The 72,089-nt window shown below is 48.3% G+C and overlaps 1 protein-coding gene across 2 annotated transcripts; it reads right to left on the reverse strand.

Annotated features, from left to right (window-relative positions):
- Window positions 1-21,876: 21,876 nt before the first annotated feature.
- LOC120542542 (somatostatin receptor type 5) lies at window positions 21,877-45,295 on the reverse strand. Of its 2 annotated transcripts, none has more exons than XM_039775072.1 (2): window positions 44,895-45,295; window positions 21,877-25,252 (listed from the first exon to the last, which is right to left on the reverse strand). In XM_039775072.1, the coding sequence occupies exon 2, from the start codon at window positions 25,231-25,233 to the stop codon at window positions 24,136-24,138; it is 1,098 nt and encodes a 365-aa protein (XP_039631006.1). In that variant the 5' UTR covers window positions 25,234-25,252; window positions 44,895-45,295; the 3' UTR covers window positions 21,877-24,135. The 2 variants fall into 2 exon arrangements, with proteins under 2 accessions (XP_039631006.1, XP_039631007.1); XM_039775073.1 differs by lacking the exon at window positions 44,895-45,295 and adding an exon at window positions 42,895-43,049.
- Window positions 45,296-72,089: the final 26,794 nt, after the last annotated feature.

Below are 72,089 nucleotides of genomic sequence, written 5' to 3' on the forward strand. Positions count from 1 at the left end.
TGGTAGATGGGGCTTCACTGAGGGCGTTGCTGGGTCGCCAGGTGGGGGCGCCAGGTGGGGGCGCTGTTCATGTGTTCTTCTGGCCTCTTTAGCCACTGATAACTGATAAGCCTTATAAAAAGAAAAGTGAATTTACAGCCTTGTCTGGAGAACAGCATCGTAAACGAGATTTACTGTGAGAAAGCGGGTGAGAAGTGAGGCCGAGGGCAGGGCAGCCCCCCCCCACCAGGCTGGAAGTCCACCAGCCCGGGTGGTTGGCGAGGTGTGGAGTTATGGATTGGGGTCAGTGTCTGTCGTGTCACCTGCACTACCAGTGGGAAAAAATGACAGCCGGCCTGGGTCAGGGGTGCCAGCAGTTGTTTGGGGGCGGGGGTGTATGTGTTTGAGCACAAGCATTTGATTAAGAGGAGTCAAAAACTGGAAGGGCACCCTATTGGTCAGGGGTCTCTATTTTGTGCCCCTGCTTCTGGTCATGGATTCACATGACTGTCATATTTAGTTGACTGGGCACAGGGGAACAAAGTCCCAAATCCAAAAAAGAGCAGCGGGTACAACACAAAGGAACAATAAAACTCTGGTCGGTGCCCCCTAGTGGTGGGCATTTGCACTCAGCTTTCACTTTATGTCTTGGATGAAAGGGGGGTCACCTGACCTGGAGGAGACTACTGTGTGGCTGAAAGGCCCTCGAGAGGTCAAAGAAGAAGATTGTGAGGATATGGTGCCCACCTGATGCCCGAGCCAGTAAACAGGGAGTCAGCCTGATGCCCCACCTTCAAGTGACCGTTCTGGTCTCCTGTGCCTGCTGTCCGAGATCTGCTCGCCTCACAAAGCCGCCAAGCGTCAAGCACAACACACAAACAGAGCACTCAAGCTGGCAGATGAAGAGCGGGCATAAGCAAGTGATTCGAGCAGACGGCTTCCCTGATGAACCTAATGGACTCTGAGTGAGCTGCGCTGCTCTCCAGTGTCACTTCATAAAATCCGAGAGCGCTTAGTAACCGTTTCCAGGTGACGCTGGCCCACTCATCTCCCTTTTGGCTGTTGGGGGGGGGGCACTGCTGCTCAATGAGATATGAAAACATCAGCATGGGGGGGTAGGGGGGCACTTACCTCAGCGGACAGGTGAGGAGCTGACATTAAAGCTGAGAGATGTGCCATACAATGCAGATAAAGTGGCACCTGCATGCTTCATTTCATTGACGAGACAGCTGCCACCTCACGGCCACAGGCTCCCAGGTTCAAATGCCATGTCTAAGTGGAGACTGCACGTTCTCCCCGTGTCTCTGTGGATTTTCCTCTAATTGCTGATTCTAAATTATGTGAATGCATGCAGGCCTGTACCCTGTGACAGACTGGCACCCTGGCACCCTGATCGAAAAGAGTGGGAATGGGTGGGCTGACGGCACAGGTAAAAAGTTAAATCTTCAGCATTGCTCAAAGATCGGGCAGCAGATGGCACCCCATCTGGGATGGCCTGTGTTCCGTTTCTTGGTCAGGAGGCCACTATAATAGAAAGATGGAGGGACACAAACTCCTGGGACCACACGCTCCCCAATTTACTGCTTCTCAGAACTATCTGTTATACAGTAGTGCTCCTTTCACATAGAGTCGTGTGTGTTTATCTACCCGTCTGGCCATGCGCCTATCACATGGTGCCTTTTACATGGAACTGTTTTGTATGTCGCTTTGGATAAATGTGTCTGCTATGTAAATATAGTGCCTTTCACACCTGTCTCTATATTATGTTGTGGTATCTCTCAACCTTTTATGTGCTGACTTTCATATCTATCTATCTATCTATCTATCTATCTATCTATCTATCTATTATATAGTGCCTTTCACTCTATCTATCTATCTATCTATCTATCTATCTATCTATCTATCTATCATATAGTGCCTTTCACTTCACTTCACTCTATCTATCTATTATATAGTGCCTTTCACTCTATCTATCTATCTGTTATATAGTGCTTTTCATTTCTATCTATCTATCTATCTATCTATCTATCTATCTATCTATCTATCTATCTATCATATAGCACCTTTCACGTTTATCTGTCTATAAACACATAAATGCATTAAAATGGGATGTGTGGTCACTTTGGCCCACAGTCATAAAAATCAAGGTGCCAACCTGGCACCAGAGCAATGCCATAGGGAAACCTCTTTCGGTTTTCAAAAGAACCATCCACAAGAAGATTCCAGAAGGCACCTTAATTTATTTAGTCTTGTGTCAGGTCTCATAAATAAGCCTGAAGAGATGATGACAGATGTGTGACATCCCAAAGGACAGTCACGCAGGCTCAGTGCAGGTGTTGTAAATCTGGCAGCATCCTGCTGGGTCGCCTGCTACACATTAAAGATGTCCGTTTTTTCCACTAATTAGGGACCTTTTTGGAAGCTCAAAGAGCCCATTTTAAATGTGACGGTCTCTACCCAGAATGAAGTGCTTCTCTGTCAAGCTCTGGATCTACACAGAGTCACGTAACCCAGTTAAGTGCCATTGCAGAGCTGGTATTTTTAAGAGTGCAGTGGGCACCTCATAGTCCCACTTGGCATGTACACCTAAGACATTAATAATGTACAGTCACTATACGAGAAGGTGTCGCTAATGGCAGCCAGGAGACCCCATGTAACCAGAGGGCTGGCTGGTGTCGCTCGGCGTTCTTGTCGCGTGTTCTCCGTGTGTCCCTGTGGCTCGCGTTTCTTCAGATGTCTCAAATGCGTGCAGTGTTAGGCTGACTGGGCAGATGACCGCGTGTCTGTCCTCTACTGGACTGGCATTGCTCCTCCGATGCACCTGACGCTAACAGGATCGCCTCGGGCTGCCTGTGGCTCCATCGCACAATGCGGGTTCAGAAAACGAATGGAATGAACAGGCAGAGGAGCAGCGCAACTGGCAGAAATTGAAACCATCGAGGAGCTTTTCTCACATGCATAAAAGATGAAGGAACAAAGGAAAAGAACAAAGCCCAACTGCTAAAAGAGCAGCCATTCGCGGAGTGGTACAAATGATAGTGGCGGCCAACCAAACCAGCTCGATGGCTTTGCTGCGCCTATCGCGGCCTTTGCTGTGCTGCGTATTTGTACAAGAAGCGCGCGGGGCTCGCGACACTGCAGATGACAAGAGCCGAAGAGGCCAGCGGCTAAATATAGAAAACAGGAAACGGGAAGCGAAATTCAACCGGAATCTCAATTAGGCTCAGGAGGGGGCGGGGCAGCGAGGGAGGGGCGGGGCAGCGAGGGGAGGGGCGGGGCTCCCCTAGAGCCGCTCTGGAATTCCCAGGCGCTGCACGGCGCTGCCCGCGGGGACAAAGCAACCGCCTGACTGGGCACCGCTGGAGCAAAACGGTCGGGACGTGGAAGTGTGAGTTGAATGGGTATCGTTCCCTTTTAAGTTATGCCACGTCCAATACAAAAGACCTTCAAAACGCCTGAACGAAACCTGCAGAAAGAACGGAGAAAAGAACGAGGGTCCTGTGCAGGGTTGCCAGGTCCTTAAAACATTGATAGTACAAGGACAGCGTAAAAATAGCGAATTCGTGCCCCACGTAAAAAAAAATAATCCCACTACCTGAATCAGACAAAGCCACACACCGGAAAAATGCGTGGGCGACGTCGAGAGCGAGAGGATCAGCCACAGCCCATCCAATGGAGTATCTGCTGATCATCGCGACCTTTAAACGACTCGGCTGGTGGCATCGTTGTGAGGACTCTCGGGGGCTTTAGCCCTCACCCTCCCCAACTGTGCCGTCCAGCTCCTGCTCTTCAAGACCCCCCTTCCGCCTTCCCATGAACTTGGCCGTCCAGTCCCAACCTGCTCTGACATGCAAGGACCCAAAGTCGAGCACAGAAGACCCAAAAGCTGGCAACGCCCACTCTTAACAATAAAAGTGCCAGAGCGCTTCTTCAAAGCGGTGCCCTGCACTTTGAAACTTGGGTTCCTGAAACCCATCCATACGAAGGTTTCAGAAAGAACTTGCATTTGAATAGATCCATAACAGGCGCCATAGAGTGAATGACCTTTAACAAATGGCCGCGGATTTCATTTCAAAAAAGAGACTCGCAGTGCTTTGATTCACAGAGGCTTTAGGGCGCGCGGCAGCCTTTAACTTTCACTAACTGCGCCTCCTATAATGGAGTGGCTTTTTGGTGCACGATATTACCCATGTCGCCCGTGCACAACTCCGCCACTGTGAGTGGGTTTCTCCTCAGCGTGCCCCGTGACCCTCGTTTTGTACGCGAATCGACGACGCCTGTTTTACCAGTTTGTCACTGGCTGCTGTTTCCTGTGGCACTCTAGAGGTGCCAATCGGTCCTTCGGGGCGATGTTATAGGGGGTCTATCTATCTATCTATCTATCTATCTATCTATCTATCTATCTATCTATCTATCTGTTATATAGCGCCTTTCACATCTATCTATCTATCTATCTATCTATCTATCTATCTATCTGTTATATAGCGCCTTTCACATCTATCTATCTATCTATCTGTTATATAGCGCCTTTCACATCTATCTATCTATCTATCTATCTATCTATCTATCTATCTATCTATCTATCTATCTGTTATATAGCACCTTTCATCTATCTATCTATCTATCTGTTATATAGCACCTTTCACATCTATCTATCTATCTATCTATCTATCTATCTATCTATCTATCTATCTATCTATCTATCTATCTGTTATATAGCGCCTTTCATCTATCTATCTATCTATCTATCTATCTATCTATCTATCTATCTGTTATATAGCGCTATCACATCTATCTATCTATCTATCTATCTATCTATCTATCTATCTATCTATCTATCTATCTATCTATCTATCTATCTATCTATCTATCTATCTATCTATCTATCTATCTATCTGTTATATAGCATCTATCTATCTATCTATCTATCTGTTATATAGCGCCTTTCACATCTATCTATCTATCTATCTATCTATCTATCTATCTATCTATCTATCTATCTGTTATATAGCACATCTATCACATCTATCTATCTATCTATCTATATCTATCTATCTATCTATCTGTTATATAGCCTTTTATCTATCTATCTATCTATCTATCTATCTATCTATCTATCTATCTGTTATATATCTATCTATCTATCTATCTATCTATCTATCTATCTATCTATCTATCTATCTATCTTTCCCTTCCCTGTTTGGGCGATGTCCAAAAGACAAAGAAACCTTCCCAGAATGAAATGGAAAGGCGATGCATCAACGGTGACCACACAACCCTGTCGAGCGCCATTAGAGAAGAGTGTGCCCGACTGGCGTCCAAATCCACGGTTATGCCTTTAGTGATATTGCAAAGATCAGAAAATAAATACATACTAAAACAAACAAACAAATAAATAAATTCTGATTTGCTGCCACTTTCTGGAAATCCGAACCCAGGGCACACCTGTTTTTTTTTTTCACGGCACTTTATGGCTCTTTACTGGGTTGTGGACTTCCTTCGTAGCTTCGTTGCTTGACTGAGCGCCATTGCATTCTCGAGCGGATTCTTGGCATATGAAGTTGGTTCTTTGTGCTTCGAAAATCTTCATAATATGTGAAAAACAAAAACCGGTAATGTGTGGACGGTCAGGACATTCAGTCCATCAGGCGGACATTAGGGAGCGCCGTTAATGAAAGTTAACGGGTGCACGACCTCTAAAGTCCGCGGCGAGTTACACAGTGGGGTGCACGCCCCCTGTCTGCCAAGCCTGGCATTACGGTTTGTGTGCCCTTAAGGTGCGCGCGCTCCGTACATTCTGCGGTCTGTACGCAGAGAGACGCCGTTTACGTAACTGTCTGTCTGTGCCCCCCCATTGCCTAGAGCTCCGCCCATGCAGACACAAAGAGAACCTGCAAGAGCCACCGCGCCAGTCCAGTCCCATATTCACCCTTAATGATCGCTGGTCTTCTTTCTTTCTTTCTTTCTTTCTTTCTTTCGAATGAAATGTGAAAAGTGACCACAGCGATAGCCATGGCCTCCTGGCCGCCGGTTCAAATAGCTCGGCACGTGAACGGGTGAAACTGTGTGTTTAAACTGAGACGGAGTGAACAGAGCACACCGCAATCTCTCTTTGAGAAACACTGGTGGGTTTGCCAGCTCGTCTGTTTTAAAAACACAGACATGTTTTGCGCCTCTTTAACTACAAATTAGCGGGTTGTAAAAATTTTACTCCGAGAGCCCACCCTTAAAAATAAAAAGCGCCAAAGCGATGCCACAGGGGGACCATTTTTGGGTCCCAAAAGAACCGATCCACATTAAAGATTTGTGACATCCCAGTGGCTTCGTGGTTTTAAAAGGGACTCTCGCTGCACAAAGTCTCACAGTCAGGTGTTCTTCATCCAGCAGCATCCTGCCTGTTACACGTTAAAGTGTTGCGTTTCTCCATATGTTAGAAATTAGAAGCCCAAAAATGAATCAATAAAAAAATAACTATTAAAAGAGGTGAGGTAAAGAAAGCAAATGACAGGGTGACTGAGAGGAGTTGTGGTATTGGATGAGGAGGTCGGGAGTGGCAGAGAAGTACATGAGAGTGGCACAGGATATGAACGAGGGGAGTGTGGCAGTGGTGAGGTCTGCAGTAGGAGTGACGGAGGTGGGATTACATCAGGGATCGGCTCTGAGCCCTTTCTTATTGTCAATGGTGATGGACAGGCTGACAGACAAGATCAGATTTTTTTCTCCAGACGTCTGGAGTTTGTTTTTTTTTTCTGTCCACCCCGGCAATCGGACCTTACTCTTATTCTATGTTAATTAATGTTGTCTTATTCTAATTCTTACTTTGTCTTTTGTTTCTCTATTCTTCATCATGTAAAGCACTTTGAGTGACATTATTTGTATGAAAATGTGTGACAGAAATAAAAGTTGTTGTTGTTGTTGTCAGACAGGAGTCCCCGTGGACTGTGATGTTTGCTGATGACATTGTGATCTGTAGTGAGAGTAGGGAGCAGGGTGAGGAGACCCTGGAGAGGTGGAGGTATGAGAGGAGAGGAATGAAGGTCAGTAGGACCACCAGGACAGAATACATGTGTGTGAATGAGAGGGAGGTCAGTGGAGTGGTGAGGATGAGGGGAGTGGAGATGGTGAAGGTGGAGGAGTTGAAATACTTGGGATCAACAGTACAGAGGAATGGGGAGTGTGGAAGAGAAGTGAAGAAGAGAGTGCAGGCAGGGTGGAGAAGAGTGACAGGAGTGATTTGTGACAGGGAAGGTCTACAGGACGGTAGTGAGACCAGCTGTGTTAATTAGGCCAGAGACGGTGGCACAGGAGACAGAGCTGGAGGTGGCAGAGCTAAAGATGTGAAGATTTGCATTGGGCATGACGAGGAAGGACAGGATTAGAAATGAGGACATTAGAGGGTCAGCTCAGGTGGGACGGTTTGGAGACAAAGTCAGAGAGGTGAGATGGCGTTAGTGTGGACCTGTGAGGAGGAGAGATGAGGGGTATAATGAGAGAAGGGTGATAAGGATAGAGCTGACAGGGAAGAGGAGAAGAGGAAGGTTTAAGAGGAGGTTTATGGAAGTGGTGAGAGAGGACATGCAGGTGACGGGGGTGACAGAACAAAATGACGAGGACAGGAACAGATGGGAGAAGATGATCTGCTGTGGCAAACCCTAATGGGAGCAACTGAAAGAAGAAGAAAAAGAAAAAGAAAAAGAATATTAAAAGATTTATTGTCAAGCAATGGCTCTAGAAGGAAATGCACAGCTCAGTAATGTGTCATTATTGTGTATTATATATACCTGAGGGCAAAACGGTGAAACACATGATGTGACAGATAGATAGATAGATAGATAGATAGATAGATAGATAGATAGATAGATAGATAGATAGATAGATAGATAGATAGATAGATAGAGTGAAAGGCACCATATAATAGATAGATAGATAGATAGAAATGAAAGGCACTATATAATAGATAGATAGATAGATAGATAGATAGATAGATAGATAGATAGATAGATAGATAGAGTGAAAGTCAGCACATAAAAGGTTGAGAGATACCACAACATAATATAGAGACAGGTGTGAAAGGCACTATATTTACATTTACATTTATTTGCTTAGCAGACACATTTATCCAAAGCGACATACAAAACAGTTCCATGTAAAAGGCACCATGTGATAGGCGCATGGCCAGACGGGTAGATAAACACACACGACTCTATGTGAAAGGAGCACTACTGTATAACAGATAGTTCTGAGAAGCAGTAAATTGGGGAGCGTGTGGTCCCAGGAGTTTGTGTCCCTCCATCTTTCTATTATAGTGGCCTCCTGACCAAGAAAAGGAACACAGGCCATCCCAGATAGGGTGCCATCTGCTGCTTGATCTTTGAGCACTATAACAGATAGTTCTGAGAAGCAGTAAATTAATTTTAGTAATGTACATATTTGAAATGTTCTTTCTTTCTTTCTTTCTTTCCCCGCCATGCAGATTCTCAGCGCTTTTTTTTTTTGAGCGAAGGTTTAAATGGCAACCCATTAGCTGTTGGCTCGATGCCCGATCGTCACAGCGGTGGCACGGTGACACTTCCAGTTCTTCCAGCATTCGGCGCTGTCCCGGTGTCACTTCTGTCATGCCATGCAGGTATTCCACGTATGCAGGGTTCATTTCTTTCTTAATCTTTTTTTCTTTCTTCCTGCTTGCGCTCTTAGTTGTGTTTTTCCATCAGTCGGACGGCGCTGCTCTTTTCGGGTGGGTGTCGCTTAACAGAGTTAAGGGCTGCTGAGGGACGGGGAGACATCAACTACTTTAACCTATGAAGGTGTTTTATTTGGCATCTTCCATAAAGTAGAATTTCACACAAGGCCACTCATTACAAATTATCATCCAATTGGACATTTTCTATGGATTTTAATAAAAATGAACAAATCCCGACTCCGCTTTAATGTGGTGGCCCCTTCAGCCCTTCATTTCCTCGCTTGTTTAACGTTTTTGTTTCTCTGCCCGTTTGTTACCCGCTTGTCCAGGGATGGCCGGGGGTGGGAATCCGGCTGCCCAGGACTCAAACGGGCATCGATGAACACGCTGAGCATGCGCGCATCTGTTGGGGTGACTGGACTGGCACATGTTACAACTCTTGTGAAGATGCCAGCCCGACACAAAGCTGAATGAAGGCGCGTCCACCCGTTTTGGAAGAGCCGAGTTTGGACAAACTTTTATTGGGGGGTGTGGACGGGGGTAAAAGTACTTGGGATTTGGGTGAAAAGTGAAAGTGGCGTGCAAAGGAAATGGCGTCACGACGGGAAATGAGGGGTCATAAAACCACACTGGAGATGGTGGCAAATGTAACGGGAAAGCTGGAGAGAGGAAGATAAAGGAAGGAAATAAAAAAAAAGAATCGGACGAGCAAAGCATCCGTTTAAAGGGGGACAACCCAGGCATCAAAAAAATGTCTGCCGGGGGGTTTGACATTCATCATTATCAGGAGGGCACAAAGGGGGCATACAATACTCTGTCATGGTGCCTCAACCGGACAGAATCACTTGGGGTTTAAATCAACAATAGCAGCAACATTAATGACAGTCAGTATAAGGTGACAGTAAGAGCAGGTGAGAGGCACTATATAATAGATAGATAGATAGATAGATAGATAGATAGATAGATAGATAGATAGAAATAGATAGATAGATAGATAGATAGATAGATAGATAGATAGATAGGATAGATAGAAATGAAAGGCACTATATAATAGATAGATAGATAGATAGATAGAGTGAAAGGCACTATATGATAGATTTATTGATAGATAGATAGATAGATAGAGAGTAGCATGGTGACGCAGTGGGTAGCACTGCTGCCACGAAGTTAGGGGACCCGGGTTTGCTTGTTCGCTTGCGTGTTCTCTCCGTGTCTGCGTGGGTTTCCTCCCACAGTCCAAAGACATGCAGGTTAGGTGGATTGGCGATCCTAAATTGGTGTGTGTGTGTGTGTGTGTGCCCTGCGGTGGGCTGGCGCCCTGCCCGGGGTTTGTTTCCTGCCTTGCGCCCTGTGTTGGCTGGGATTGGCTGCAGCAGACCTCCATGACCCTGTAGTTAGGATTTACTGGGTTGGATAATGGATGGATGGATGGATAGATAGATCAATGTGAAAGGCACTATATAACAGATAGATAGATAGATAGATAGATAGATAGATAGATAGATAGATAGATAGATAATAGACAAATCAGAAATAGACATAACGAAAGAGAGCTTTCAGTTCCATAATTGATGCCCTCTTTAGTTGGCATGAGACGACGGTAGGCACTCAGACAATCCTAATGCCCTGCTGCCAGTCCAGCATTGCCGCTTCATTGGGTGTTTTGGTGGTTCTTTGATGTGCCAGTTCCTAACCATTTCACCAATGTGCCTTAGAACTGAGATGCCTTCATATTGAAAGAAGAACTCTGACCACGGCCGCCTGAACGTGTTTGGACTAAGAGAGACGCCACAGCACAGCACACCATGGACTTAAATGATCAAAGGTAGAAGTTTGCTTCAGAAATATGATTAGTAGATTTTCTTTTCTTTTCCAGACGCTGTGGACATTTTAAGTAGAAAGCGTTTGCCTTGTGACTCCATGTGACGTGGGCCTAAGTTTACTAAATTTACTATTAAGTTGCTCCTTCTCGTGTTGTGTGGGAATGGCAAATCAGTTTAGCGGGTCGATGTGTTTTTTTAAAAGCAGTGCCCCCACATGGTCCATACTGTATATATAAATATACACATCATATATCAAAGTGGCACCTCCCATCTCACTACCCCAAATATCGCCATTCTACAAGTTATCGGGCCCTGGAGAGCAGAAACTAAAGAGAAGGTCAAGTAAGGAGTTGTCATTTATAAACGGCTGGGGAGCCATTTCAGAGTACTGGGGACTTCATCCTCATCCTCACTGGGGTTTGATGTGGGGTGTGACCCGATGAGGGTGGCACGTCACTGATGTAAGGAATCTTTTGACTTAACCTCCAAACTGTGCCCATCTGATGCCTAGAACTGATATTTTGAAGTGGGGTCCTGACTGCATGTGACCCCCAAACAGCAGTGCTAATAGTATTATTTCCAAGAGGACTTGAACTTGGACCTCAATACCTCTGGTTGTTGTTCTTCAAGAATGGGCCAAGGGAAGCAGAGGAGCTTTGGTGGGCAGATTTGACTTAATGGCAAGTGAGAATCACTTAGGTGAACAATGCAGAAGTCAGACCAGTAGGTGGCACTGTGATCAGGGTAAGCACCAGCTTGAAGCAAACACGTTAGTGAGGTGGGCTCATTGTGAACTGCAGCTTTGACCAAAGAACGCTTGCTGATTGGTTGGCTGTGGTATTTGACCCGTGAAGCTGTATTCTTGTTTTTTATGTTTCTGCATTTGAATCCCCCCTCCCATGTGATTAGGGTGGCCAGAGGCCTGTCTTAGTCAAGAGTAATGGAAAGTATGGAGTGGGCGTGTCTTCTAGTAGGTGTGTCTTGTCGTCAAAGTCAGGTGACATTACCATGCAGTGTGACTGGCTGTTCAGCAGAGCTCTTGAATCGCAGAACCCCAGAGGTCTACAACTGGACCCTCCTCGACAAAACCCATGGACCCCTGCCGTAAATGAGCTCAACCTGCACCTCTCTGGAATGGAGGAGTAAAATCGAGAACGTGACGGTGGCCGGGCTGTGAAACAACGTGTGCCATCTGCCACCCAATGACAAAAGCATCTGTCTCTAAAGAACGGGCAACAGAAGTGGGAAGTGCATCTCATCAGAAAGTCATTTTCCTCATCCCACTACCTTTGCCTTTTTGTTTCTCATATCGACACGTTGGGACTTGATTTAAGTTAACAGAATGCATATGTGACAATGGAGGGACAGATGTGACCGTCGCAGCGGACGACTCCTCAGGGACGCCAGCTTCAGCACATGACGGTGTTTGCAGTCAGCTTGGCGTTCAGCACTGTGAGCAACATTCAGCAGTGACATTGGACTTCCGGGTCGCTTAGAGTCCAGGAGCTGGAAGTGCAAACAGCACAGTGGCCACACCAGCACCCGCAGCCAAGGACCCTGCCAGCAGATCAAATCATTTACTGAATTCCTCTTTATTCGCTCCGAGAGTCTGCACGCTGTTTGTTAACTTGGGAAATGCATTTCTGAAATTTCAAAATGGGCCTGAGCAGTCCGACTGAGGCACTTCAGGGGTCGCTTTGTGTCACCTGACGATGGCACTGAAGTCCTTGATTGTGTTCAATCTCAGCCAAAAGAAACATCAATGACTTTAACCTTTGACAGAGGGCAGAGGGTCAGCTCTACGGCGAAGGTATCTGGAAGTGGGTCCGGTTCAAATCCTGGTACTCCCAGAACCCTTGAGTGGGGTCCTTAACCTGAAAATGGCTCCAGGAGTGGCTGACCCTGTGCCCTCATGTGAAAAGACGATTTCCCCTTGTCACCATCATCATCATCTTCATCATCATGACATCTGTAGACCGGGCTGTGAGGGATATGCAAACATCTCTTCCCAGAATGAAATGGTTCTTTGTCAAGCAAGGGTCCTACAAGGAAGCCCACAAGCCAGTGGAGTGTCACTTGTCAGCTAGGATGTTTAGCAGTGACATCGCCTGCCAGCTTTAGCTCTGTGACTCCATGTATTTGTCCCAGTTTACCAATACTCTGTGAGTCAATGGCTCTCAAAAGTGTTTTTGGGCCGAGGACCACTATGTCAAAGTCAAAGATATGGTGGACCACCTATTTCCTATATTACCATCGACTCCATGTTACATGATCACATTCTTTTTCCTAAATGTTGCGGGCGGGTGCAGGAATGACAGGCCACAAAATGGGTCAACCAGTTTAATAATGGAATCTCCAACATCGGCTTCGAGAAGCAGCCCACCTGGGCTAAATAAATAACGAAAATCATTCGGCTCCATGCCGTGGAAATCGGGGTCAGACACTGGCGCTCCAACCGGCGGTTGGCAGCCGGGCTTCTTATATCACATGACCCGAAGGTGCGGGGCTAAGTGCCCTCACTGGGCGGTTTCTTGGCAGTGCAGGGAGAGAAGGAGAAGAGAATGCTGGTGACTGCGCCCTTCCTCTTGCCCCGGTGGGTTATCACATACCTCGATGGAGCCCACCAGGACTCGCACACATGACAATGTGCCAATGTGAAATGAAGAAGAGTTGGCACTAAAAAACTGAAATCGTGAGTTGACGAGTCTGAACAAGGCTGCTTATTAATTTAAGTGCCAGTGCCACTCCTGCTGTTGTGTCTTTGAAAGGCACCCTAGGAAAAACAGCTAAGCCACGTAAAGTCTGTCAGACTCATACTACTCCTCGCTCTCTTTCTACACTGCAAGCTAATCCTCATCTTTGAGCTACCAGGATGGGTCCTTTTTTGTTTTTTTTTTTTTACCCACCTCTCTCACCTGGTGTCTTCTCTCAGGTCTGGGTGGCATACACTGTCACTATTTGAGTTTTCTTGCCCATGAGGCACTTGACTCTGCCCACCTGGAAAGACGATCTGCATCGACACGGCTAATGTTCAGACTCTGCTGGGTTTGCGTTTCAAAGTTGCGTATTTCAGGCAGTGATCCATAATAAAGCCTTGAGGGTGGAATTGGGGGATTGACTTTTCAGGTGGATTTCAAATAAAAGAGTTTGATGGAGTGGAGGAGTTAGGCCAGACCTGAGTGTTAGTCTGAAGAAGTGTTAAAGGAGAGAGAAAGACGAGGAGCAAATCACCGCAGCCATACGGGATCAGAGCAGGAGGGAGTGGCATGGAAGATATCATCTCCAAGAAGGCCACTTCAAGCGGGTCCATCAGCAAGAAAGTTCTTCTAAGACAGATGACTAGCTCAGCCCACGGACCACCTGGCACCTCATTGCGGAGCGCACTTTGAGTACCAGTGCCCTGGACCAGGGCTCAGCATGAACTGGACCCCTAAATATCTCAGACAAGAACGCTCCATCTGACCCGCCCGCCTTTGAATTAATAAGCATTGTGGGGCACAGCCAGGACCCTTACCTGGTTGGGACACCTTCATAAAGGAAGGACCAAGGTGGGGAAGAACAGGCGTGGGGCATCATGCAATAAAATACAATACAATAAAATGCATTTTTATTTTTAATTATCTCCTCAGGGTTGCTAGATGGCAGCACCCCCTTGGGCTGCAGTGGTGCCTTGGATTCCCACAGGGCCTCATGGGAGTTGAATGTTGGGCACAGTCCAGCTGGGTCCCATGGGTGCCACCAGGGGGTGCTGCTGGGATTGCGGAGCTCTGCTTTGTTGGGCTTCTGCCACATCTGGAAGTGCTTCCGGACCCCGATAATGGTGCAGGTGCCCATTGCCACTCCTTGAGGGGCCAGAGGCGGGAGGGAGAAGGGATGAAGGAGAGAAAGAAAGCCAAAGAAGAGAAAGTGCTGTGTAGTGTTATTGTGCCTTGGATATTGGGAAGCGTTTCCCACCCCTGAACAAAAGCCTGTGCTGTGCAGGATTGTGTGTCTGCACTTGTGTGTGAGCGTGTCGGGTTTGGGGAGCTGGTGTGCCCCCTGCAGGCCACAGCGTTTAACACCGGATGCCTTGGTGTTGGCCGTTCAGTAGTTGCTCTTCTTCATCTGAACGTGTTGCCGTAATTGAAGCCCGTGGCTTGCTAATGAGTACGGCGGTGGGCGCGACGCTGAAGCAGCTGCTCCTTTTTGACTTTCATTACCGTTGGCACTTGTGTGTCTCTTCCTTGTTAATTGTCACAATTAAGATCCAATTAAGGGAGGCGACTCTCCATTAAAAAAATGAATTAAGAAGAAGAAAATGAACAAAGGCAGCAAAGAGACTCCTACTCCAAACTAGCAAGAAATGCAAAGTGTGGTAAATGTATTCCAAAAGTATATTTCATAAGGCGTTTATCTAGCTTGACAATGCCAGCTCTAAGTGGGCACCTTCCTGGGTTGTGCGCTTCCCTGTAGCTGCATTGCCTGACAAAGAACATTCGGCAGCAGGCTCTTTGCAGATGAAGTTGGCACCTTGGGCATTAAGAACATGCGGACAAAACAGAAATCTTCACTGAGTAGTCGGCGAGTGAGGAGGGTGATGGATGCCAGGTGAAGAATGACTGAGCTGCACCCGTGTGACTGCAAGCAGCCCAAGTGCTTTTTAAAACCAGGAAGCCACTGGGGTGCCACAAGTCTGTTGTCATCTATTCATGGCTGTCCTTGGAACCTGTTAGTGGTCTAATGACTAAGACAGGTGATGGAATCATCTCAAAGGGCTGGCTCTCTCTTGCCCAACGGGTACCTTCAGCGCTTTCTCCTGGTTTCCATCTGTGTCTGAACCTCTCTTCACCGGCGTGCCGTCACTCCAGCGCGTTTCCCGTCTTCTCGGACCCCTTCATTATTTTCGAGGTGCCGTTCTGTCCACTTTTATACTTCCCATTGTTGAAGGCTACTCTCAGTGTGCCTCCTATGCCATTTCTCCGCCTTGTGCGTCTCACGCTGGCACTTCCTCTTTCGATTGCGTCACCAAAGCCAAACGAGCCAATCAGATGGCTCTAAAGGACAGGACAGGCTGTAGTGTATTGTCATGTAGCAGATTTCTTCATTTATTCATTTCAGGGACGCCCCACGCCACATAAAATCAGCCCCGAAATGAACACTGGCACTTAACGCCTGTCAAAGCTGACGGGGCGGGCTCTAGTGAGCGCTGCTTCTTGATTGGTGAATCGCCGCCAGAGTGGATGTCTGCACTTTGCCTGTCTTTGGACTCCCTGCGTGGACTGGGAGTTGGGACTGTGCACGTCGGATACGAGCGCAAGAACACGTTACCCAGCATTCCTGTGCAAGTGGCGACTTTAACTCCACAAACTCCAAATTCATCATCAGGGCTCTGCGTCTGAAGTGTCTGCTGTTAAGTGTGGTGGCGCGTGATGGCACCTGAAGGCTCATGTCTGCTCCACCAATCAAAAGACTGCGTTCACTAGATCCTGCCCTCGAGACTTTGACGAGTGAAAGTGACAGGGCCCACTTCTTGCTGCGTGTAGTGTCACTGAATATGAATACATAAAGAAATAAGAGGCAGATCTTTTGTGACGTATTTAATTATGATTATTTATTTATTGTCATACAGTACAGCTCTTTGATTAATTTGCATATTCATTATTTTGTCCAAACTGCTCCTCCTTTGGTGGCCTGCTGGTGGCATTCACGTCTGCATGGAGTTTGCATGTTCTCCACGTGTCCATGTGGGTTTCCTCTGGGTGCTCTGATTTCCTTCCTGTCACGTCTCACCCATGAATCCCCCCACCCGGCTGGGGTTCACCTGCCTTTGTTGTGCCATCTTTTGTTCATTATTGATCCCTTTGTTTGTGTCTCGTCTTTGTTTGTATGCCTGTGTTATGTTCCACGTGTTTTGCGGGTGGTTCCCCACATGCCCAACAGTGTCAGGTACTGCCCTTGGCCTTATATTGGAAGGTACCTCACAGTCCCTTGCGGTTCATTGTGAAATGTGCTCCGCAGTTGGTGAGCTTTTCTGTCTATTGTGCTTTTTGTGACTTTCTGTTTTTTTTTAATTACAGTATTGAGACTTTGCTCTCTTTGTTGCAGGCAACTTCTTGTGCCTTTTGTGCTCAATGGAAATTTCTTTTGTTACAGGGAATTGTGAAAAAAAAAATCTTTTATCTTATCAAGATCCTGTGTCTGCCCCTCCCTTTTAATAGTAAATCCCCCTCTAGTGGGCATTTTTTGAAGTGTTTTTGGCCCTTACAAGCTTTGAGATGCCAAGTCATTATTTTACACAAGGCTAGGGGGGATTTGGTGATGCCAGTTTGGCTCATCTGTATGTGTGGGATCACCCTGTGATGGACTGGCACCCTGTCCTTGGGCTCTTCCTGCCTGCTGTCCTTGGCTTGCTCAGATAGGCTCCAGCGTCCCTGTGGCCCTGCCCAGAATAAGTGGGTTTACAAAATGGATGGATAGTCTCCCATAGTGGAGCAACCCCAAAGTAAAAATGTTGACCCCAAGAGTGTCAGAACTGGATCAAGGAGCAATGGAAGAAGGTGGGCCGGTCTGAATGGTGACTGAAATGTGTATTTTGTGCCCTGACAAAGGACTGCCCATCGAAAACAGAGCCTGGCATCCAGCTCACTGACCGGTTTAGGGCGGACAGTTGGGCCTGGTCATGAGAATTTGTGCACACGTAGTTTTAAAGAGAACCACGCCCACCGCTGTGCAGGTCTCCGCCCACTGTGAGTGACCGATGGCACTTCTGCATTCAAGAAGGACCCCAGACCACTAGCTTTGCCCATAAATTATGGAAGTGAGAACCCATGACAGTGATGGCATTATTAACCGTACCCAGCCGGTCACGGGCACATCCATGCTGCTGAATCTCTTTTCACAGATGGAGGTGTGTGTGGCGTGTGCAGGTGCACCGAGCCTCAAGGTGTGGCGTACAGACAGAAAGAGAAGCAATTAATTGTGTGAAGTAATAAAATGATGGCCAGTAAAAAGTTTATGAAGTGAACTGTACCAATGCAGGAACGGGCGGCTTGATTAACGTGCACGCTATTGATTCAACAGTCACGAGACAGGGGACATCAAAGGGACAATTCCAAACGGCAGCTACAGGGAAGACGTCCAGGCTGCTAAGCACTAAAGGCCACGGAGCAGATCTTTACGTGAACCCCCCCCTAATCACGTTGAACAGGATAGCGAGAGCATATGTTGTTCCTCCGACAGCAATAATGCAATTGAAATTATCGCGCATGAATCATTCTGCTCATGCCGCGTAGAAGAAAGCGGCCTCGGCGCCCTCCCGCTCGCACGCTCTCATTCATAAGGCACCGGATATTTGCCTCTCGACGCTCCACATGCACATCCATTTCTTTGAATCCGCTTGTTTTCATCTGTGGGCCGTGGGGGGCCGGTGCCTGCCTTCGCAATTCCAGACAGGGCACGTCTGTTGGGGGCCTTCAATGGAGAGAAGGTGAACATTTTCATCTTCTCAATTCTGACCTGTTTAAATTGGGAGGAACCTCAGGAGGCCAGGGGGCAGGAATGCGCACTCCAGGTTGTTGCTTCTGTAAGCTCAGGTGAAAATGTCAGAACCAAACTGAGGACCCTGAAGGCAGCTGCTCTCCTTATACTGCATGGAGGAACGGGGGTCTCCCTCGGCGTTTCAACGACAGTGTTACAAGGTCGATTAACTGAAGAGCGCCTGAGGGTTGTCCATTGTGGTGGGGGTCCCCTTGGTGGTTCAAGTGAGATGTTACAAGAATAGTCAATCGAGGACCACCCGTGTGGGTTCCAGGGGGCATGTGACACAGACATAAAATCAAAGAATGGTCAGCGGCGGGACGACTCCTCTTGGTGTTTCTGGGATAATGATAAACATATTACATATCAAAGGGCTGATAAGACCCCCTGGTGTTGTATTGAATCCCCTAAAATCTTTGCCACCCTTGCCCAGTTTGCCTATTTTGGTAGAGCCAGCCCTGGGCATTGCAGCAGTCCAAGGTACGAGATGCAAGTCGTGGCAATGCACACAGAAAGCTTACTCAGAAAGCTTGAGAACTGGTTGCCAGCTTTGATCAGGAATGATGTCTTAATGGGAGACCAAAACGATGCCAGCTGGGCAGCCCCATCCTGCTGTCAGCAGGCACCTGAAATCTGCTTAATCCAATTTAGGGTTGCGGGGTCCCCAGCCTATCCTGGCAGCAGTGGGCACAAGGCACAGAAACAGCCCTGGACAAGGAGCCAGTCAGTCACAGGGAGAACATGCAGATTTTACCCCGGGTACTGGCTACCCACTGCGCCACCATGCCAGCTTCTAGAACTCTCTAAAGACGTGAGTTTCTGGCTTTTTACCAGCACCAATGTTTTAACTGTCAGCCTGTTTTCACCGAGGAGTTTAGTTATTCCTTCTGGATGACACAACAGTCAGAACTTTTTAATTTTCCCTCGTAATAAACAATCAGTCTGAGAAGGCGCTAGTTAGAAGTGAGCAGGCACTCGTACAAATGGCACCCAACAGCAGAGACTCGCTCGATTTGAGTGGCTGCATCGATAAAGTAATTAGAAAATAAAACAAAAAGAACACAGGAAGAGCGAATGGAGACGTTTTTACAGCCTCAAGTCAAAAAAACAAATCCCAAAGCTGCAGGCCGACGACAGGAATGAGCAGCTGAACTAAAGCTGGCCGGGCTGAGCTCTCAGATACTGAAACGGGCGGCAACCAAAGCCAGGGGGGCTTCCTAGGACCGAGATGGTGGGGGTCTACACTAGGGGGGTCATCTGGGCAGAGGTACTCTAAACAATGGGGTCTCCCCGTCCCAAACTAATGGAGCAGCACACCACAGACACCACACACACACACACATCACACACACACGCCACACACACACCAGACACACACACATACCACAGACACACTCACCACACACACACACACCACACACACCAGACACACACACACACACGCCACACACACACATGCCCCCCCCACACACATACACCACACACACACACAAACCACACACACCCCACACACACACACACACACACACACATACACACACACACACACACACACGCCACACACACACATGCCCCCCCCACACACACACACCACACACACACACAAACCACACACACCCCACACACACACACACACGCCACACACACACATGCCCCCCCCACACACACACACACACACACACACACTTAGTCTCGTCTCCTGTTCCCCTCAAATCTCTGATTTGTGTCAGTGCTACTGTTGATTCTGATTGGCTTTACTCCTTATGCCTGTGATAGGTTTAGTGTGTCTTGTGGGTGGTTCCCCAAGAGGCGGGGCCACCTGTCCATCATCTGTAAGGACCGCCTCCATCCCTGTAAAGGCTGGCTGGTGAGTTTCTTGTGTTTTGTGATTTATTTGTGTTTTATGCTTGTGATTTTGGGCCCCCTTTGCGCTCTTTTTTGATTTCAGCCATTGGATTACCATATTGGGACTTTTCATGCAATTCCTTTTTGCCCTTTGTGATTCAGGAAACCTCTTGTTTTTACAGAGCATTTATCGTGTTAGTAAATCTTTTATTTTGAAAGATTCTCCGTGGACCTCTGTGTTGCTTGCTGAGGGGTTTTGTGACGCTGTTTCCCCCTCTAGTGGACATTTTTTAGAAATGTTTGGGACTTACTTGTTTTGGGACTCTCAAGTACATAACATCTTCAGGTTTTGAGGACACCTCCCCAGAGAGGACACAAAGAAGCCAGTAGGCTCAAATTATATATACAGGGGTACAGAACCTTATTACTGTAGTAACCCAGGACCACCAGAAGGCAGCACCCCACATGCATGCAAATCATGGCCAGGATGACCAGGGGGCGGTAGCCTAAATGTACACATACAGGGCTGTCAAACCTCAATTGTTTTCAGTAGATGTACCACCAGGGTGCAGCCCCCCTAAAAGCAGTCCTAAGGGATGGGTCCACATTTACATTCCCTGCATAGTGGCAACACAGTTTAACAATAATTAGCGACCACCAGAGGGCAGCATGCTAAGCATTTTAACTGTGAACTGTGTTGCAACAGACATCGTGGGCGGAGCCCTTTGTGACTCAAGACTCCCAATGAGAGATTAGGGGTGGAGCTATTGGCCACAAGATTGTAACACCATGATGCAACAGCGGTGGGTCACCAGTGGATGGCACGCTTACCGCATTTCTATGGGACAACTTCTCATGTCCATTCCCAGTGTTCTGCAATAGGAAGAGACCACCAGAGGGAAGCACCCTAAACTCATGCCCATTGGATTATCTAACACTCCCATTTCCTACAACACTGCAAGTCCATGATGCATATTGAAGGACCACCAGTGGGCAGCACCCTAATAGTATTCCTTTAGATTGTCACTACCTGCAAAATTCCAGCACAATTCATCAAATTTTGAGGACCACCAGAGGGCAGCCTATGAAATGAATGTCTACTAGACTGGGCCATAATAGGCATTGTGAGTGGAGCCCTTTTGAGTGAGAGGACAGGGGTGGGGCTATTACCCCCATACTCCAAAAGTATTCTAGTAGGACCACCAGAAGGCAGCACCCTAAATGTTTACAGACAGCGCTACTAAACATTAGTAGGGTACGGTTAGTGACCAGGATGACCAGATGACCGCAGCCTAAATGTACACAAACCCCAATAGTATGCAGCAATACAGCTGTACCAGCAGGGGGCAGCACCCCAAATGTGGCTTTGCATATTCACTCCCTGCATAATGCCAACACAGTTCAGCAATAATTAGGGACCACCAGAGGGCAGCACCCTATATTGTATGCCTATTGGACAGCTGGTACCCACAATCATGCAACATTGTGATGTGACAGTGTTGGGTCACCAGTGGGCAGCACCCTAAAATATTCCTGTGGGAGAGCTTGACATTTTCAGTTGCTGCATAACCCCAGCACTGTTTGGCAATAGCAGGGGACCCCCAGATGGCAGTGCCCTAAATGTTTGCCCATCGGACTGGCTTGGCGCCCTAAATGTTTGCCCATCAGACTGGCTTGGCGCCCTAAATGTTTGCCCATCGGACTGGCTCACACTCCTGTTTCCTTAAAAAACTGCAATAACGATGGACCACCAGAGGGCAGAATCCTATGTGTATTGCTATGAGTTGACCCCACTTACACCCAGCATGGCTCACCAGTCAAGGCGGGTCATCAGAAGGCAGCACCCTGAATGTGTGGACGTGCAGAAGCCCACTTTGCTCTTACAGGAATGTGTAAAGGTGCAGAAGATCTATTATTATTATATGTACAAGTGTGAAACCAGTGGCAACTTTGACCCTGTTTACTTGGTGCCCATTTTAGGACCCTCAGAGGTCCTCATTTAAGAGTAAATCCCAAAATAAGAACAGGCTTGGCGGCGCTCATCCTCCATTATCTTTAATGAAATGTAACAGGCAGACACACCGAGGACCCCAGTGCTGCTGAGGCCACAGTGCTGAAGTTTGTTACATGGAGTCTCTAAAGCAGTGCGGGGGGGGGCGCGTCACCCACCGTCTAGTTGACACTAACACCAGTCAGTCAATTCAAGGAGCAATCAGCCATTCAGTCTTGTGTGGGCAGTAAAGCGGGTACTCCAGGGTGCAGGGAGACGATGGACGTCGGTGGAGAATGGCACACCGGGTCTGGCCAGGACAGGACAAGCTGGGAACAAAAATGGCTAAGGAGTTGCGATCACATGAAGCCTGCCAGCTTTCTTGGAGTTTCTTATTTAGCATTTCCAGGCGGTGGAGAAACTGAGATGGGGACCACGAGAGGACAAAAATGAAATGCTAGTAAAATCAATGGAGTGTCTTTACAGGAGCTGCTGATTGTGCCGCTGGCAGTTTACAGGCCTTCCAGAGTGGTGCTTGAACGTTGGCATGGAGGGTGAAAAGTGGCCGATTAACCAAATTCCCTTTTATTCCTTAAACTGGCAGGAGCCCAATATGCCCTGGAGCTTTCGCATCATGCAGCCCAGCCTTTTATGGAGTGTCTGTCCTGCCTCGACTCTTTTGCTCTCCTTTGCTCTCAGCAGAGCCGGCTTGGCATGAGTTGAGTCTCCCAGTGGGGTGAAGCTGATGGAACAAAGAGAGTCGTCCTGAACTCGTCAACAGTGGGTGGAGCCTTTATGAGTTAGGATTGGAGCCTTCTAAAGTCATCAAAAGTGGGAGGAGTCTCAATGAGTCAAGTCGCCCAATGAGAGGATGGAGTGGAGCTGCGGAGCAACAAGCCTCTAGAACTCGCCATTTTTGACTCAGGTCTCCCAATGAGATAATGGGGTGTGGCTATGGAACCACAAGCCTTCTAAACTTGTCCACAGTGGGTGGAGCCTTCCTGAATCAGAAAAGGGGTGTGGCTATGGAACCAAAAGCATTATGAACCTGTTAAGAGTGGGTGGAGCCTATTTGAGTCAGTCCTCTCAATAAGAGGAAAAAGCCAATGAGCCACAAGCCTTCTGTACTCGTCCATAGTGGGCGGAGCCTTTTGGGCACAAGTCTCCCAATGAGATGATGGGGTGTGGCTATCAAATCACAAGACTTCTGAACCTGTAAAGAGTGGGTGGAGCCTATTTGAGTCAGTCCTCTCAATAAGAGGAAAAAAGCTTGAGCTATGTAGCCCCAAGCCTTCTGAACTCATCTATAGTGGGCGGAGCCTTCCTGAATCAGCAAAGGGGTGTGGCTATGGAACCAAAAGCATTATGAACCTGTTAAGAGTGGGTGGAGCCCATTTAAGTCAGTCTTCTCAATAAGAGGAAAAAGCTATGGAGCCACAAGCCTTCTGAACTCGTCCATAGTGGGCGGAGCCTTTTACTCTCAAGTCTCCCAATGAGATGATGTGGTGTGGCTATGGAACCACAAGCCTTCAGAACTCATCAACGGTGGGCTGAGGCTTTCTGAATCAGGCTAGGGGTTGGACTATGGAACCATAAACAACCTGAACTTGTCAACAGTGGGAGGAGCCATTTTGAGTCAAGCTTCAAAATGAGAGAATAGTGGCGAGGCTATGGAACAATGAGTTTCCATGACAAGTCCACAGTGGATGGAGTCTTTCGGAGTCAAAGACAGAACTGAGTGGAGCTATGGAACTACGAGTCTTCAGAATTTGTCAACGGTGGGTGGAGCTAACCTGTCATCAGTGGGTGGAGCCTCTCTGAATCAAGTCTCCCAGTGAGAGAACATGGGTGTGGCTATAGAACCATGAGTGAACTGAATTTGTCGACAGTGGGCGGAGCCTTGTGAGCACAGCGCTAGCACATTCCGTCCTTTAGTCTGTTCGGATTGGTGCCCCAAGGTAAACTGAACCCACAGCTGTAGGAATTGTGGATGGCAATGAGAATGGTTGACATCAGCATGGTGACACCTGGCGACCAACGAAACAAAAAATACATCCTCAGGACCACCTTCAGTTATCTCTTACATCCAACGTGCCTTTTGTCCAAATGAAAAGGGTTCAAAGACCCGGCCACCTACTGAAAAAGCTACCGGCAAACCCGGAGACATCGGGTATCGTGGTCTCCAGCAAGCGCGCAGACATAAGACAATAAACGGCCCACCTCGTCTCTCCTCCTTTGTTCAGTCCCGGGTGCCAGCATTGAGGCCTTAATAGGAATACAAAACAAATTGTTCCGCCTTTGGCTCACAGCTGGCTGGTCTGCATGTGCCCGCTGCAGCCGTTATTCTGCTGGCACTCGTACGAGTTGTGGACCTTACTGTTGTGCAGCCTGGGCAGGTGCTGCTCGCAGTCCTCGATCTCGTTGCCTTTCCGCAAACACAAGACTTTACGAAAGCTCTGCTTGAAGTTGTCCGAGAGGAATCCGTACAAAATGGGGTTTGTGCAGCTGTTGGCGTAGGAGAGCACCACACCGAAGAAGTAGATGCCCATCACCACGGGCTCCTCGGGCAGCAGGACGATCAGGTTGACGATATTCAGAATATAGAAAGGGAGCCAGCAGATGACAAACACCAACACGATGACCACCACCATGCGGGTGACCTTCCGCTCGCAGTTCCTCCTTCGGACCGATGTCACCCGCAAGCTGGACGATTTGATCTTGATCACAATTAGCAGGTAACAGAGCGAGATGACCAGCAGGGGTCCAAAAAATCCTACCACGGAGGCATAGATGATGAAGGCTGCAGACCAGACGGATTTGGGGTCCGGCCAGTTAATGTTGCACGTGTTGAATTCCTCTTGAATGTCAGCATAGATGATCACGGGCAGCACAACCAAGAAGGAGAGCAACCACACGGTGGCGCTGATCATCTTGGCCACCCTTGGCCTGCGCCACTTAGTGGACTTGATGGGGTGGACCACGGCTAAGTAGCGGTCAATGCTCATCACGGTCAGGCAGAAGATGCTGGTGAACTGGTTGATGCCATCGACGGTCATGACCAGGCGGCACAGAAATGTCCCGTACGGCCAGTAGGACAGGGCGTTCTGAGTGGCCAAGAAGGGCAGGCCCAGCATGAAGAGCTCATCCGCCATGGCCAAGTTAAAGATGTAAATGTTTGTAACGGTCTTCATCTTGGTGTAGCGAAGTACCACGTAGATGACCAGCGTGTTGCCACTGAGTCCAATCACGCAGACGATGAAATAGACCAGGGGGATGAGGACCGTGCTCACGCCCTGGAATGCCACCACTGGCATGGTCTCGTTGATAGAAAAGTTGGCAAGCAAAGACTGGTTGAAGTCTTTGGTGCTGGCGTCAAATGCGTGAGTCTTGAACTGGTCCATGGTGTCCCGGGGAGCCTCCCTAGAAAACAAAAGCATCCACGTGAGTGAGGGAGGACAACGGGAATAAGAAAGACCGGACAAACAGGGGATCAGCAGCAGATAAACCTGGAAATGGGGAGGCCAGCGTCAAAGGTGGGCTTAAGGTGGGCCATCCCGCTGCAATTCCCGACTTCTCGGAAAAGCATCAGGGCTGACAGGGCAGGTGGAGTTTTTGAGCCAGGGAACAAGTCAAGGGGGAAAAGGGAACAAAAGAGAGAGGGAGAAGGATGAGGTGGGAAGAAGCCCCTCGTGGTTAGACGCTCCAAAATCAAAGGAGCTGACCTGGAGCTCAGGTGGCCAAGAAGGACGGCCTCCCACCCTGAGCAGAGCAAACTGGTCCTGAGACCCGGACCCCCTGAGCCAAGGGGAGAGAGACGGAGGGGCTCTGATTGGTCAATGAAGGCGTCGCCCCGAGTGAATGGCGCCATGACTTGGAGTCCCTTGAGGAAGGACAAACGTAATGGAGAGGTGAGCGTAGCAGGGATGAGAGAGTGAGAGAGGCGTGAAGGAGAGAGTGAATGAACAGAGCAAATGAGCGGAGGAACTGATGGAGGAAATTAATGAAGGAATGGAGGGAAAATGAGAGAGATGGATAGAGAGAGTGAGAGAGTGAATGAGTGAGTGAGTCAGTCAGTCAGTAAGAGAGAGTGTGAGTGAGTGAGTGAAAGAGTGAAAGAGTGAATCAGTCAGTTAGGGAGTATAAGTGAGTGATAGAGAGAGTGAGTGAGTGAAAGAGTGAATGAAAAAAGCCAACCAGTGAGTCAGAGACTAAGGAAGCAGTGGGGTGTGATGCCCTGGGCACCCTCAGCCTTGGGCTCCTTCTTCATAACCAAGGATGGCCAAGGGGTGAATGATGTCATCGGTGTGTTTATCAAACATCAAAGTGGTCTTCTAAACGTGATGCGTCCCAGTAAACACATCCAAATAAACACATTAACCCCTAAACTAGAACCCAAGTCTGTCTTTCTGTCCTCCCGAGCCCCAGCGTCTCCCTCTCTCTCTCACTCTTTGTCTCTCGTCTCCCCTGCTCACCCCCGGTCACCCCTTTGGCTCACATCCCAACCACTTTCCATCGGTGTCAGCCAGGCTCCCACGCTACCACCATCCTTCAGCACCCACAGGACCCTCGGAGTGCTCTGCTCCTCCTGCTGCCAATGCAGAAGCGCCAGTCTCCTTGCTGCACCAGGGGCATCTTGACCGCCTCGCCCGATTCAGCTCTCTCTCTCACACTCTCTCTGTGTTTTCCTCTCTTCCGCTCGATCTCAGGCTGTCTGTCTGTGTTTTCCCACCCTAGCTCAGACCCTTAGACTCCCTGTGAGGGTCTGCGTTTTCCATAATGACCCACGGAGTGTTAATGTGGGACGGCTGTGAACGAGCAAACAGCCAATCCTCCATTAGACACTCGGTGGTCACATGACTTTCCGTCAGCACCCATAAGGCCTGAGCCCCGCATGTATGGCCACGGACCCCAGACCCGCTGCACCACATGGGGAAATGAGAACGTGAGATAAATGAATGAATGAGCGAGTGGAGGAGTACGGGAGAAAAGGGAGAGATGAAGAGAGAGTGAGAGTGAATAAAGGAGGGAGCAAACCAAAAGGAGACAAGCAGAATTCACAGAGAAAAGTGATGAAAGTGGGTGAGGGAGTGAGCCAGAGAATAAAGAAGTGAGAGAAAAAAAAAGAGTGAGCAAGTAAATGAGTGAAGCACATGAATTAATAGGAATGTGTGGGTGTGAGTGAGTGAAGGAGGGTGAATGAGGGCGCCAGCCCATGAAAAAATGAGTGAGGAAATGTGGGAGTGAGTGAAGGAGTGAGCTAGGGAACGAGTCCAGGGGTGTGAAAGAGTGAGACAGCGAGAGACAAAAAAAGAGAGAGAGTTAGTGAGGAGACGAGCGAGTGAGCACTGAATGAATGAGAAATGGGGGACAATCTGAGAACAAGAGAGAAGGGACGAGCAGGGAGGTGACGACCACAGAAGTGACCTGTGACTGGCAGACCACCGGTGGAGGAGAATTCATAAGGAAATGAAGAAGTGAATGAAAAGAGTGGCCGAGTGCACTAGACCCTCAGAGTGACGCCTCACACACAAGCATCGTGAGTGAAGTGCCCAGTCCAGGACCCCTGAGTGCCCAGCACTCCCCTTCCACTTCTTGCCCAGTTTCCCTCCCTCAGCCTCTGCCTATTGCCCACTCTGATGCACACGCTGGTATCCCACGCAGGCAGACTTATCAGGCGAGCCGCAGGGTGGCGATTGTAAAAGGGACGAGGAAGTTCAGATCAGTTCAGCCGCGCCACCCGTGTGAGAGCGGGCAGGGCCGTGGAGAAGCTGGCAAAGCTCCAGCCGGCCCTGTTGCATGAGCGTCACGTGCTGGCATTCATTTTGCCTGCTTGCCTGTCACACGTCATTGCCCGTTAATTGCCTATTGATCTCCGCCTCTGTCGGCTGACGGCCGTCACTCCGTTTTCCACACACAGTTGCACTTTTTCTTTTTTGGTATCTGCTGACCTACCGCCTCACCACCCCAACTGGTCTGCTGACAAGGACAGAGATGTCCCCGATGCCCGAGGCTGTGGCTTCAGTGCAGCGAAACGCGGTGCACCTCATAGTGGCAAGGCCAGGAAGTGCTGCTGGGGGGCGTGGGTGGCTCACAATCCGCAACGGCTGCAGGTTCTCATTCGGGCACTTCCTTCATTGACGTCTTCTGCCTTTATGGAGATGGAGGACCCTTCATGGTTTCTGTTTCCCTTAACCGGGCGCCAAATAGTAAAAGAAAGGAAGCGGCTGCAGCCATGACTGCGACCTGCGTTTGGGACCCCAGTTCTAAAGTGTCTGAGGCATGGAAGGAACTCTGGGGACTTGGGATCGAGCCCCTTTGTGTTTTCATGGCCTTTCATGTGAGCTCCCAAATCCAAATCAACCTGCCGGGGATGAACGTGGCGTCCCGTCCAGCCTCATGTTATCAAGTGATTCTCGTGTTTACTGTTTTATGGGCTTTTTTGTTGTTTTTAAAGCATTTTAGGGCCAATTTGAGTTTTGATTTTAAATCTATCAACAGTCCCTAAGCGCAATAATTATTTATTGTAATTAAAATATATCCAGAATGCCTCCTCCTCCTCCTCCTTATCCGAGATTGCGGACACGACTCAGACCTTTGCATTAGAAAATCGTGGCTGTGAAGCTCTTCCAGATATCGACATTTCTCAGACTCGTATGTTCTTACCTTCTGGATTTGATTTTTACTCAGGACCGCGTCTCGTCTCGGGGTCCGTAACTCATTCCTTCTGCTGTACTCTCCCTTAGCTCAGCACTTTACACCCAGAATCGCAGCTCAGCATGAAGGACCCGAGAGCCAAGCTGAGTGCTTTGATGAGGGGGCGGGGCCTCATCAACTGGAGGTGAACTGTGATGTGATTGGCCAGTTTCATTTACATGCACCAAGGGGGAAGGCGGAGTCATAACTTCATAAATTAGACAGGGGATGCTGAGTCCAACTTTTCCTGGAGAGTTGGGTGGATACCCCCCCACCCCTTGTAGTGGGGGGCTTCCCAAGATGGTTTAGACCTTTAACAAGAGTCCTTTATTTTTCAAGGTAGGAAGTCCTAAGTCCTTGAGCCGTGCGCCGGCAGAAAAGGAGGCATTGGACCCAAAGTTAGTGTGGGCTGAGCCATGTCTCATGGTGGGAGGAGCTACTGAGGGTGGGCGGAGTCAAATTCATTTCACCTTTTGCAGTAGGTGGTGGGGGGCCTGAGGGAACAAGATCACCATGGAAGCTGCAGTCCACCAAGACTGGTCGACTAGTATTCCTTGTGATGGATGATGGCTGGCGCCATTACCTGACTGGGATGCCTCTGAAATGGAAGGACAGGGGGAGAGGACTTCTGAAGGGCGCTATCTCCCCAGAACTGTTACTTGGCAGGCCCCTTGGGTTGCAACAGCACCTCAGATTCCCACAGGGCTTTATGGGAATTACTTTTTGCAGGCACTGCCCTGCTGGGTTCTGTGGATGCCACCAGGGGGAGCTGTGGGAGCTGCAGAGCCCTACTGTGGGCGTCAGGCACACCCGGGAGCAGTTCCAGACCTCCCTAAGGAGCTGCCAGGGGTGGTCCCGGAGCCCACTGCCTCAGAGTCGGAGGACAATGCTTGCCTGTGGAGAAAGGGGGGAGGCTGCAAGGCTTTGGAGGAAAGGGACAGAGTTTACTGTGCTTGTGACTGTTGGTGCCAGTCCTTGGAGACTGTCCCGGGTCGGGTCCCTGAATTAAAGGCTACGTGTTGGACTGAACTGTGTCGGCAGGTGTGCCCCTGGTCTTCACACCCTATTATTACCCCCCAATCTGTCTGCTATGCCACACTATAGAAATCGCAACATCAGTGCCATCACGTCAGGCTAATGCAGCTTCATCGACGGCTTTGGAACAATGGAATGCTGTGCATGCTGCCCACCAGCTGATGGAGGGACACTGTGAGAACAACAAGCCACCACCTATGGCAACCCTCATCCTGGGACTGGGTCCATCGTCAGGTAATCTAATGTGTCCTGTAATCCCATGGAGCACCTGAGGCCAACATACACTGCTGGACGTTACAAGCGTCGTTTGGTGCCATGTTGGAACATCGCCCACCAAGGCTCAGCTCTCTGAACACCAAAGCCATGAGCTCCTGGTGCAACAATGGAAGGCACAATTGGAAGAGAACAGGTGACAGCTAAACATGGACAAGACAGAATATGTGGGATGTGCTCTGCTGACAAAGCCCCCGATTTCAAGTACATCTGCTCTGGTGGTGACGCTCTTGAGTCAACACGGCCAGGCTGGAGTGACACTGGGCACAGAGTCCTCTGAAACCACAGGATGCCAAACTACCTCAAGGTTAGGATCTATAAGACCACCATCCAGCCAGTCGCCATGACAGTACTTAGTGTTGGTCCTCAACCGTGACACACGAACAGACGATGGAAACACTACGCCGGACCCTCAGCCAAACTCGATTCAACCACATCATGACATAAGGAAGTCCGCAGGAGTGGCACCAGCTGCTGAGGAGATGCACAAAGCACACCTCCAATGGTGTGGCCATGTGACCTGCAGCCGTGACCAGACCACCCTGCCCGTCTGCCCAAAAGAAAGCCAACCATATGGGTGCCCAAACAAACGCTGGCTCAATCAGCAGAGGGGTGATATGAGCAAAGACAAACGCTGCCCCCAAAGGTGCCCTGGATGGGAACAAATGGAACACGAGTTGCTGAAAAGCTGGCCCAGCATCAAAGCGGGACAAATTCTAGGGGTGAAGAAACTTGGGGGTTAGCACATCTGTTGTGAGTGAGGCAGGGGGTCTGACATTTTCTATGGGGGTCCAGCTCTACCTCGTACTAAGTGGGGATACTTCACTTGCCCCATAAGCCCCTGGTGCACTGTAAAGCCAAGCTGGCATCTGATTCTGCTGCCACGCGGGCGGATAGAGTCTCCTCGGGCCCCCATTGGCACACCTCGGCATGCTGATTTCTGCCTACCTCGCACTTTGCCCCGGACAGTTCCATTTCCACTCTCGCCTTCTTCCTTTGCGGTGTGGGAAGTTCCAATGAAGAACGTCAGATTTGTACTCTGAGGTGTGCCAAGCCCAGGGGTGAGCTGGGCAGACTTTACATTTCACACTCACACACAAGGCAGGGTGCTATAAATTCTGAATTGTCTATAAACTCGAACAAAGCCAGTAATCACTTCACACACCCAGGGAGGAGAGATTTATGAGTGGCATTTATGAGTGGCACTCATACAATGTAGAGAAGAAACTGAAACCTGTGCAGCTGGCATCATTTATACACTCGGCAGAGCCCACCATGAAGCCCGGGCATGGAGGGGCAGCTAATGTGACGATGGGCACAGAACGCTGAATGAGAGTTGGCTAAGATAAGCTACTGAGCACCGTATAGAGGGGTGCCAGGCTATGTGGCACACTGGGCCCACCCATGGAGAGTGAGACGGCCCTTATGGGAGATGTAAGGGGCGGGCATGGGGTGGGGAAGTGAAAGGCACATGAGGAGGCAGCGAATGGCGTATTGAGAGCGGTGGGCCGTGGGCTCCTGCTGTCTGAGGCTTCTTAAGGCCTCCCCTCCCCCACTGCCCCGCTTAGGAATTTTAATAGCCGCATTCTGACAAACAAAACTGGAAAAATGCCGGCGGACAGCGGCTGGCTCGGGTCACACGGCCAGGGAGTCACTGGTGTGAAGGTCAGAGGTTGTAAGCCATGTTTGGGCTATCAGGACTTTAGAGGCAGGACTGGACGCTTACGGCGGTGGGAATACCAGACAGAGCCGACGTTCCCTCTTCCCACCTACATCATCCTCTTCATTGAAGACTCTTCTTCAGCGACCCCCCGCCACCCACATTTGGCAATTGTGACCCAATCAAAGTGCTGCCCAATCAGCAGCAGGTCCATCATTACATTCATTTTAATTAGCTAAACACCAAAAGATGAGCAGGTAGAATGAGGCCAAGTGTTTATGGATAAACAGTCCCTGAGAGGACACAACCACCGCCACCGCCACCGCCTTGAAGGTCACAAGCTTTCCCAGATGACTGGGTTTTTTCATGGAGCTGGTGACCATCTGAAGGGTGGACCAAGCTGGATCTTCTGTATGAGCCCTGCAGGAACCATGGGAAGTACACAATGAAAAGGAAACAGTGCTGAATATGCTAATGAGATGGCAAGAAGAAGTCGACGTCCATGTACAAACGTAAAGCAGTAAAACATTCAAAGACTGGGGCTCGAGAAAGTAAACCCAATTTTTAATAATCTCGTCCTGATCTAAACATGAGTCCCTGAATCATGAAGTGCCCGCACATGTCGACCCTTTAATAAGCAAGTCTGTCTTGGTGGTGTGCCAAACCGAAGGTTAATGTGTGAGTCTAACTGTTAATTAAGAGTTAATTGCACAAAGCTGCCTGTCAATTAGAAGATAAATACGCGAACCTGAACGTAAATTAGTTGTCCACAGCGCGCACCTCTCCGATAATTAGAGGAGACAAATGCACGCGCTTCTCCGTCAACCGAGAAGTAAATTCGTGCGCCTGTCCGTTGATTTGGAGGCTGTTTACATCGATTACACAGTGCACGCGCAGATCAGTTCGTCAACGATGGAGTAAAACACGTGCACGAGACCGTCAATAAATGCGCGAGCCCGGCTGCTCATTAAGAGGTACTGTAATTGCGCACACCTCTTCGTCAGGCAGACGGTGACTGCGCAGGCGTCTCTTTTAGTTGAGAAGTGAATGAACGCGTTTGTGGAGAAGGTTGATGCGCATGCATGTGGATCAAAAAGCTCCCGCACGCCCTTTAAGTTTGGATGTAAATGCGCGATTCCGGCTGTCAGTTTCGGGGTAAGTGCGCGCCTCTTTGCTTCGATTAGAAAGTCCCTGCGCAGGCCGGAACGACAAACCGGAAACAAATTCATACACCTGAGGCAGCATCTGCAGATATGCAAATTATTTTAAGTATGCAGGGGGGTGACTGTGTATTATGGGATATACGAAAGAACTAAACTGCGCGAGTCACGGGCTACCCCGTTGTTCTTCGTCTTATTAACTGATAGAATAAAACGGCAGAATTATAGCACCTGACACATCAAATCCGTTGGATTGACTGCTAATTGGGAGAATTGTACCTGTTTTTTGCTAACGAGGCAAATGCACGGGCTTCTCTTAACTAAAAACGTGTTTGGCTGTTTGTGTGCGCGTGCACGTCTGTTTGGATTTTAAAGCGCGCGCCTCCCCTTTAATTTGGAGGTAAATGTCGGAGATATTTAATTGGTTCGTTTAAATACTGTTATGAATGACCGTGTGCACCTCGTAGTATAAAACAGATGCGAATAGTCTTATTTTGAATAATGTACTCGTTTTTGGAAATGATTTGTTTTTTTTCCTGGCACATCTGAAATGTATTCGGGTGTGGATTATGGAGGAAATCTCTGAACGCCGGCTGCACTAAAACAAAGTGGAGGAAAGAGCTTCAAACTCACGGCTTCGGTTTCTTTTCTTATTAACAAGTTTTACAGATTCATAGCATCTGACTACAAATGGGAGGCAAACCAGCGAGTCGGACTGTAAATTAGGAGATAACGGCGCTTGGGCTTCATTTTAAATTAAAGGTAAATTCGGGCGAGACGTAAACCCAAGGTTCTGACTCGCTGTGGTCATGAAAGATCCCTGGACATCCTTCGCGAAGGGGGTGGGGGTGTATCCCAATGTCCAGGCTAAATGCCCCTCTATGGCCTGCTCCTCTCTCTAATTGGCTAGCGGTCTCTCATCGGTGAGCGTATACTGGCACAACCATGGCTGCTGTCGCATCGCCCAGGTGAGTGCTGCACATTAGGGGTGGTTGAAGTGGCTCCCCTATCAGTAGGGAGGAAGGCGCTATATATAATTGTTACTAATGAATGAAGACGGTTGCCCGTTAATGAGACGATATATGCGCGTGCGCGAGCGTTCTGACAGACAAAAGCGCGCGCCCGCGCTATGAAGTACAGATACACGCGCGCTTCCGGCGGTCAATTTCAAGGCGAAATGTCAACTGTACCAACGTGGCTCCTCCGAATGATGCCAGATAGGGAACCATTTTTGTTCCCCCAGAAAGAGCCAGCCACATGAAAGTTCTGGAAAGGCCCTTTACTTGTTAAGATCTGTTACAGGCTCCATTAAGTATTCAGATTGGTATCTCACAAATTGGTCATGGATTTTTAAAGGACTCTTACTGCATGCAATAACACAGACCGAGTTCAGGTTCTCTTGATCTGCTGACATCTTGCTAGGTAGCCCAGGGTGCTTCTCAACGTTTTTGGTGTTGTGACCTTCTTTTTCTCCTATTAGTGTCTTTGTAGCCCACCAAGTGAATTGAGCATAATCATCAGAGGGGGCTCCTCCTCGGTGAACTGAGCATAAATGGTAAAGCCGGGCACCCCTTACTGAGTTGAGCCCAATCATTAGGGGGGGGGTCAAGTGAAATCATCTGATTGGTGATCCGCCCCGCCTAGCATCATAAAGAACAGCAACTTGTAGACATCTTTACAGATTTCTGATTGGCCCACATATTATAAACCTAAAGAGATCACTTTACACACAAAGAGCACTCCCCAAAATGAAGTGGCTCTTTGTCAAGCAATGGTTCAATAAGGAAACGCACAGCCCAGTAGGTGGCCAGTAAAGAACCAGGATATTTTAAGAGTGAAGAAAGGAAATGCGTGTAGTGCACCAGATATCTGCAGACGTTTAAATGTCTGACTATGGCAAACTGCACAAGCATTTCCATTATTATCTTCTACTAAACCCTAAGATCTGAGTGTGTGTGTGTGTGTGTGTGTGTGTGTGTGTGAGAATCTGGGCCCTCGGAAGAGTCTGATTGGCCAGCGTCCCTTTGTTAATGTGATCAAAAGCACAAGGACAAGTAAGGGGTTAGGAGGCATCCTGAGAGTCGGCTTCAGGCAACAAAGGTGCCTGAAAGTGACAAAGTCCGAGAAGCAGGGAACGCACTCGAATGACGGAGCGCCGGTCAGACACTCAAGGATACCGGGAAAGGCATTGAAGTTACACATAAGACAAGAGGGAGCAAATATTTTAAAATGGATTCAACTGCCCGTCTTCGGCAAATAAAGTGGTGCAGATTTACAACATCTGATTGCCATTAGGAGGTAACTGTGCCCACTTGCCATGTTAGATGCCCGTCTAATAATTAGCAGACAAAAGTGTCCATTAAGGCCCAGGGGTGGTCCCCTTTTTTTTTTTTTGTTCTTTATTTCGCCTTATACAATTTTTTTGTATTAGGAATTTGTTAGTTTTCGCATACCCCTTGGGGTCAGAGCGCAGGGTCAGCCATTGTACAGCGCCCCTGGAGCAATTGCAGGTTAAGGGTCTTGCTCAGGGGCCCAGAAGAGTAGGATCTCTTTTGGCAGTGACGGGGATTCGAACCGACAACCTTCTGGATACCAAGACAGATCCTTATACAGAAAAGTAGTATTATGACGTCCACACGCATTCTGTCGATTGTGTTAAGCCTGCGCTCATCTTAAGCTGCGTAATGGCGAATATCCCCTACAATGACTTTTAAACCTGATAAACTTTCACTTTGTGTAATGGTGTAACATATGAGCAATGCTTTTTGTGCGAGGTGCCATTCATCATCCGTTCATATTATTAACTCCGACTCCTTAACGTGACTACCATGAAGTGAAAGTCGATTCTGCTCGAGATGAACGCGGCGAGCCTTCAAACCTCCGCGCTTCGCGTAAATTCAATTAAAGTGAGCTGAGACAAAGAAGAAGGGCTTGATTTTTGCGTGCAGTTGCGTCGGAAGGCGTCCAGGCCGGTGGGCTTTACCGGCCATTATTAGCGATCTATTAATGTCGGTAATGCCTCCCTGGGCTCATTCGAAGAACCGCTCAAACAAGCCATTTTCTCAGTTTGCCGCTATGTGTGGCCCTAGAAAAGGCTTCTCCTCTGGAGCCGCAGGCATTCGCGTTTTAGTGCAGGCGCATCCTGAATGATTGCTCTTCCAGTAATAAGCGGACATAAACTCATTTAGCAGGCTTAAATATAACCAGTGGAGTGTGGAAGAGGAGGACGACAACAGGCAATTATCGATCAAATTGGCCGATTTTTCGGAATATTTCCGCTTGAGCGTGCGAAGTGAATGAAGGGCACTCAGTGTTGGCGGCATCGCTGCATTGCGCGTGCGTGCGCGCGCTCCCGTCTGTCGCACCCAAGAGCCGCCAGTCTGTCCTGCGGTGATTCCCATTAGTGGTCAATGAAAGGGCAAAATGAGGAAGTCCGGCTGCTGTTCTAAATATTCCAGATATTTAGGGGGTGCATATCCTGAACCTACATTGCAAGTCTTGAAGGGGGCTGACTTGAATATGTCTGTGGGTGGCGCAGTGGTTAGAGCGACTTGCTTACGGCTCAGACATTCTGGTTTCATTTCCGTTTGTCGGTGAAGGGTCAGCACGCTCTCCTCTTTCCACTGCCACCCCGGTTTTGTTTGGATGATTTGTGATGAGAACACGCCTTTCAAAGTCGCCGATCTCCGTCCCTAATTTCTCCAAAATGACATCATGATGAGCTTTGAAGGTCTCAGACGTGTCAGGCTCGTTTATTCCGCGTGTTTGTGGCTCTCCGTGTGAGTCGGGAGACGCAAGTTCGTTGGATCGATGATTCGAAATTAACTCGAGTGTGTGCATGAGTGGTCCCCGCGGTGGGGGGTGAGTTGGACCCGCGATGGATGGCCTGACTGGCGCCCTCTCCAGGGCCTTTTCGTGTATTTCTGTTGCCCCTCACTTGGACTGGGTGCGTTTGAAAATGTTTTCCTGTGCTTGATTTGCAAAAAGAACTCTCAACGTACAACTCCCCTCGTGTCCGCCCCTTCAAGAGGCCACCTTAATCAGTGCGGCGTCATCGCACCTCCGGCTCCCATTTTTGTCCTCTGCATTAACGACAAATTTCTGAAGTCGCACAGAGTGGAGGAAAAACAAACAAATCACAAGCAATTCGGGCTGATTGGAGTCTCCTGGGGTGTCCTCTGAGTGGACTTTGCGCGCTTCCCTTGTGTTCCCCTGGGCTTCGTCCATTGTCTTCGGCTTGTTTGCGCATATAAATCTAAAATGGATCGCGGCGTTTAGTCCAGAGGTTCCTACATAAAGCTGTCAGAAATTGCCCCGAAAATGATTGCTTTGGTGAACATGATGCAGACGCATCTGATGGAAGTGGAACGCATTAATTTAGTGGCGCAATAAATTCAGTTCCCGTTATTCCAAAAATTCTGAGGGTGCTGATACACCGACTCATATCCTAATTGATGAGCAAACCGGAACATTTTACTTTATTATGTGTCAGGAGAGCGCATGCGTTTACTGTCCAGATCACATACTGCAATATTAATCCAGAAATGTTAAAAAGTCAAAGCGTAGAACAGGCGCGCGCATTTACTCAGAGCTGCTGAGGCGCGCGCACACAAGTAACGGGGGGCAGACGAGAGCTTTTAACCCCATAATTGATGAACTACCTGCCCGTGGACTTGCGTTCACATCCTATTTAACAAAGAGGCACGCGTGCGCACTTGCCTGCTCATTGACAGGCGCGCGCACTTGCCTGCTAATTGTGTCCTCTTAATTAACAGACAGGCGCGCGCGTGCACGCTTTCATCTCAATTAACAGATATTTGCGGTCATAGGTTCATTTCCATTTATGAAAAGCAAATTAATTTCATTGGCATAAAATTAGAAGTCATTACACGACAATGTTGCCAAATCAGGTGATTTCTATTATTTTATTTTTTATGGAATGCTCAATGCTAGTTTCCTTGGATATTTTCCAGAATGTTTGAAAAGGTTTGGAATTATTTTTAGTGGCAAAGAAGGCCATATTATCATATGTTTAGTTAATGTGCATTAAGGGACCACACTTTTTGTGCAGATATTTCCAACTCCATCTGTTCATCTAATGTCGGAGAAAGATGAAGACCCAACAAAGCAGAACTTTATATAAATGTCTCTCATCTTATGCAAAGAATGGTGGGCCCAGAAGGTGCCAAAGGTTTGTGTGGTTATGAAGGTGGCTTTGGGCGCTTTGTGTCTTTGATAATTTGAAAAACTAAAGCCCCTATTGCATTACATGACTTGGACTGGTGGGTATGTCAAATTTACCGACCGCGGGTGCTGATCTCATTTACATGACTTAAAATCGCTGGGGAGGTCAAATTTCAGGTCTGTATGCTGACTTTCCTGCCCGGTCCTGCTCACCATACTTAGTGCCCTGGTGACTGCCAGTACCAGCAGACTTTTTGTGACCCCCAGATCGACAATAAATGTATCACGACAGTCGTCACATCTTCATGGTCCAATCCACCTCCCCCACTCTTCAACTAAATATTGACACATCCTGGTGCTTGAAGCTTGTGGCCTTTGACAGAATGTCACCGTATCGTCATAAGATGTGTAAACCACGAGCCATCAGACAGACGAGCTTCTCTAGTTTGTGAAGTTTTTCAACTTATTCCTCTGTGTGTCGTACGTGCAGATGAGCATTCATTGGTTGTCATCTCTCATGGACACACAGAGAGCCCACCGCTACGGCTGTCTGTCGGGGTCAGTCGTGGGCTAATTAGAGTGAGTGGCTGGGCCTGTCAGATTACACGACTGCAAACGGCCTCCGCCTTGCTCAGATTCGTCCTGTGATGTGTCAGGATGGCACACCACACGGGTGGGCACTTCTTATCGTGACAACGGGCGGTTATGAAATTTGTTCATTACTTTGAGAAGCTGGATGTGGATTCACCCTGCTGCCCCTAAAATATACAAGCACCATCACAGGACTGGCACAGAAAGCCAATGGAAAAGCAGCAGACAAGATAAGATACAAAGCTGGGGCTACGCCGAGGAAACAGGGACCCCAATAATAAACCTGCAGCTTTCCAAGCACTTTGGGATGGAACAGAAACACAAACAGAGCTGCACTCTAAAAGATCAAAGGGCTAAAGTGGTTTCACACACTGATGCCAACGGGGAACCACAAGAAGGTCCCAGAAAGATCCTTGATTTATTTAGATCTGTAGTTTCCATAAATGAACGTCAGGAGAAGGTAACTGATTTTTTGAAAACCCTATGGGGCTCCTGAATTTATTCCAGTTTTAATACTGCATACTTTAACACGTTAAGTTCAGGTTTGCTTGATCTCTTGGTATCCTGCCTACTACACCTTAAACATTCCTGTTTTGCCTCCATATTGGGAACCATTTCAAAGTCCAAGGGAAAGATTAATGGATGTGGGAGGAGCCTGACATCTGACCACACCCAATCTCCAGTTCTGCCACTGGCCCCCCCTCATTCCACAACAAGGGGAAGATTAATGGATGTGGGAGGAGCCTGACATCTGACCACACCCAATATCCAGTTCTGCCACTGGCCCCACCTCATTCCAAAACAAGGGGAAGATTAATGGATATGGGAGGAGCCTGACATCTGACCACACCCAATCTCCAGTTCTGCCACTGGCCCCCCCTCATCTAGCTTTCCAAGAAGATTAATGAATGTGGGAGGAGTCTGTCACCTGACTCCAACCACATTTGTCCCCCCACCCCATTTCCAGTTCTGCTACTGACCCCATCTCATTCCACAACAAGGGGAAGATTAATGAATGTGGGGGGAGTCTGACATCAGGCCCCGCCCACACCAGGTCTCGCCCTGCAGCCCTCCAGTTGTTGATGAGGGGAACTGAAATCTCTGCGAACTTTAGGACTTCCTTTTGTTTCCTTTAAGCTCTCAATGGTCATGGAGATAAAAACAAACGCACTGGGAGCGCTCGCAGACTTCAAACGGCAAAAACTGGGGGGTCGTATGTGAGAAGTCGGCACGTGTCGTCTTTGCAGGTTTAGAATGGTCTTTTATTTATTTACTCTTGATTGATTTATTTATTTATTTATTATTAATTACAATAGAAGAACGACACACGTGGCTATCTGGAGAGAAGCTGCTCCTCGGTAGCAATCCACTTTTAATTAAAGCACACAAGAGCGTCTTATTGTTCTGCTATCTGCCGCTTTTGAAACTTTCTGAAATGCACAGCTGGAAAGACTAATAAACAATCAGCGAGCCGCGGAAATCTGCAGAAAATGACAAGGAGATCAAATGGGGGGCCCTGGCGATCCGGGAGTGGCATATGTTACCCATTAACAGGGGTATGGATGATATTGATTAGTGGTGGGAGATGGCGAGGGTCACGGTGGGCGCAGCAGGGCTGGCATGTTGGAGAAGTTCAGCTAGTAAACAATGGCATCGATTTACTTACAGCTTCCAAGTAAAAAAAGAACGGGCTGCCAGTCGGTGGCACATTGGGCACAGAGCGCCATGTCCGTTTGGCATATTAACAATAACACCGATAGGACTGAGTAGAAGAGCCTGACAGGAGAGGAAAGCATTTTAGCAGGGGCACAGCTCGGGCATTTCAGCTGTGGCATTGAATTACTTCAGACTTGCTAGTTTTATGCACACGCTGATGTGTATGTAGACCTTCTTGTGACAGGACACCCCATTAGAGTAGCAAATCCCACAGCCATTCATACACACGCATTAATCCAGTTTGAATGGAGGGTGGAGTCTACCTCAGCAACACTGGGCACATGGCAGGAACCAGCACTGGAGTGGGCTGGGCGCCACTGCAGCACAAGGCACTCACATTCACTTGGGACCTTACATTTCTAAATTCAGGGTCAATGGGGGCTGGAACCTACCCTGGCAGGACTGGCACAAGCCAGGAACCAACACTAGACTGGGCAGAAGTTCATCACAGTGCCCACTCTGCTAACTATACCTGCACTTACACGAAGAGCAGTTTGAAATCGCCTAATCCATAACGTTTCCAAACACAATGGGAGCTGAAGCCTATCCTGGCAGGACTGGCACGATTTAGGGACCAGCACTGAACTGGGCACCAGTCAATCACCAATCCCACTAGCATTTTCAAAACTTGGGGTCTGCAGCCTATCATGGCAGGACTGGTGCAAGGCAGGAACCAGCACTGGGCAGGGCACCAGCCCATCGCAGTGCCCACTCCCAATGAATTCTGTTCTCTTTTAGCCTAACCTGCGTGTCTTTGGAGATGTGAGAGGAAAACACGCGCACGCGCACACGTGGAGAACAGGAAAACTCCAAAGGCTCAACCACCGGGCATTGGAGCCCACTGTGACGGTGCAACCCTAATAGTAAAATCGTTAAGCAGCTTCGATATGACGAATAGTCGAGAAATGGGCTGGTGGTCGTACACTAAAAAGGCAAAAGAACAACGACACGAACACGAGACTCCAAATCCGTGGGGCAGCACCGTTAAAGACTGCGACCCTGCGCCGCCCGACAGTCGTGTAATGTCGTGTCTTGTCGTGTCGTGTGTGTAGCGACTGTACAAAGAAGGAACCGCCGGCACGGAAACTTAACGGTATGGCAGGGTAGCACTTGGTCTCCATCTTGACGTGTCCGAGCAGACCGGTGGGCTCTGACCCCAAATTCTAATTGAGTGAATGATCGCGAGCCCCTCACGTGCCCTACGAAGGGCTGGCAATGCGCTCAGGGTGGGCTCACCTGCAGTTTCACAAAGAAGAATCCGCTGCCGTCTGTTGAAACGACAGTAGGCTACTGACGCCAAAGCCACCGTCATCATCATCATCATCATCATAAAATATTTTTCTGTCATTGACTGTGTCACTTCGAATTTCAGATACGGGTAGAGGATTTGAGGTGACTCGCCAAGAGCGGGAGGATCGTCTGTCAACGTCGCATGCTCGTTCGTGCGTGTCCAGCGCTGGAAAGGAGCCTACTGGCACCAAGTGCATACCATCGAGAATGTCCATAATCTGGAAATCGTTAAGTAGGATCACAAGTGGGGTGAGGGAAGAGTCCCCGGACGGGGGGTCGCGCGCTAACGCACACTTTCTGTGGGCTAATTGAAGCTGGTGGCATCAGCAAATAGCCTGGCACGCTGTCCTGTTTGTTGCGGCACTGTACCCCCCACCCAAAGAGACTGGTCCATCAATGTGCGCATTTTGTGCTGCAAGAATGAATGGCAGACCTTCACGAGCCTGGCATCTTGCTGCTCCTTCTTATGGCGGCAGCTACCAGATTGGTCCGTGGGGGCGAACTTCATTTCTCCTTTCCAAAATGCAATACATGGCATAAAACCCGCCCTTCCAAGCATCCATTCGGGCCACTCGGGCCACCATTTCAACAAAGTAAAAGTCCACCTGACGACCCCACGCCTGTCAGAAAACACCCCTCATTCCGCGTCCTTTCAAACCGCACGCATTACGACAGTGTGTATAGCGGGGGTCGCTTCAATCAAAGTGAGTCTGCGCCCCTGTTGTCTGGACAGGGCCCTGCTGTCACCTCCTCATTGTTGTCTTGCAGCGGCGGCGTGTCGCAGATCGCTGCGTGTGACACTCCTCCAGCCCTGTCGAAGCCCGTAGCAAGGGACGGACAGACAGACCGACTCGGGGATATCGCAGCACGGACGAAACCTTCGGTCTGCACCCCCAACATTTTTACACCGAACCCATAAAGCCATCAGTCTGTACCGGTAAGCGGCATCCCGTTCACATCACACAGTCCCGTTCATAACGGGAATCACGGCTTGATCACAGACTGCAGTCCACGTAGTGCTGTCAGCAGCAGGAGAATTCGGGCAACAACACTCAAAACCCGACGGGGACGAGAAGAAGTAAACCGCACGAGAGAGCACGCACGACCCCTTCACAGCAGTGGCAGCGTCAGGTCGGGACGCCCGTCATCCTCACTTCGGCGACCTGCGGGGTGTCGGGTGCGGAGTGGCGCTCTAAAGCGCTTGCCTGAGGTACCTGAGGTACGCCGGTGTCAGCACGAAGTATTTTTATTATTATCCTTTTAATCACACTACTGAATATTTGATCACGTTGTTCCGCATTTATTTGCTCACCTCTGTAAGGCGCTATACAGTCATACACAGTTTCGTCAATGTGTGTACACGTAAACTGCCGATAACCAGAAGCGAGCTTCAAGCGGAGAAAAGTACAGCCGACACCCGAGCCGATCTCCCAACTCGACCACCCAGCAGCTCAGCTCACCTGCTCTCCAGCTCGTCCCAAAGTGCGACCCCTCACGGGAGCCTCGTCCGCCTTCAGCGTCTCGTTTCTCGGGCTCTTGGGGTTTAAACCGCCGGCGCTGCAACTTCGCGCCCGAGTCGCAGCCGAGTGGCATGCAGACCGGAATATCGGCGGCGCGCTCGACGGCGCAACAGGCTGCGCTGCGCGCTCTGGAAAGCAGTGCGAGAACGCGACTTCTCCGCGCGCACACGCTATCTCAAAGCGGAGCACGTCGTGCCGCGCGTGGATTGCAATACAAACTGAAAAATCGTTCGTTTGTTAACAACTAGAAGAAATCAAAACATTTGTCAGGATCAAAGCGCGCAGCAACAGCACCCCAAAACTGAAGAGCCATTGTGTGCAGTACGTGAGGGGTCTTCATCTGGACTAATGATGGCGCACCTGTGCTGCTATGCAGGCAATGAGAGCCCACTCTAGGTGGAGGACGGTTATTAGCCTTGTGTGTTTGATTGGCTGGGGCCTTGGGGCTTAGGGGTGTGTATCCAAATTTGGGGTTATGTTCCTATACTGCACCCTGTGCCTTCCAAAGGCATCCATTCCAAAGACCAAACATGCCATAAAAGGGAATGAATGGGCCTAAATGTGAGTGGGTCGAGCCAGCTAATTTCGTGGAAAGTGGCAAAGAGCGTGCAGGAGCATCAGGAACTCCTCTTGACGCCTGACAGAACCCGGGTGCAGTGAACTGAGGGGTCTTAACGTGGCTTATAGCCACACCCCCAGATTTTCCGTAGTAACAGAAGGCCACATCCCCTCGAAGCGATCAAAATACGGTTAAGGCGTAACGGGTCCTGGCTCTTTGAGTTTAATGTGGGCACCCAGGTAACTCCAGTGGAGGGCAAAGAGTGTTTGTGGGGGTCATATTCAGTGAGACACCCCTCATGCTTCGAGGTACCTGTCAATCATTTAAATGATTTCACTTGGCACGAACTGTGAAGGTGGGGGAGCCCTGAGAGAAGGTGGTCAGGTGGGTCTACTACAAGGGGTAAAGTGGAGATTGGGATCAGACTAATGGGCATCAGGGATCTGATTGGCACCACCTGTTTTTTAGCTGGATATTAAGAGTGATCCCGAAATGGAAGGCATTGATCTGGGTGAATGCCAGAGTGCATTGTTCATTTTATATTCATGGACTGTTGGTATATTTAACAATGGTTCAGTTGGAAAAGCAAGATCAGCAAAGGGCAATGGGCAATGCTGTGCCAGGCTTCAAAGAGATTTAAGCCAGAAGAACTCGGGCAGAAGGAGAGGTGCTGCTGTTAAAATGCCCCATGATCTGGACGGACAATGTCCCCTTTAATAAAGGCACCAATGAAACTGGGCAGTATGGCGTAGTGGTTAAGGCCTGGCACTTCAAAGCCAGAGATGGTGGGTTGACATCTAGTGCCATCATGGTACCCTGAGCAAGTCACTTCGCCTGCCTGTGCTCCAAATGGTAAAAACAAAAGAAATGTAACTGATTGTACCTCTCAAATATTTTAAGTCACCTTAGCGAATGGTACCAACTAAATATGATGGCACAAGTTCAGTCAAAGTGCAGAGCAGAGGGGCATGTGCCAGTACCCTGCATGTTCAAATCAAATTCACCAAAAACAAAGTGGAGAGTTCTGCATGGAAGCCCAAGAAAAACAAATAAGGAAGCCAGGAAGTAGTGCAGCTCACCTGAAAGCTCACCTGGTCACACTTCATGGGGTGCCATGACTGCAATTTGTAAGGTTTGAGTGCTAACATAGCCTGCCATTTCTCAGTCAATATCAACAAGCAAAGAGGTTAAGAACCTGAGGTCTCTCTTTCAAAGTCTGTCGTCAAACTACAGGGGCTGCTCACCTTTAGCGGGGACCCCCACCCTATCCCACCTGTCAACCACCTCTCACTTTTTACAAAGCTTCAGTCACAGATGACCCCCCCTGTTTTGTATCCTCAACCTCAATGAAGTGCCCCCTTCTCGGTCAACAAACACTCACCTGCCATGCAGTTGTGTCACTCAGCTCCGCATTTTGTTTTGCTTCACAGACGTCCGGGCAGAAGACGCGTGTGCTGCGCTCCTTCGGATCCAGGGAGGTCCCACAGCTTCATCAATGACAAGAAGACGGCAAAAAAACGGACTGGAAGAGAACGCCGTCCAGCGCTGAGCGGCCACAGGCACAAGTGGCAGTGAGCAGCCTGCCGAGCACAAGACAGACGAGGAGTCACCGTCTGGAGGAATGCGGGCGAACCTGCGCTGCAACGGCGACCGGCCGGCGACGCCGCCTCCGCAAAGCCCGGTCTTCTGCTCCCCCTGCTGGCCGTCAGTGGTATTACTCGCGGCGGCTCCTCTCAACCTGCGCTGCAGGGGTTGGCTGACAGAACAGGTGGAGACTGGCAGGTCTTTTTTTAGTAAATTATTACATAAAATATGTTATGCTGTAAACAAAAACGCGTGTGTGTAGTTTATACAGTATCTATATATATATACTGTGTGTGTGTATATATACAATATATATATAATATGTATGTGCGTACATATAGTATGTGTGTGTGTGTGTGTGTGTGTATATATATTTATATATATATACTGCTCAAAAGAATTAAAGGAACACTTTTTAATCAGAGTATAGCATCAAGTCAATGAAACTTCTGGGATATTAATCTGGTCAGTTAAGTAGCACAGGGGGTTGTTAATCAGTTTCAGCTGCTGTGGTGTTAATGAAATTAACAACAGATGCACTAGAGGGGCAACAATGAGATGACCCCCAAAACAGGAATGAATGGTTTAACAGGTGGAGGCCACTGACATTTTTCCCTCCTCATCTTTTCTGACTGTTTCTTCACTAGTTTTGCATTTGGCTACAGTCAGTGTCACTACTGGTAGCATGAGGCCATACCTGGACCCTACAGAGGTGGCACAGGTAGTCCAACTTCTCCAGGATGGCACATCAATACGTGTCATTGCCAGAAGGTTTGCTGTGTCTCCCTGCACAGTCTCAAGGGCATGGAGGAGATTCTAGGAGACCAGCAGTTACTCTAGGAGAGCTGGAGAGGGCCATAGAAGGTCCATAACCCATCAGCAGGACCAGTATCTGCTCCTTTGGGCAAGGAGGAACAGGATGAGCACTGCCAGAGCCCTACAAAATGACCTCCAGCAGGCCACTGGTGTGAATGTCTCTGACCAAACAACCAGAAAGACTTCATGAGGGTGACCCAAGGGCCCCATGTCCTCTAATGGGCCCTGAGCTCACTGCCCAGCAGCATGCAGCTCGATTGGCATTCGCCATAGAATACCAGAATTGGCAGATGCACCACTGGTGCCCTGTGCTTTTTACAGATGAGAGCAGGTTCACCCTGAGCACGTGACAGAAGTGAAAGGGTCTGGAGAAGCCATGGAGAACATTATGCTGCCTGTAACATCATTCAGCATGAGCAGTTTGGTGGTGGGTCAGTGATGGTCTGGGGAGGCATATCCATGGAGGGTCACACAGACCGCTACAGGCTTGACAAAGGCACCTTGACTGCCATTAGGTATCAGGATGAAATCCTTGGACTCATTGTCTGACCCTATGCTGGTACAGTGGCTCCTGGTGCACGACAATTCCTGGCCTCATGTGGTGAGAGTATGCAGGCAGTTCCTGGAGGATGAAGGAATTGATACCATTGACTGGCCACCACACTTTCCTGACCTAAATCCAATAGGACACCTCTGGGACATTATGTTTTGGTCCATCCAATGCCACCAGGTTGCACCTCAGACTGTCCAGGAGCTCAGTGATGCCCTGGTCCAGATCTGGGAGGAGATCCCCCACAACACCATCTGTCACCTCATTAGAAGCATGCGCCGATGTTGTCAGGCATGTATACAAGAACACAGGGGCCATACAAAGTGCTGCGTACAATTTGGAGTTGCTGCAATTAAATTTGGGCAAAATGGACGAGCCTGCCACATCATGTCTTCACTCTGATTTTTGGGGCGTCTTTGAATTCAGGGCTCTGTCGGTTGATCATTTTCATTTCCATCAAACGATGTGGCATCCTTTCGTTCCTAACACATTACCCAGTCTATATCAGTATAGACATCCAGGAGGATTGAGATCTGATGTGTTTTCAAAGTGTTCCTTTAATTTTTTTGAGCAGTTTATATAATATGTATGTGCGTACATATAGTATATGTGTGTGTGTGTGTGTGTGTGTGTGTGTGTGTGTGTGTGTGTGTGTGTGTGTGTGTGTGTGTGTATATATATATATATGTAAATAATATGTATGGGGTGGCGCAGTGGTTAGCGCTGCTGCCTAGCATTTCGGAGATCCGGGTTCGCTTCCTGGGTCCTCCCTGCGTGGAGTTTGCATGTTCTCTCCGTGTCTGCGTCTCCGGTTTCCTCCCACAGTCCAAAGACATGCAGTTAGGTGGATTGGCGAGCCTAAGTTGTCCCTAGTGTGTGCTTGGTGTGTGTGTGTGCTTGCCCTGTGGTGTGCTGGCGCCCTGCCCGGGGTTTGTTTCCTGCCTTGTGCCCGGTGTTGGCTGGGATCGGCTCCAGCAGGCTCCCATGACCCTGCGGGTTGGATAATGGATGGATGGATAATATGCATGTGTGCATATACAGTATATATATATATATATATAATTTTGTAAATGTTGGGCAGCATGGTGGTTAAGTGAAGATGCCTCAGATTCCATGTGTAGGCACAGCATTTGGGGTTGCAGTCCTAAATGGGCAAGCACAAGTGCATTGTGGGTATATTCCAAGGTTTATGGTGTCACAATCATCATGCGAGTCATGCTAGTGCACTGTGACAGACTGGCACCCCCACCTGGGCATGGCTCCTGTCTGGCACCCAATGTGCCCCTGTGATCCTGAACAGAATAAGCCAGCCTGACGACAGATGGGATGGCTCTGTTCAAAGATTCCAACTCTGAGGGTGTCATGGGGCTCAAGCAGCACCGATAATTCGGACTTGTAAAAGGTTCAAATACCACGCAGTCCGCTTGCACTTACTGAGCGTGTCTGATTAGGAACACCCGCCCACCTGCTAATCCATCCAATCATCTAATCCGCCAATCACGTGGCAGCAGGACAAGTGTCTCAAACTCTGCGGGTACAGATCAGGTGCTTCAGTTCATGTTAACTTCAAGCACCAGAATGGGTAGAAAGATGTGAGGTCAGTACTCTGGAGGGTGGCATGAGTGTTGGTGCCAGATGGACTGGTCTGAGTGCTTCTGGAACTGCTGGGATTTTCACAAACACCACAGTCTCAGGAGTTTACTCAGAATGGCGTGAAGATACTTGCAGTGAGTGGCTGTACTGCAGACAGAAACACCTCAGTGATGAGAGAAGTCAGGGATGAGCAGCCAGCCTGGAGACTGACCAGCTATGGTCACTCAGATGACCACTTGGCACCACTGTGGTGAGTGGAAAAGCAGTTAAGAATGTGCAACACTTCCAGCCTTGAGGCCCATGGGCTTCAACAGCAGAAGACCATGTTGGGTTCAACTTGTTTGAGCCAAGAGCTGAGGCTGCAGCGGGCATAGGGTCACCAAAGCTGGACAGATGAACACCTCAACTGATGGCTCTCGATTCCATTGGTGCCCACAACATGATTCCTTGACCCCAACCTGCCTTGTGTCAGCAGTCCAGCCTGTTGTCATGGTTTGAAGAAGCTTTTCTGGCCACACTGTTAATTCCAATGACTGGCATGCCACAGCTGACTTGAGGATCACTTCATGGCCACAATTTGTCCACCTTCTGATGGCCACTTCCAGCATGATCGTAGGCCGCATGTCACAGAGCAAAAAAAGGTGTCTCAGACCAGCTTCATGACCAGGACAGGGAGCTCAGCGTTCTCCAGTGGCCTTCCTGGTCCGTAGATCTGAATCCATACGAGCCCCTCTGAGATGTCGTAGAACACGAGAATGGAGGAATCTGCAGAAATCGGACCAGACGTGCGTGAGCCGGAGCCCCAAAGGAGCGCGCCCTCCATCTTGTGGAATCCATGCCACGATTTGCACGTTTCATTTTAATTGAATACACTCGTCGTCTTTGACCATCGATCTACATTGAGAGCATGGGAAAGGTGTCATATAAATAAAATGTATTATTATTATTATTATTACACCCCTGATGAGAAAGTGAGAACATTTTTTTAGAAAGATTTACAAATTTATTATTTTAATATTCCAACCCTTTGCCGTGTCACTCTAAATTGTGCTCAGTGGTCTTCTGGTTTGCTTTAATTCTCATTGAGATGTTTCTAGAACTTGCCTACAGTCCACCAGTGACCACCTAACATGACCAGATATCGTTTAGGAAGTCACAGGCAGACCTGTGCATGGAAGGTCCCACAAGTCACACTGCATTTCAAGACAAACGGCAAGTCATGAAGACCGAGGAACTCTCAGGGGTGGACCTCCATGACCAACCGGTGGTGAGGCAGAGCTCAGGACCACCATGGACCAAACCGTTGCTAAAGCTTGGAGTGTCAGCCAGGAGCACAGAGGCTTCTTCCTGATGCTGACCATCCAGCCAAAGTGAACAACTGGGCAGGAAGGGTGCTGGTCGGGGAGTAAATGGTGACCCTGCCAGCAGCATCAGAAGTCACCTACTGAGATGGCAGGAGCGGCCCGTAAGCACAGACACCTCAAACGGCCGTTATGGCAGAGTGGCCACACGGAAGGCACTTTGCAGTAAAAGGCATGTGACGGGCCACTTGGACACTGACAGTGGCCTTGGGAAATGGGAGAAGTTTAGAACCACCAGGCAGGGCCATCTTAATGTGTGGGCACAGTGGGCATGGGCTGGGGGGCACAGGAGCCCTCAATGTTTTTGATGCCTGAATATTGTAACGCACGCATGCATAGGTGGCAGCTAAAGGGCTCAAAAAAGGACAATTCCATGCCGGACCAGGAGGTGGCAGAGTGCACTGATCTCTTCTCTTTTTCCTCTGCAGGTCGACCATGAGAAATTCCAACCTGGGCTCAATGATGTCACTTCTGGCGTCACTTCCGATCCCTGCTCAGAATACATCACCTCTGGTCCCTGCCTTGATGACATCATTTCCCCCGCCATGTTTTGTCTGTCTTGCCAGTTCTGTTTATGGACCAACGTCTGTCAAGATCTTTCTGAACAAACCTTTGCTTTTTGACAGCATCTTTTCAAGCATACAGGTGGCACTTGACATTGGGCTCAGGTGCATCCCATCCTGCTGATCCTCACTGAGATGGTTTTACACCTGGTTTGGGGTCCACCTGTGGTCAACTCCATTGGCTGATGAGGACAGTTGAAGTTCCACAGGTGAGCAAAACCTGAGCCATGAGGTTGAAGGAGTTGTATTTGCAGAGTTTAGGGACAGGATGGTGTTGAGGTTCAGATTTGGGGAAGAATGGAGCTTGAGAGGTGCCCAAGAGCAGAGGGACCTCCATAATTTTGAAATGGAAGAAGATTTGAACCACATGGGGCACAGGCTGGGGGGCACAAGGGCCCATATGTTTCTGTTTTGCTATCAAAACAGGGGTCCCAGCTCACTGCTTTGCCCCTTTCAGGGCTATGATGCTGTTAAGATAGCCCTGCCACCAGGACTCTTTTGGCCAAACTGGGCAGAAAGGGCCTTGATTGGGGAGGTGACCAGGAGCCAAGTGGTCACTCTACCCAAGATTCAGAAGTCACCTGCCATCTCAGCCACACTCCATCCATCAAGTGTTCATGACAGAGTGGCAAGACGAAGCCACTTCTGAGTAGAAGGAATGTGGCAGTTTAAAGGACTCTGGCAGCACAAGGAAAAATGATCCTTTGGTCTGACGAGACCACAACTGGTCTCTTTGGGTAAAAGTCCAAGCACTATGTCTGGCAAAGACCAGGGGCTGCTCCTCACCTGCCGAATCCCACCACTACGATGAAGCACAGTGGAGGCAGCACCCAGGGGACAGGGTGACAGCAGCCCAAACCCAGAGAGGTCCTTGAAGAAAACCTGCTCAAGACTCGGGTGATGGCTCACCTATCAGCATGACAATGACCTGAAGCACACAGGCAAGGCAACCCTGGAGTGGCTGCTCAGCGAGTCTCTGGGTGTCCACACTTAAACTGCACGGACCCCAAGGTGGCACTTCACAGACGCTTCCCATCCAGTCTCATAGAAATTGAGAGGACCTGCCAGGAAAAATGGGACAGACTGCCCCAATCCAGGTGTGCCAAGCTTATAGAGACTTGTCAAGCAGACTTGAAGCTGATTTCAGTTTTTTAAATTTGCTGACCTTTCTGAAAATATGTTCTCACTTTGTCGGTTTGGGTTACTGAGTGTTAGTCTGATGGGTTAAAAATGGCAGATTCATCCATTTCAAAAAGTGTGCAGAAAGTGAAGAGATCTGAGAAGTTTCTGAATCCACAATGCATTCTGTTTAAAACAATTCCTTTCATTATAAGCGCACTCGGGCTCGGTGTGCTGTCTTGCAGTTGCACGATGAATGACATAAACATCAACGAGCGAGTCGTCCCAGTCCCCGGTCTTCCCAGTCACCAATTGTCCCAGTCCACAATCGCCGTCGACGATTCAGGTCAAATATAAAAGAATGAGAAGCGAATGAGAATCACGGGACTCGGAGGTCCGCGCACACGCACTTAAAGCTTCTACCTGCCAAACGAGCCGCGCTAATGACTTGGCGCATGCGCTGATTCGCGTCTCCAGTTCTTAACGCAGGTTTGTTGTAAAGAACCTGACGAGCTAAATCGGGACAGAGCAAACACAAACATCGTCCGTCTGTCATTTGTAGATGATATATTTTCATCCACATGGTCGTCCTTCGCTGTTCCAGACCCAAATAATTTGGACAAAATCCAAATTCGGGGGAAAAAGTCAATAACGCGAGATCAGACGCAGCCCGTCAGAGAGGCCGAGAAACGGGGCGAAAGGACGCGACAGGTTACGTGACGTGATGGACGAGCATCTGTAAAAGCCACCCTCAAACGCTGACGCCCATAGTTTGCATATTTAATCATATATATATATATATATATATATATATATATATATATATATATATATATATATATATATTATATAATTATATATTCATTCATTATTTTAATAGTTTTCTCTTGGGTGGCGGAGTGGGTAGCGCTGCTGCCTCACAGTTAGGAGACCCGGGTTCGCTTCCCAGGTCCTCCCTGCGTGGAGTTTGCATGTACTCCGGTTTCCTTCGACAGTCCAAAGACATGCAGGTTAGGCGCATTGGCGTTTCTAAGTTGTCCCTAGTGGGTGGGTGGGCGTGTGCGTGCTCTGCGGTGGACTTGCGCCCTGGGTTTGGCTCCAGCAGACCCTCGTGACCCTGTAGTTAGGATATAGCGGGCTGGATGGAGGTTTTCTCTTATTTATCCTCAAAATTTGTATTATTATTAATGTCATTGTTGTTGTTCTTACTGTAACGACGTGGAAAGACTGAGACATGCACACTGAAGAGCGGCACATTTAGGCTTGAATCTGAGAACTGGTGGTCTCACATGAGAGGATCGACCTGGGGGGCACATCTCCACTTCAATGCATCACTCACTTTTTTTTTATTTTATTTTGTGGACTGTGGCTGGCACAGGTGCACCCCTTGTTGGTGGAATTCCTCTTTTCAGAAACTAGTGCCCCTTTCTATTGTTCAGATTAAGTCTGCCCATCATGAATGGCATCAGTGCCCGTCGCCTGCGTTCTTTACAGAACTACCAGCTCTTTTGAATGTGACGGCGGGTGAACTACCAGGAAGTGGGCACCTCCCCATTTCACACTGGTCAGTGTGGTCAGCTGGGCGTGGCGCCAATGATGCCCATCATTCTGCCGGAGAGGAACGGCACGAGAAGGAGACGCCACTGCAGGGTTCCTGTTGGACCAAGACTGGAGTGGAAGGCTGGACAAAGCTGAGGATGGTGTTGTTCGGTTTGTCCAGCATCTTCAGTAACATCCAGCCATCCCCTTTAAGGGGTCAACTCCAAGATATGCAGGTGACTGTTCCTCGATGGTGGACTCTCTCTGTTGGGAAGACCACCATCTGTGAGGACTGTGTGAGCAACGCTGGAGCAGAGCTGTCTGCTGTCCTCGTCACTCTGTACACCTCTGACCACAAGTGCAACAGCAGGTCAGGTCACTTGAAAAAATTCTCAGGTGACTCTGAACTTTGGGGGTGTACTGACAAGGGGGGGGGGAGAACTTTGAGAATTGACTGCAGATCAGCATCAGCAAGATCAAGGGACTGCTAAACCAAGGAGCCTCCATGGATGGCTGCTATTATTGGGGGTGGGTATGGAGACAGGGTGTCACTTCAGGTACTTAGGGGTCCACATCAATGGCACGCTGGACTGGCCTCTTAACACAGAGGAGCAAGAGAAGAAAGAGCAGAGCCGATTCTGAGATCCTAGGAGCTCCTTCCATGTGGGCAGTGCCCTCCATCACATGCTCTACCACTTTGGGGTGACCAGTGAGATTTCCTACACTGTGGTCCAATCCTGAATTGGATTTAGTGATCCCAGAATGTTCCGCACCGAGCCATTGGCTTCCCCCCTGGAATGTCGTCGTTTTGCCACCTGAGGCACTTTATTATTTGTGGCTTCTTCTTTCTGATTTGGCCTGCAGGTAAAGAGGACATAAATTCAGTGGCGCCTGCTCGTGACATCGGTGTCCCTTCAGGGTCCTGGAATACCTGTCAGTTCAGTCCTACCCCAAAGGAGCTTGTGACAGGGCGCCCCTTCGATTTATGGCCACCTGTGCAGTGACATTCTGACTTGGGCCGTCTGAGCATAAGGCAGTGTGGCGTCGGGTTTAAGGTTTGAACTTCAAATCCGCAGGCTGTGGGTTTGCAATCCCACCGCTGACACCTGAGTGACGGTGAGCAAGTCACTTCACCTGGGAAAAGAAAACGTCACCATCAGAGAGGGGACACGTTAAGAGAGGCAGGGCCGTGCAGATGTCTGAGGCATCTCAGGTACTTCACACATGTCTCTGTCCCAGACAGTCATTTGGTGTCTTCTGTGTCAGTAGATAAGAGCGCAGTTTAGAGTTCTGGACGTTCATTTTAGCAAAGGTGAAGTAATAAGTGAGATATCTGAACGTCCGTAAAGAAGCGATCAAGCAGTTCAACTCCACTTGAAAACTGGCCAAGGGACAGCCATACTGAAAGGGTGACACTGCGGCAGATGTGGCGACTTACGCTTAGAGCACAGCAACAGGGCACAAGGCGCCCGTCCACCACCACCACCATCATCATGGAGGGCAGTCGAAACTCATCTGCAGAAGCACAAACCAACAGCAAGGCAACAGTCTGCCACAGCAAAGAAGAAATGCACAGGGCTTGCTTCACTTAGAATTGACAAGATGGCCACCTCTGCTGTTGGCCTGAGACCCCTGGGACACCCACCTACAGTCTCCAGGAGGCTGATCAGAAGTGGTCTTCATGAAACAGTGGGGCCACAAAACCAGTTCTCCAAAGAGGAAATGAAGCCAAATAAAAGACTCCAGGACTGGGGTGCCGATAAACCAAATGAGTTCAAATTTGAGATGTTTGGCTTTAACAGAAGGCAGTATGCCCCCCAAAGGCTGGAGATCGGGACACGGATGACTATCTGCAGGCAACGGCGGAGCAGGCTGAAGGCTCCCTGCAGGTTTGAGGCAAGCAGAGCTTGTGATGTGTTCAAAAATTGATGTCCCCCCCCATGCCTGAGAAGGACAGGCAGATTCTTATCCAGGATGGAGTCCCATCATGGGCACATAATTGGTCCCATTTTCATTCTGCAACATGACAGTGACAGCCAAAAACCATAAATACAGGGACAGGACATCGAGCCACCGATGCTATGGCCACCCTTATCTCCACATCGTGGAGCCAGTCTGGGATTACAAGTCAGACAGGCGATGTCTGCTGTGGGAGGGGAGCAAGAAAACCAGACAAGGACCTTAAGATAGAGCCTGGCAGCAGGTGGGCACACCAAATACGGGCTTCATTGATGTTTCTTTCCTGTTTACTGCACTTTCTTAGAAGCTTATTGATTAACAACAACTATTTATGGCATTCGGGCTGGAGGTGGCAGAGTTAAAGATGCGAAGGTCTGCATTGGGTGTGACGAGGACGGACAGGATTAGAAATGAGGACATTAGAAGGTCAGCTTATGTGGGACTATTTGGAGGTAAAGTCACTGGGAGAAGGGTGCTAAGGGTAGAGCTGATGGGTAAGGGGAGAAGAGGAAGGCCTAAGAGGAGGTTTATGAATGTGCTGAGGGGATGGGAGTGACAGAGCAGGATGACAAGGACAGGAAGAGATGGAACAGGATGATCTGCTGTGGTGACCCCTAACAGGAGCAGCCAAAAGAGGACAAAGAAGTATTCATGGCATTCATTTTGGAAGCTGCTCCACTCTACAGTTTTTTTTTTTGTTTTCACAAGTGCCCGAAACGTTTGCCCAGCACTGAAAATCAAAATAAATAAGAAAATAAACCTCCAACACTCAAAGTCACGGAGACGAAACCCTGGAGAGACCATAAGAAGTATGACGGGTGCAGGACGTGGCACGACTTACTCCGGCCTCTCCTAGGAGATGGCAATGGCACAAGTAGTTCTACAGAAGCTGCAGTGAATGCAGTGGTCCTGCCGACTACGCCAGTGCAGCTTTACAACTGTTGTGTAAGCAGTCTACAAGCTTGTGCCAGAGCGCAGATGTGCCACCCAGGATTTCTGGCCATATGCCAAACTGGTTGGAACAGATGAAGGGGCACCTTTAGCACACCTCAGAAGTCCAGGGTGGCTCAGAAGGATTTCCACTTGTTTGCTTGCTTGTTTTTTACCGCCACTTCACTCTGCCCTCTCTCTCTCTCTCTCTCTCTCTCCCTCCCTCTCAATCTCTCTCCTCTCTTTCTTTCTCTCCCTCTCTCTCTGTCTCTCTTCCTTTCTCTTTCTATCTCTTTCTCCCGCTCTCTCTCTTTCTCTCTCTTTTTCTCTTTCTTTCTCTCTTTCTCCCTCTCTCTCTCTCTTTCTTTTTCTTTATCTCCTTCTCTCTCACTCTCTCTGTCTTTCTATTCTCCCTCTCTCTCTTTCTCCCTCTATTTTTCTCTCTTTCTCTCTCTTTTTCTCTCTCCCTCCCTCTTCCTCCCTCTCTCTTTCTCTTTCTCCCACTCTTTCTATTTCTCTCTCTCTCTCTTTCTCCCTCTATTTTTCTCTCTTTCTCTCTCTTTTTCTCTCTCTCTCTCTTTCTTCCTCTCCCTCTCTCTCCTTTATGCCTGAGGGGTTTGCTGCCAGGGTGCCATTTAGCTAAGGACCACCGATGCCATGTTTGCTGTGCTCAGGTTTAAATGATGCAGAAAGACATTGTGAAAGCCAACGGAGTGGGAGAGAGCAGGTGGAAATCCAAATGATTTTGCTGCTGAACTGCCCACGTGGGCTGCCACCTCAGCTGGCTTCTGGGCAGGGGCACACGGTGGGAGGAAGTAAACCTGAGCAGGAAGACGCCTTGCCTAGTGGAAGTAACCGCTTATTTAAACTGAGCGTTGATGAGGACCCTCTTTCAGAAAGTGGTCCCCTCTCTCACCTCATAGAAAACCAGAGAAGGTGTTGTGCCCGGGCACCGCAGCCTGGCACCCCCCTGCAGATTCTCACTCTTCACCGTCTGACCTTCTTTCTGAGTTGGCCTGCAGCTCTGATTCATCCTCTTGTCACGTAAGAAACACGGAAATCCTGACGGACACGTAAACAGCGTGAGGGGCTAACATCACAGGGTCTTCCTTTTTGAGGCGTTGGCGCTGCTGTGTCGTGGGCTCTGTTGGAAAGCCAGGCGCTATTAATCATTTGTTGATGTTTTCAAGTGCAAAGCCAAAATGAAAGTCACGTACAAAGACAAATCCAAGCCGGGAGCCTCTGCTGAAGAGACCCACGTCCTTGTGTGTCTGCTCGGGGTCTCTGCTGGCAAAACCCACAGCAACAAATGACTTGGATACAAAAAAAGAGGAAATAAAGGGCAAAGAGTGTGCCATGTTGGTTGAGGCTCCTGGCCTGGATTACCACGGCTATGAACGAGACAACAGCTGCTGGGCCTGCTATCTGCTGCTCCTCAGTGCAGCCGTCATCTCGCCAGCTGAATCCGATGGTGGCAACCCCATCTCGTCCCACACGCGCCACTTTAGTGGTTTGAATTTCACTTCCACAATGAGACCCCCTCCCTGTCCCCTGTGAAAAGCTCACAAGCTTCTCTTCTGGAAGTCCCACCAGCTGAATGGCACAGTTCCTGATGCCCAAAAAATGCCCGCTATCAGCCAGCATTCGACCCGCCGGCTTGTAATAATCAGAGGCCCCTCGCAGATTTCTGCCTAAAATACTCAAACAAGTAGTCGCAACACAGCTTCAGTCTCACCTTACTGAACGGACGAATCTGCAGGTTTTATTTATGACAGGACCGGGAGACCACCGCAGTCAGGAAGTTGAAAAAGAGTCGCGGGGTCAACAACACCCTGGGTAGCAAATAAGGAGACCCTTTATACTGTCACACAGCATGACGTCACAAGTGATCAAAGGATCATGGGAAACTGGCATGGCAACGAAACACACTAAAATATCTCAAACATGGCGACGCCCATTGATGAAACATCATGGTGACAGTTATGAACGTCTGAATAAGGCAGAAACACAAATTCACCTTAAAGGGTAAGCGTCTGTGTATCTGTGTGTCTGTCTGTCCTTCCAAAAGAAGGGGCGTCACAAACACTCTTAGAATTTTGGCCAGAGCGGGGGTGGATCCAGTTGTCATTGTCCACGTTGGAACAAATGACATACATAAGGGTAGTCTGTCAGTTCTGCGATCCAAATTCAAAGAGTTAGGTACCAAGCTGAGGAGCAGAACTGACAAGGTAGTCTTCTCCGAAGTTCTGCCTGTGCCACGCGCCAGTCCAGGTAAGATTGAGGAGATTAGAAGGCTTAACGCGTGGCTCAAATCTTGGTGCAGGGTAGAAGGGTATAGGTTTATGGGGCATTGGGACTCCTTTTGGAACAGATGGGACCTGTTCGCGTGACGGGTTACATCTGAACCGGAGGGGCACCAATGTATTGGGGAGGCGTATGTGTAGGCTAGTCGAGGATTGGGGGGCAGGGAGTTTAGGACAGGCCAGGTTTAGATCTATACATGGAAGAACAAACAATGGTGTAGAAATAAAAATGCATAGTAATGTAAATTTTAAGCAAACACGTAAAGATAGAAGGATTAACACATTAAAAATAGCTTGCCTTAATGCTAGAAGTATCAAAAATAAGGTAAGTGAGTTGGAGTTGTATGTAGCAGAGCACAATTATGATATTATAGCAATAACGGAAACCTGGCTAAATAACAAAGATGGGGATGAGTGTAACATAGAGGGATACACATTTTTAGGAAGGATAGACAGAACAGAAAAGGAGGTGGGGTTGCTGTTTATGCCAAACAGGAATTAAATGTAAGTCATCTTCAGTTGGATGATGAGCCCCATCTTAGTGAGGACATGTGGCTTCGCCTGGAAAATATTAGGGAAAAGGTCTCATTTTAGGAGTGTGTTATAGACCACCCAATTCAGACAGTAATTTCAACACACATCTTTTAGTAATATCAAAAGGCAAGTTTACAGGGGATATTATAGTCATGGGGACTTTAATTATCCAAATATTAACTGGGATAACCTTACAGATGGAGGAGCACAAGAGCAGGAGTTTTAGAAGTAATCAGCGACTGTTTTTAACACAGCATGTTAAAGCACCAACAAGGGGTGAAGCCTATCTGGATTTAGTATTCTGTAATAATCAGGATAGAATTGAGGGTGTAGAGGTGATTGAACCACTAGGGTCAAGTGACCATAATGTAATACAATTCTCAGTATTTTGTAAGAGTACAGATGCAAAGACTAAAATTGTTAAGTTGAACTTAGTAGGGCTAATTTTGAGCAGATGCGACAAAGTCTAAGTAGGATAGACTGGGATAAGCTTTTAAATGTGGAGACAGTCGAGGAGCAGTGGAACAGGTTTAAAAATGTTTTACATGTAATGCAGGACAGATACATACCTAAATTTGGAAGTAATAGGAAACTAAAAAAATCTCCACGATGGATTAATAAAGATTTAAAAAGAAGTTGCAAAGGAAAAACTGCTGTATAAGGCATATAAGACTAATGACTGCAAAGAGAACCGAGCGTATGAGAAAATGAGGGCAACCATTAAGAAGGATATCAGAGAGGCTAAAAGACAGTTGGAGAGGAATATAGCAGATAAGGCGAAAGAAGACCCCAAGAGATTCTTTCAGTATTTTAGTAGTAAAAGAACAGTTAAGGAGGAGGTCAAGTTCATCAGGAATAGTAAAGGGAATTAAAAGATACAGACAATGAAATAGCAGATGCCCTAAACTTACATTTTTCTGAGGTGTTTACAAGTGAGCAAGTGGATAACCTGCCAGAGGTAAACACAACTACTAAGGAGGTACTGAGGGATTTGGAAATTGTAGAGGGAGAAGTGCTGCTCAGATTAAATAAGATGAAATCAAACAAATCACCAGGCCCAGATAATATTTATCCTCGTGTTCTTAAGGAGGCTAGTGAGTACATATATAAACCCTTGACACATATTTTTAGGAAGTCACTGTGCACTGGAGAGATTCCAAAGGACTGGAAAATGGCAAATATCATCCCATTATATAAAAAGGGTGACAGGGCAGATCCAAGCAACTATAGGCCAGTAAGCTTAACAAGCATCACAGGAAAATTAATGGAAGGAATTATTAAGGATAAGATTGAGCAACACATGACAAGGACAGGAGTTATTCTGAACAGTCAGCATGGGTTCAGAAGGGGGAGGTCGTGTTTTACTAACATGTTGGAATTCTATGAGGAGGCAACAAAAGGATACGATCAAAGTGGAGCTTATGATATTATTTATCTGGACTTTCAGAAAGCATTTGATAAGGTGCCACATGAGAGGTTGGGCATCAAGTTAAAAGAAGTGGGAATTCAGGGTGATGTTTTTAGATGGGTGCAGAATTGGCTCAGACACAGGAAGCAGAGGGTGATGGTGCGAGGAACCTCATCAGAACTCGCGATGTTAAGAGTGGTGTTCCACAGGGGTCAGTGCTAGGGCCGCTGCTATTTTTAATATATATAAATGATTTAGATAGGAATATAAGTAACAAGCTGGTTAAGTTTGCAGATGATACCAAGATAGGTGGATTAGCAGATAATTTGGAATCCGTTATATCATTACAGAAGGACTTGGATAGCATACAGGCTTGGGCAGATTTGTGGCAGATGAAATTTAATGTCAGTAAATGTAAAGTATTACACATAGGAAGTAAAAATATTAGGTTTGAATACACAATGGGCGGTCGAAAAATCGAGAGTACACCTTATGAGAAGGATTTAGGAGTCATAGTGGACTCCAAGCTATCAACTTCCAAACAGTGTCAGAAGCCATTAAGAAGGCTAACAGAATGTTAGGTTATATAGCACGATCTGTGGAGTACAAGTCCAAGGAGGTTATGCTCAACCTTTATAATGCACTGGTGAGGCCTCATCTTGAGTACTGTGTGCAGTTTTGGTCTCCAGGCTACAAAAAGGACATAGCAGCACTAGAAAAGGTCCAGAGAAGAGCGACTAGGCTGATTCCAGGTCTACAGGGGTTGAATTATGAGGAAAGATTAAAAGAGCTGAGCCTTTACAGTTTAAGCAAAAGAAGATTAAGAGGTGACATGATTGAAGTGTTTAAAATTATGAAGGGAATTAGTACAGTGGATCGAGACTTGTATTTTAAAATGAGCTCATCAAGAACACGGGGACACAGTTGGAAACTTGTTAAGGGTAAATTTCGCACAAACATTAGGAAGTTTTTCTTTACACAAAGAACGATAGACACTTGGAATAAGTTACCAAGTAGTGTGGTAGACAGTAAGACGTTAGGGACTTTCAAAACTCGACTTGATGTTTTCTTGGAGGAAGCAAGTGGATAGGACTGGCGAGCTTTGTTGGGCTGAATGGCCTGTTCTCGTCTAGATTGTTCTAATTCTAATTCTAATTCTAATTCAAATGCATTGCATTTGTCATTCCAACAGGTGGGGCATCTCAATCCTTAACGCTGCTTTCACAAACCATTACCAAATGATGACACTATGCCATCCCATCAGTGGGGTCAAGAGTGGAGACGACTGACATGTCGGTTTGTGTGCGGAAATGAGAAACTCTCTGCACTTTGTACACGGGACACTAAGAGCTCTGAAAACGAGTCCCCTTATTTGAGATCAATAAGAAGAAAGGCACCACACACTGACGTACTCATCATAGTATATGACAGAAGCTCGGCTTCCTTTGGTGTTATCCACTATATAAGAGACAGATAGAGAGATGTGAAAGGCACTATATAAGAGATAGATGGGTATTGTGAAGGCGAGGGGGGGGCATTGAGCCCCAAACCCCAAACAAATGCACAAAATAGTCCTGGGTTCAAATAAAGGTGGGTTTATTACAACCATTACAACAATACCTTTACGTAACAACAGACAGGTGTTTTTTTCTTCTTTCTCACTCTCTCTCTCTCCACCGCACTGTTACTCCTCCAGTTCAGTGCTGCCCGTCTGCGCTCCCAGCTCTGACTAGCATGGACGAGGCAGTGCGGTCTCTCTTACTGAGGACCTGGGAGTGCAGGTACTTACAGTGACGTGACATAGCCAGTTGGAAGCACTTCCTGGTTATGAGAAAACCTGGGAAACCCCCCCACCCCCCCACCGGGCAGTGCCCCCTATTGTCTGCCTGGGGTCCTTACAGGGCAGCTCCTCCAGGAACCAACTCCTATGCAGCCCTGCAGGCGTCCAAACTGGAACTCCACATGAGGGACACTGTCACCTATTAAGGGGGGTGGGGGGGGTGAACTGCTCCCTGCCAGTTCTTGTGAACGTCAGGCATCCAACCCAGGATGAGGATCATAAGGCATTGCCCCTGTTTAGTCCGTCCTTCTATTGTGGCATTCTGGCTGGATAAGGACTTCACCTCTGTCCTGGGTGAGACGCCCAACCGTCCGCTGGGCATCTACTGTAGATAGATATGAAAGACACTATATAATTAATAGATAGATAGATGTGAAAGGCACTATATAATTAATAGATAGATAGATAGATAGATATGAAAGGCACTATATAATAGTCAGATAGATACAGTAGATAGATGTGAAAGGCATTATATAATAGATCAGATAGATAGATAGATAGATAGATAGATAGATAGATAGATAGATAGATAGATGTCTATATCTATCTATCTATCTATCAGATAGATAGATAGATATAGTGCCTTTCACATCGATCTATCTATCTATCTATCTATCTATCTATCTATCTATTAATTATATAGTGCCTTTCATATCTATCTGACTATTATATAGTGCCTTTCATATCTATCTATCTATCTATCTAATAGTCAGATAGATAGATAGATGTGAAAGGCACTATATAATTAATAGATAGATAGATAGATAGAAGTGAAAGGCGCTATAATAGATAGATAGATATGAATGGCACTGTATTACAGATAAGACAGACAGACAGTATAGTGCCTTTCACATCTATCTATCTATCTGACTATTATATAGTGCCTTTCATATCTATCTATCTATCTATCTATCTATCTATCTATCTAATAGTCAGATAGATAGATAGATAGATAGATAGATAGATAGATAGATAGATGTGAAAGGCACTATATAATAGACAGATAGATAGATAGATAGATAGATGTGAAAGGCACTATATAATAGATTGATTGATAGATAGATAGATGTGAAAGGCACTATATAATAGATTGATTGATAGATAGATAGATAGATAGATAGATAGATAGATAGATAGATAGATATGAATGGCACTGTATTACAGATAAGACAGACAGAGATGCAGACAGATTGATAGGTAGATGTGAAAGGCACTATATACTGTCCCAACTACCTGTCTGCTTTTGTTAAGCATTTAGATTCCACCAAATGTGCTCTGACATTTCTCAGGTAAGGAAGACAGGGGTCTCAAAGTCAAGTAGTTTCACTCACTTATGATGGCACCAGAGAGTGCAGACGCGTGGCATGTTGATTGGCAGGACCCTGTGCGTGTGACAGTAATGGTCCTATACGCCCCCACACAAGCTCATCAGTGGCCTATTGGTGAGAGGTAGCTGAGCCAGGTTTGAGGCCACCTGGTGGCTCCTGTCAGTACTGCAGGCCCCCAAACCCGTTCAGTTAACGACTGGCTTCTGAGATGCCACTCTACCTTGAGATGAAATTTACAGAAGAAAAGAAAGGAAAATGGCAGAAATCTTAAAGGAGCAGCTTGGCATTTCGCCCTGGGTGTCCAGGCCGACCATCTCCATCATCCACACCACATCTTATCGAGAAGCTGGATTTTTAAAGCCAGGGCGCCCATTAACGAGGAATGTTTAAAACACTTTCTGGAAGCTTTCAGGGCCAAACAAAAGGAAAATGTCTGCACTTAGTCAAAGATGCGTGTGCTTTAATCATCCCTGAATGCCTCTGTTTGTTATTTTCTTCAAGCCGTCCCCTCTAATGTGCCAATACCAGACCCAATTTTCTGTGACACGCGTCTCTGCTGAGTTGCCAGGGCAACTTTGCAAACTCGTCTCATTTGTTCCCGGGTGTTTAATGCGCTGCTGCCTTTGTTTCCTGTGCCAGGAGCCTGTCGGGGGGGCAGAGACGCGGCTCGCTGTGAAAGGCGCTGTATAAAACAAAGTGCTGGGCGCTTCTGGAGTGGCACCAGCAGGGAAGAGAAGGAGTTTAAAATGTGCCCGGGGCTCTTGGCACCCACCTGTTATTGTTTTGCTGGGGCTTCGTCCCTCATTGTGGATTTTATTTATTATTTTTTCTTTATTCTCTTATACTTTGTTGAGTAGATTTCTTTTTGTTGGGTTTTCTACTTTTGCTTTACCAGTCAGTAATCGTCTTTCTTGTGTTTTTTGTGTTTCCTATTTTATTTTGAGCCCCGGGAGGCAGACCCCCAAAACCCACTGCTGCTACTTTGGAGCCGAACTGAGGGGTCCACCATCCCTAACTCTAACCCTCTTGCCCCCCCCCCATACAATCTAAGTAGTAAAGACAAAGGAGGGATGATGAAGGATTGGGCCACCTGATGGCAGACCCCCCCCCCCGTATCTTTGGTTGGAAAGTAACCAAGCGAGTTGGCGTGGTTTTGATTCGTCTTTCCAGGGTAGATGAACTCCATGAAGGCGGCAGCCACCCGGCTGGGAGGTGAAGGAGGAGGAAGTGGCGGGGTCCGGAGTGTTGGGAACCACAACTGACGTCACTCGCTGGCCCACCACCATTCTCTGGGTCTGCGGATAGAATGAGAGGGGGGGGGCCAGCACCAAACCCCAGCACAAAGTGGTACTACCAGTCGACAAGCCCTGAAGTCGTCCCCTAAATGAACGCAGTTTGTGCACTGGCTGTGTCACCCGGACAGGACACCCCTGGGACGTCGCGGCTCGGTTACTGCGCTGAGGGTCAATCGGACGTGTCAGACTGTGGTGTGACGAGCTCAGCACTTTGTGTGTGTGTGAGATTTGTAATTGTTTCGCTTTTCACTGTGGCTAACATGATTGGCTCACTGGAGCTCCTCCCTCTTGGACAAGCTGCATACACTTGGCCAGGAGTAGAAGATGCGTGCCGTACATCACTTCCTGCTTTTACTGCTGACGGGCTTTGGCTTTTCGGGAGGGTCAGCGGAAAATACAAATCTACAGGAAACTGTGACGCAGTGCTGCTTAAAATGGACTCCAATTCCCAGCAGCCCGGGGAGTACAGTGCCATTGGGCGGCTTTGGCAGCTGCCGTAGAAACAAACTGTCAGCGGTCTTTTGGTTCCTACACTTCACTGCACGCCTGGAGTACAATTTGCTCTCTGGATTTGTGTTCTTGTCCTGTGCCTGATTGTTGGGGCGGCTGGAAAACTTGGACTTCGCTCTTGGAGCGAACCAAACCACTACACGTGACCACCGGACCACGCTAGGACGAAACACTAAGAGAGTGGGAGTGAATGAGAGAGGGAGAGAGGGAAAATGAATGAAAAGTGTGAGTGAAGGAAAGAGAGAGCAAAAAAAGAGTGAGTGAGTGAGAAAGAGAGAAAATGAATGAGAGAGGGAGAGAGAGAGAGAGGGAGGGAGTGAGAATGAATAAAAGAGTGACTGAGTGAGACTGCAAAAGACTGAGTGAGAGAGAAAATAAATAAGAAAGTGAGAGTGAGAGAGCGAGTGAGAGAGAGAGTGAGAGAGAGAGTGAGAGAGAGAGAGAGTGAGGAGAGAGAGAGAGAGGAGAGAGAGAGAGGAGAGAGAGAGAGCGAGTGAGAGAGAGAGTGAGAGAGAGAGTGAGAGAGAGAGTGAGAGAGCGAGTGAGAGAGAGCATAATGCTGAGTTGACTGACTGACTGGCTGACTGACACGGTGAGATTGTTAAGGGCAGACTGGAAGACCCCTGAATTTCTGTGAGGAGCCGACCAGGAGACGAGGCGTGGTGTACGAAGAGTGTGGCAGAAGTCAAAACCAGAGAAACCAACTGGCCTTCAGACATCAAAGGCTGTGGGTGTGCTGAGTTTTGTGACGTCCGCCATCTTTATTAACTGTGGTGCCCTGCCTTTAGCTTCAGTGAGCTGTCGGTTTTTGTGTGGCGCCCTCTGCTGACTGTTGGTGCTGAGCCCTTTGTGAAGATCTCTGTGTGAAGTTCTCAGTTAAAATGCCAAAGGTGGATTTTAAAAATGACTAAAAACAGAAGTGAAACTCATTCACACACGTAGACGCCAACAGCCTCACATCTGCACATTCATGAATTACTGAAGTACGGCCAGCTGACCACAAGGGGGACAAAAACAAAAACTTCAGTCAGCAGCATCAATGAGGAAAATAAACCCCTGGGGGTCCACGGCCAACGGTAAGAGAGAAGGTCAAATACAAAGTCTGACACAGTCGGAATCCTGGAGACCCCAAGCAACTAGCTGCCCACCCCCTGCTGGTCATCCTAGAAGAGGTCCAGTGTGATGACAGAATCTCTCCATCTGATGGCTCAGAGTACCTGAGGTGACTTCTCCGTGGGCAGGAGGACAGCTTGGCATTGGAGCTGTGGCACCAGGTGTGACAACAAGAAACAGAGGAGACATCTGACATGTGGAACACGTGACGTGAGTAATGGCAGCTTCTCTTTATGGACATGCTGTTGTTCACTGGTGGTCCCCACTGACACCCACTGCAGCTGGCATTTTGTCTCCTCTCCATAAAAACAGGAGATTAAAAAACAACAAGCAACACGGGGTGAGAGACAGGAAAGTGGAATGTCGGCTTCAGTTGTGTTTGTCCTGAGTACGGCAGTGTGTGATCTGAGTTTCTGTAGATGAATTCATGTTCAATATTTAGGATTAATATTCATGTCTGATGTTCTTCTGTATTTAGTTTATGTATTCGAGATTACAAGATGATGTCCCTTTGAATGACTTTGAAGTCACCTCACTTTTTATTGTCCGGCAGTACAAGAAAACCCCCACATGTGACATACCATTGGACTCGTCCCAATATCTCCTTATGCAAGACAGTGGGCTTTTTGGGGTCCCCTCCATTTTTACCTTTAAGACCCTCATCTTTAGACTATTTTTGGACCATTTTGAAATGAGACCCTTATAATAAAGACTAAACCGATAGGGGTCTTCAGCAAAAACAACCAGAAGGACTTGAAGTTGTGCATTGTCCAAACCCAGTTTTGGGGGGGGGTCTGTTTCACCCCCAATGGGACGCAAGGGGTCACAAAGCTTCAATCCAGAAATCTAGGCATGCTGAGTGTCATCATTTGAGACTGCTGAACATGAATATGATGATATTTTTAATATGTGATTCCTCACCGGTGGTCCGAGCCCCCTAAGAGCCACTCCCAGAAGGTTAAACAAACCCAGGCATGTGGGGTATCATTTCAGACTATTTCATGGTCTGTGATTATGAATATGAGGTTATTTTTGATTTTTGATCCTCCTGAGCGTGAAAAACAACACCTGTCAAGTTAGAATTGAGAATATTTAGACCTGCACATTTAAACTGAAGCCCACATTTAAATTATTTCAGATCTCTGACACGACTCTTCCTGTTTATGATGTACGTCTGCCTCATAAAGTTAACCATCACATTTCTTATGAATCAGGGTGGCGTACTTGACTTCTGAATTTTTTATAAGTATTATGTTCACTAGTGTGTGTGTGTGTGTGTGGGTGCGCCAAGTTAGCTTTGCTCTGCTCTTTCTGTTCTGCTGTTTTTTCTTTCTTTCTCTTTCTGTCTGACCCCCCCACACACCCCCAAACGATCACAAACTAAATCCCCCTCATGAAACAGCAAACTTGAATGGAATTGAATCAAAAAATCTCCTGGATGACAGCAAGAATGGGTGGGCCGGGCTCTTATATCCAGGATGTTGTGAATGTAGTGGCCAGATGGTGGCGCTGCTGGACAAAAATGACTTGTGTGAAGAAATGACAACATCAGGATGGGAGGAAACAAAAAAAAAGAAAAGAAAAGAAAACCAGAGAATGCAACTCAAGGGCAGCCACGGGTGCAAAGGTCACATTCTTGAACGTCTCTCCAGAGGGAAAAGAGAAAGAAAATCAGCTGGTCGGGCACAGCAAGCTTTAATATTAACAGGATGACACCACAGGGCACAACTTCACATAAGAAGTGAAGAGGGAGAAGCAAAGCAAAAGCTGAACGTTCTCCTTCCTCAGCTGGGCTGCAGTCCCAGGTACAAAAAAGTGCAAAATCCTCATCTCGACAGGCTGGGGGGCACTAAACGTCTGGGTGAGTGCCCGGTTGCAATACTCTCTCCACAAACATGCAGCTTGTGTGTGCCACGTCACGTCGTTTTCTAACCCGCTTAATCCAGGGCGGCGTCACGGTGGCCCAGAGCCTATCCTTGCCAGCATAGGGCGCAAGGCAGGAATGAACTCCAGACAGGGCACCAGTCCACCTCAGGGTGAATACACACTCGTGCCAATTTAGGGTCACCTGACCTGCATGTCTGAAAGCGGACCACCAGGGACACGGGGAGGACATGCAAACCCCACACAGGGAGGACTCGAGACGCAAACCCGGGTCTCCCTACTGTGCCACCCCAGCATATTTAAAAAATGTGAATATATATATTTACAGATACCATGGACCCTGAAAGTCTTCGGACCCTTCAACCTTCTTTTGTTGCAGCCTTGTGCTGAAATCGTTTCCCTTCATTTTTTGCCCTCATCAAGCAACACCCCAGAATGACAAGTTTAGGAATTCTTGCAAATTTATTCAAAATAAAAAACTGAAATATTTCCTTATGTGGCTGACGCCAAGGCGACTTACGAGACAATCGCTTTCGCTTCTTTTTGGTTTTCCGATGGGAGCGCAGGCAGGTCAGGTGACTTGCTCAGGGTCACACTGGTGTCAGTAGTGGGATTGGAGGTCCAAAGCCTTCGCCACTGCGCCTCCCTGCTTACACTCCCATTGCAGCATTCAGACCCTTTACTCGGCACACTTAGTTGAAGCCCCTTTGCCAGCCACTCCACCTGGCATCTTCTTGGGTTTGATGCCACCATCTTCACATGTCTGCATTTGGTGGTCTTGTGCTCCTTCTTCTCTGCAGATCCCCTCCAGCTCTGCCAGGCTGGATGGAGGCCACGAGTGGACGGCTGTTCTCAGGTGTCTCCAGAGATGTTCCATTGGGTTCAAGTCTGGCTGGACCACTCGAGGACCACCGCAGAGTTGTGTCTAAACGTTAGGCCCGGTCCCCAGGTCTCCATTGTAACACAAAAGACAGGAGAGGGGCACCTGACTGCTGACCCTCTAGAATTAAACAGGCGTGTGACAATAAAAAAAACACAACTTCCGTTTAAGAAGGATTCTGGGAGGAAGAGGCGGGTCCAGGTGGTCGGACCCCAGAAGTGACGTCATCGATGGAAAGTTGTCAATCTTCCTTTTACAGCGCCACCTCATGTCTCGGTGGTACATTACAATCACTCAAGCCCTTAAGCTGCTCCCCAGGCGCACGCGTGTGACACCATTCAGGACATCTATCTACTTTGCTCCGTTCAAATTCCCCTGACCCTCTCTGGTGGTGTCATGGGGGGGGTCTGCAGCTTTAGCCCCTGATCTTGAGTGTTCAGCGTCTTCTTCCTCCCGTTCTGCGCCTTGACATAAATGGATGACTGCACAACAACCTAAGTCGGACCACCCCCCACCCGACTCCCCCCATACTAGTAGAACTAATTGCATTATTGGTGGGGGCATTCTTTGTTGAACCCGCATCTGAGGAAGAAGGACCACCTGCCCCAATGTGACCTTACCTAAAGCCTTCTTGTACCTTTTACATAAGACAGGGACATAACTAGCGCAGAAGTGTCCTCCTTATATGTAAAGTACGCCATTGTAAGTCACTCAGGAGAAATCTGATGATAAAGGGGGGTGGCCAGGAATACTGAAAGAGTATTAAAAAAAAAACAAAATGTGCAGGGGTTCAAGGGGAGGGGCCAAAGACCATTAGCGCCAACTGGGCCTTTGAACTCCCACGAATGTCCTTAAGTCGTTACTGATTGCTTGTTAGGCTTCGTCTTACAGGATTCAACACATCAAGGTTTCCATTCGAGCATCACGGGGGGCTTCACAGGACTTTGATCAGGGGGCGGCACAAAGAAACCAGAAAAGAAAGCAGAGATTAGTACCACGCGTGCCATTCTCTAAGCGTGCTTAACCCCGAGCATTGGGTGAAAGGCAGGAACGACCCCCAGACAGGGCACCAGCCCACCCACACAAAGGGTCCACCAAACCAGCATGTCTTTGGACTGTCGGGGTAAACGGTGGGGGGCACCTGGAGGAAACCCACACAGACACGGGGAGAACGTTCAAGCAAACTCTGCAGAGGAAGGAGCCAGGACTTGAACCCTGGTGCCCTCACTGTGCCACCCAAGAGATTAGTAATGATTGAAAATGCATGAAGGATGTGACCAATCTGCGCATGTTAGGTCTAGGAAGAGCCAAATCATAAAGGTGGGCACTTGGGAGTTTTTCAAAATGTCCCACAGCAGTAGCCTGGTGTGTCTCGATCAGTAACGTGTTCCAGACTTTACAACAGCAAAAGGCCGCCTCGCCACTTCTATTAGGCTTAGCTCTTGGAATGATAAGCGGACCACCATTAAGTTACAACCAGGAATGTATGGGGACAGGCAGCACAAAATGTGGGAAGGAGCAGATGATTTAAAGGTTTCCACACCATTAGTCACGTCCTAAAGTCACTTCTGAAGGACACAGGTAACCAGTGTAACGAGGGTAAGCCTGGTGTGATGGGTGCCGATTTTCTTTTTTTTCCATTGAGATTCTCGTTGCTGCCTTCTGAATTTTATAATAATAATAATTCTTTACAGTTATATAGCGCTTATCTCACTACTCAGAGTGCTTGAGTGAGCGGGGAGCCACTTGAACCACCACTAATGGGCAGCACCCACCCGAATGGTGCAACGGCAGTCATTTTTTTTTTGTGCCAGCATGCTCGCCAGACATTGGCTGTTAGGTGGTGAAGTGGAGACAGAGGGAGTCAATTGGAGAAAGGGGCTGACTAGGGGGCCACAATGACCAGGCCAGGGTGGGCAATTTAGCCAGGACATTGGGAGGTGCCCTGGGATCTTTTATGGCCACAGAGGGTCAGGACCTCAGGTTTTCCATCTAATCTGAAGGACGGCGCCATTTCCACAGCACTGTGTCCCCGTCACTGTATTTATTTAATGTATTTAAATTGTCCTGTGAAACATCTCAAGATGGCCTCCACCATAACATGGCACTAAATAGCCACTTTGTTGATGGTGCAGTGCCACACCAGGCCCTTTGGACAGTGGCATGAAGAGGGCGGCTCAAGCATCTTCTGGGCTGCCCGTGTCACTCTGGGGAGAAATGCAGTGTGGTGGTGTGACCCTGAAGAGTCAAGGTGACCAGAGCACAAGGTCCAACTCTTCTGATTATGGAAACCTGAGCTGAGGCAGAAAGGCTGACCGAGGAGGAAGAGGAGGGGGAGGAGGAGGATGGCCAACTGGCGACTCTCCGCTTTAATTGGCCTGAACTTCCACAGAGGCTCCCCCAACTGGAGAACCAGCTCAGAAAATGGATGGACATCACATAAGGGAAGCATGCCAGTGGACAAGTGGACCTCCAGGTGTGTGTGTGTGGGGGGAGGGGGGTTGCAATATGCCAGGATGACGACAGATTGAAGCTGGAGTGGCCAACACCAGGCGGATGACTCAGATCCACTTGCACAAAGCTGCAGCCCACCATGGCCCCCATTTTGAAGGTCAAGCAAGCTAATAATCCGCTCCACTGATCTGAATCCCGTCGCTTACAGAGCTGACAGTGTGACTCCATGACTGATGTGCTTGGGAGTGCCACCTGATGGCCCACCAAACTGCTCATTTCACAGAGCCTGGGATGGCACTCACCGTATCACATACAGAGATGGCATTTCACAGCATTGTGAGTAATTGGGGAGCCTTCAAGCAGAGAGAGTCGCAGTCTGGTCAAGGAGAAGCCCAGATAAGACCACCATGAACGTGAGCTGCTTCAGTGGAGAACTCAGAAAGGGGAGGTGGAGACTAAGTGGCACTGACAGACCTTTCAGTGGGGTACCATGCCAAGCATATACCAGTCTAAAAAGCCATCAGCTCCAGGGCAAATGCCCACTTCCTCTGATGAGGGCTTATGCTGGAGGGCAAACACAGGCTGCTCCATGGTGGTAGTAGAGGGTGCCAGTACCTACCAGGGACACAAATACCAAGACTCCAGAGTGCCAGCAATGGCAGAACTTTAACACCATACATGATCCAAAGTCATTATTTTATCACCATTTGATTTACTCGTTCTTGTATCAGTTGGCACGGTGGTGCAGTGGTTATCTTGGGTTTGAATGCGCCACCTGGTCCTCAGTGTGGGGTTTGCATGTTCTCCCCAAGTCCCTTTGTGTTTTTTCTTCGTTCATCCCAAAAGAAATGATGATGGTAGGTTAACTAATGGTTCCAAATTGGCCCAGTATGTACATAAGTGTGCCCTGCAATAGACTGGCACCCACTGTTCTGCTTATTGTGTCCACTTCTGCTAGAATGACCCCCGAAGGCCACCGGATTGGGTTACATGGAGTTTGAAAATGTGACTTA

The sequence above is a fragment of the Polypterus senegalus genome, chromosome 13, assembly GCF_016835505.1.
Source record: "Polypterus senegalus isolate Bchr_013 chromosome 13, ASM1683550v1, whole genome shotgun sequence".
Taxonomy (NCBI): domain Eukaryota; kingdom Metazoa; phylum Chordata; class Cladistia; order Polypteriformes; family Polypteridae; genus Polypterus; species Polypterus senegalus.

Excerpts from the sequence above, each read along its gene's own strand:
- LOC120542542 (XM_039775072.1), bottom strand. The coding sequence starts at position 25,233 with ATGGACCAGTTCAAGACTCACGCATTTGACGCCAGCACCAAAGACTTC.